The sequence below is a fragment of the Apium graveolens genome, chromosome 10 (assembly GCF_009905375.1).
Source record: "Apium graveolens cultivar Ventura chromosome 10, ASM990537v1, whole genome shotgun sequence".
NCBI classification, from domain to species: domain Eukaryota; kingdom Viridiplantae; phylum Streptophyta; class Magnoliopsida; order Apiales; family Apiaceae; genus Apium; species Apium graveolens.
In genome coordinates, this window is record NC_133656.1 from 226792987 (window position 1) to 226865075 (window position 72089).

The 72089-nt window shown below is 37.0% G+C and overlaps 1 protein-coding gene, 1 long non-coding RNA gene and 1 other non-coding gene across 7 annotated transcripts; 2 read left to right on the top strand and 1 right to left on the bottom strand.

Annotated features, from left to right (window-relative positions):
* Window positions 1–32323: 32323 nt before the first annotated feature.
* Window positions 32324–35678, bottom strand: LOC141693398 (uncharacterized). 5 transcript variants are annotated; one of them, XR_012563115.1, is made up of 7 exons: window positions 35408–35678; window positions 34453–34654; window positions 34134–34326; window positions 33666–33926; window positions 33258–33536; window positions 33080–33166; window positions 32324–32427 (listed from the first exon to the last, which is right to left on the bottom strand). It is a non-coding gene; the product is annotated as an uncharacterized LOC141693398 (long non-coding RNA). The 5 variants fall into 5 exon arrangements; XR_012563116.1 differs by having other exon boundaries at window positions 33340–33450; window positions 33666–34326; XR_012563113.1 differs by having other exon boundaries at window positions 33258–33450; window positions 33666–34326.
* Window positions 35679–40042: 4364 nt separating this feature from the next.
* LOC141694307 (small nucleolar RNA R71) lies at window positions 40043–40149 on the top strand. The gene has a single exon (XR_012563626.1). It is a non-coding gene; the product is annotated as a small nucleolar RNA R71 (small nucleolar RNA).
* A 6417-nt stretch (window positions 40150–46566) lies between these two features.
* Window positions 46567–48152, top strand: LOC141691913 (protein FAR1-RELATED SEQUENCE 5-like). The gene is made up of 2 exons (XM_074496663.1): window positions 46567–47118; window positions 47466–48152. The coding sequence occupies exons 1-2, from the start codon at window positions 46567–46569 to the stop codon at window positions 48150–48152; spliced, it is 1239 nt and encodes a 412-aa protein (XP_074352764.1).
* Window positions 48153–72089: the final 23937 nt, after the last annotated feature.

The following is a 72089-nucleotide window of genomic DNA, read 5'->3' on the forward strand; positions in this document are numbered from 1 at the left end:
ATTATCCATCGAGTGAGTAGCTTATGTAACAATAAGTCTGTAGCACATTTCTGCATACACATTGTTTAGAATCTGTAGTAGTACTTAAGTCATGTTGGCTTTAGTTAGATATGCATAATAGGTTGATTAATTGTACATAAATGATGTCTTGTAATTCTGCATAAGTGAAATGAAGTCAAGTGCCTGATTGCTACCCGATGGATAAACAACAATGAATTCGACGGATGATCAACAACCCGATGGATGATCAATAACTCGACGGATGAGCATGAACCCGATGGATAAAGAATTCAAATATCTGTTGACAGTGACAACACAGTCACATGCGTCGAGTAGATGCAAATGGAATGTGGTAGCCTATTCAACCGGGTTTTCGAGAATAAAAAAGCATTGCCATTTCCATGCTATTATGAAGATATTCAAAGATGCAGGAATAGAGTAATGAAGTAGCATTGTAATAGACTAGATAGTTTTTATTTTATTATCCGGTCTCATTACTTTGTAATCTTGGTGATATATAAACCAAGAAGTAGCAACTAAGGAATAATCTGAGATACAAGCTGAGAAACATTTGTAAGCAGAATTCTTAGCATTTCTCTGCATTCTTAGTTGTTCATTATTTGTAAGCAGCTGTGAGCATTTTGCACACAGGGTTCTCTCGATATATATTATATATCTCTGGTGGAATCATTCAAATCCATCAGAAAGTTTTTAAAGACTCTTGTTTTTAATTACTTGTGTTTTGATTCATTTAAGTAACTATTCTGCATTGTACTAATCAATTCACACTTATATATGTATTCGAGTTAGAACATTTTTATTTCAAGAAAAAGTTTCAAAAATTCCATTCAACCCCCCTTCTGTAATTCTTGTCATATTATTAAGGGACTAACAATTGGTATCAGAGCAAGCTCTTAACAAACAAAGAGTTTAAAGATCAAAACAATACAGCAAGATGAACAAGATGGAGTCAAGATTCCGTTTCTGGATAAAGATAATTACCATCATTGGAAGGTAAAGATGCATCTTCATTTGCTTTCTCAAGATGAGGCCTATGTGGACTGCATAGAAAGAGGCCCTCATGTTCCAATTAGAGCTGTAACAGGAAACGAGCCATCAGTCCCCAAGCCAAGGCATGAATGGTCTGATCCTGACATTGAACAAGTCAGGAAGGATAAAAAGGCCATGAACATCCTATTTAATGGAGTTGATGGTGATATGTTCGACAACATTATCAACTGCAAAACTGCCAACGATGTTTGGGATACAATACAGATCATCTGTGATGGCACTGAGCAAGTTAGAGAAAACAAAATGCAGCTACTGATTCAGCAATATAAGCATTTTCATAATGAAGAAAGTGAGTCTCTCACTGATATTTTTAGTAGGTTTCAAAAACAGCTAAATGCTCTAAAGCTGCATGGAAGGGTCTATCAGACAAAAGACTCCAATCTGAAATTCCTTAGATATCTTCCAAAGGAATGGAACCAATGACAGTCTCATTAAGAAACTCACAAGATTATAAGGAGTTTACTTTGGAGAGACTGTATGGCATACAAAAAACATGTGAGCTTGAAATAGAGCAAGATGAGAGGATGGAGAGAGGAAAGAAGAAAGGAGGATCCATTGCACTAGTTGTTGAGTTGGAAAAGGAGAAGGAAGTGAAGATGGAAGCTGTTGAGTCAACCTCAAGGATCTGTGAAAGCAAGGGAAAGGGGCTTGCAGTAGAAAGTGAAGATTCTTTGAGCCAAGATGACATGGAAGACATTGATGAACACTTAGCATTTCTTTCCAGAAGATTTTCCAAGCTCAAGTTCAAAAAGAACTTTGGAGCAGCCAAGCCAAATAGAAACATGGTGGATAAATCAAAATTCAAATGTTTCAAATGTGGCTTGGCAGGGCACTTTGCCAGTGAGTGTAGGAAGTCAGATTCCAGTAAAAAAAAGTTTGAGCCAGTGGATTATAAGCAAAAATACTTTGAACTGCTCAAACAAAAGGAAAGGGCTTTCATAACACAAGAAAATGACTGGGCAGCAGATGGTCTGGATGAAGATGAAGATGTCAGCTATGTTAATCTAGCCCTAATGGCCAAGTCTGATGAAACAGAAACAAGTTCTTCAAGTAATCAGGTAATTACTACAAACCTTGCACATTTATCTAAAGCTGAGTGTAATGATGCCATAAATGACATGTCTACAGAGTTATATCATTTGCGTGTTATACTTAAGTCTCTTACTAAAGAAAATGCTAAAATCAAAGAAAATAATTTGTTTTTAAGTGAGAGGAATAATGTGCTTGAGTCTCAGTTCATTGATTTTGAAAAGTTAAGAATTGAGTGTAAGATTGCCAATGAGGAATTAACTGAGTCCTTGAAGAAAGAAGAAATTTTGAAGAAGCAGCTCGAGCGTGAACATGAGGTGATTAAGGCATGGAAAACATCTAGGGATGTCCATGCTCAAATCACCAAAGTTCAAGGAATTGAGTCTTTCTGTGATGCAGCCTGGAAAAAGAACAAAGAGAAACTAGAAGCATATTTGGTGGATGGAGTGCTAACAGATGTAGACTCGACGGATGATGAGGATCATCCGTCGGATAACTAAAAGGGTTATCCGTCGAATGATGAAAATCCTCATCCGTCGGCTGTAAGCAAGCCTATAAGTAAAGCCAAACTTGTTAAGTTAAATGGAAAGTATGGATCTGTTTCCAAGAACTTTGTTTCAGGAGAATCGAGTCAAGTTAAGAAAGGGAAAAAGGCTAATGTTGGTCACATGACTGTCAAACAGTTAAGTGACAGATTTGAAAAGATTGAGGTAAAAACAGAGGCTAAAAAGAAAAATAATAGAAATGGTAAAGTAGGAATTAACAAACACAATAACTACACACCTGATAAATATGCTCCTAGAAAAATCTGTGTCAAGTGTGGTAGTATAAATCATTTGTCTGTTAATTACAAATTTGTTATGCCTACTTCCATGTCTGTGCCACCTCACTTTCCCAACATGAATGACATGCCTCCCATGCCTATGTATGCTATGTCTACACAGAATATGAATGCACAGTTTGCTAACATGCCATTTGCACCTAATCCTTATTATGCTGCATTTAGTATGCCACAAATGCCATTTAGCATGCCTTACTGGAATAACATGTTTACTAATAGCATGACATTCCTTGTTGATTATAAAATGCATGATAATTCTGTTGCAATGAATGGTTTCAAAGGCCCAACTCAAATGACCAAGGATGAATCTGATATCCCCAAGTCAAATGAGATAAAGCCTAAGAAACAGAAAAAGAAAGCTAAAAAGGCAGGACCCAAGGAAACTTGGGTACCAAAATAAACTTGATTTGATTTTTATGTGTGCAGGGAAATAGAAAGAATCTCTGGTACTTGGATAGTGGTTGTTCAAAACACATGACTGGTGATTCTACCCTGCTCATAGAGTTTAAGGAGAGAGCTGGCCCAAGTATTACTTTTGGAGATGACAGCAAGGGTTATACTGTGGGATATGGCTTGATTTCAAAGGACAATGTCATCATTAAGGAGGTTGCCTTAGTGGATGGTCTCAAACACAATCTATTGAGTATCATTGAGGAGGTTGCCTTAGGAAAGAATGGAGTTTTATGTGTGATGTAGTAACAAAGGTCTTTTCAGGTAAAATCAGTAATTTTGATTCAATCAATATATCCATGCTTAACATGCTCTATATGCTAGTTACAGATAAATTCTATGATTTTAGTGACCTTGTTTTGTTTGAGTTGGGTTTTATATTAGGAGAGTTAAATAAAAGAGGTAAAAATGTGTATTATGCTAGATTCTTTATAATGTTAGCTAACCACCTCTGTGAAGAGATTATGCTTGAGAACCCAAACAACAAATTAGATTGTTGGGTTCAAGAGAGAAGGCTTATTGCAGATTTGAACAGGGCCAATCATCACAAGGATGTGCCATTGTTCTATTTTCCTGTAATGCAAGCACCTCAGGTAAGTGAGGTAAGTTCATCTATCCCTACCACTATTCCAACGTCACTAATTTCTTTGAGTTCCAGTGTGGCTATGGCAACTGTGTCAATGACCAAACAGTTGCCTACCCAAGCTACCAAAATTGCAAAAATTTTCAAACCCAAATCAAAGAAAGCCCCCTCTGGTATCTCCCAAAAGATGCCAGTTGAAAAATCCACTAAAACCAAAGAGGGGAGTGTGAAGGAGGGCAAGATAGGTGAGGGAAGGGGTGAACATAAAAGAAACCCTAAGGATAAGGATGGAGAGTTGAGTGGATCCCAGCCTAGCCACACTGCAGTTTCCCAACAAACTGCAGTGCTTAAAAAGGATAAAAGCTCATTTCTAGCTGCATCCTCATAAAATGATGAAGTTATTGAACAAAGCTCTCAACCAAGAGCACGGGCCAAGAGGGTTAGGGACACAAGCTCACCCCAAACTTATGCCAGAAAGAAGAAATCTAAAACCCTTGGGGATGCACAGGGTACACACACTGTGCAAACTGGTGCAAAAGATACAGTCACTGCACCTTCACAAATTCAGTTTGATGTGGCTCCAATAAATGTGGAGCCACATCCAAAATCTCTAGTCATAGAAGCACCTCAAACACCAAACTCACCAACAAATTCTTTGGATGTGGATATGATATACACATCAATTCCTGATTCCCTTTCTTTAACTCTGTTGGGGAAGCCAAAATCTAGTGCAAGTGAGCATCATCTTTTAGATGATTTGTTGGCTCACTTGCCAATTCTTTCAGGAACTGTTGTATCATCTGTGCCCAAAATATCTTCAATCAGCACAGAGTCAACAATAGTTTCTTTTCCCGGTTCATTCATTTCTACTCTCTCGATGGATATTTCTCATTCGTCGAGTAGTGATTGTATCCCGACAGATAAGCCTAACAGCAATTATCAGTCGGATAGAAAAACCACTCACCCGATGGATATCACTCATCCGTTGAGTATCTCTGCACAGCTTCAAACTTCATTTATTTCAAGTGCAAAAGATTTAGTGGTTGTATAGTCACTGTTAGGATTGAGAGAGAAGAGTTTTTTAAGTGAGAGTCTGGGTTGCTCCCAGGAAAAAGGATAGGAAATGAGTGAAACTATGCAATCCATTTCTTCAGGATTGGCAAAAGAGAGTGAGTGGAGTCCCACCTTAGATGGTGAAGGAGAGGGTGTGAGGGTGGGGAGCCAGGGTGAGACCCTGATGCAATAAAAGAGAGAAAATGAGAGAAATGCAGGTACTGGAGCTATAAGGATGGATGTCACTGCTAGTGAGTTAATGAATGTCCAGGATGCAGACATGGAGGGACTATCTCAGTAACCTAAAGCTGTTATAGGTTCCACCTCCCTTGATGCTGAGGCATTTACTCACCCTGTTCTAGCTTATCAACTTCTAGCTGAAAAGGGCAATGACAATGTAGAAAGGATGCTAAATCTGGTGCATACCACATAGTCTATGATGAGGGCTAAGGATGCCATCACAGCTTTTCCCTCTACATCTGGTGATGTGGACTATGAGACTGGTGGCTCAGCTGATTTCTTTGATGATGAAAGTGGGGATAGTGAAGATGATGCAATGGACATAGGGGGAGAAGTAGGTTCAAGTTCAAGGTCTGGTATGCCATCATGGGCATTTTCAAAGCACTGTGATGCGCACTACTTCAAGACAACCCTGATCCAACTAATCAATCAGAAAAATACTTCCCTTCAAGCCACTACTAATGCCAGCACCAAGAAGCTCCTTCAGGCACATCTAGCTTCTCTGCAACTTCAACAAATTCAAGGCTTCAAACATGCTAGAGATGTTCGAACCATCAAGGGTGATATTGATGAGATGAAGAAGGCCATTTCAGATAAAATGGATTCTAAGCTTCCAGAAGCTACAATGCTTGACATCAAGAGGCAATTAAGGAAAAATTCTGATCTTTCAACCAAGATAGATGCCTTGGACACAAGAATGTCGGTCATGGAAGCATCTTTAACGGCCATTCATCTTCATCAAGCCCAACAGACATATTTACTTTAAAAATTGGTGGCTGCTCAAACCTCCTCCTCTATTCAACTTGATGATAACAAAAAAGGGGAGAAAGGACCAAGTGAGGGGGAGAGGCTTCAGATTCAAATCAGCAAAGTAATTGTGCATTCAATTACCATCTCAAAGCCACCAGTTACAGACAGTATAGATCTGATCAATGTAGCAGCAGCCAACATAAGAGTAGCTGATAAGGAGAAGTTGAATTTAGTCAGCTGGGAGAAGATTGATGAGGAAATATAAAAGAAGTTTGAACTAGTCAATGAGCCAGTCAAGTCAGCCATCCATCACTCTCAAGTCAAGCAAATTAGTGTGAATGAGATGAGCATGAACTATCTGGAAAGGGGACAGTCATCCTGCATCAAATCTCCAAAGGCTGAAATAATTCTGAAACCAAGGGTGAACTACTCAAAATCATCATTGAAGAACCCTTTGGTTACTGTGTATGAGACACCTAAGCCTGATGAAAAGAAGCTTCTGTCAAGATCAATTGCTTTCTACAAAGATTCAGCTTCAAAAAGGAGAATTGCTAAAATTTTCAGGAATGGGAAAGAAATTTGTGTGGTGGCTGGACATCCTCAATTTGCCCAAGTAAAGAGAGAAGAAAAGGCTAGATTGAAGCAGGAAAAGAAGCAAGATGCTCTAGATGCTAAAAAGACTAAACAAAAGAAAGAGCAAATTGCTATCTTAGCCAAGCTACATGTTATAAATTCATCACAACAAATTCCTTCTCAGCCATCTGAAGTTATTGAATCAAAGAAGCAAGTTGAACAACAGAAGAAATCTCCAATAATTAAGGAATTGGCTAAAAGAACTAAAAGGAAACTGGACATTGTGGATAAGGAATTGGAGAATCAGTTTTCCAAGGAATCAAAACCCTCTGTGGTATTTGAAGATATCAAAGTGGTGGATCCTTACAGGAATATCCATGGTGAACCTATAGTGCCTAAGGATGAACCAGTAGAATGGGAGAACATACCAATTCCTGACTTCTATTTGCCAATCCTTAACAAGCCAAAGAGAACAAAGTCAAGAGCAGACAAGAAAGTGAAGCTGCACCTCTCAAATCCAAATCAGCAGTTAAAGCTCAATCTAAAGTCAATAGGGGAGATTACATGTACTTATGTGACATCAAAGAATTTTCTGATCTAAACCTCTATCTAGATGAACTAGATGAAGTGAGAGGAATTGATGCATACAGAAACCTACCTGAAAGGTTAGTGTTCAAGTACAAAGGAGGAAAGGAGATTCAGTGGCCACTTCATAGGATCCTTCAAGAAAGCCAAGCTGTACTGATTAAAGTTTATTCATCCTTCAAGAAGAACTTTGGGTTCAATATCACTGCAAGAAGATTGGTACTGAAGAAGATTGAAGAGCTAAGGAGTGTTAGAGCTAAAGATGCACTCCCAAAGACTCTAATTATCCCTTTCACAGGGAGAAGAGTGCATCTAAGCCCCTACTGGCTGATGGAGTTCATGGCTGACAAAAGAGTGAGAAGATTTTTCAGATTAGAAGACCAATTGAGCATCTCTAGCAATGAGACTCTTTTGGAAATGCAAGGAAAGTTAAATCTCTCAGAATCTGATGAACTGGAATTCCACAGACAGCTCCAAAATCAGATTGAGGAAAGTAACAAGAAGCTTGGAAAGAGATCCAGACCTTCAAGGAACTAGATAAATCTGCTCAAGCTAGAGGAGCATCTTGAAAATGACTGTGAGCAAAACTTTGTACATTTTGTTATTGAAGAACTTTTCAGTAATATCTACTTTCTTTTAAAGTTGTATTTTTAGGGTGTTTTGTTATCATCAAGTATCTCTTAATTTATGGCTACAATTCCAGTAGACATAAATTGGGGGAGATTGTTGTGTATATGTTGTGTACTTGATGATTTCATGAACAAAACACCTTGGTAGATTTTACTTAGTGAAATTATGTAGCACTCGACGGATAAGGTTTATAGTCCCGACGGATGACTCAATATAGTCCCGACGGATGATGACTTATTATCCATCGAGTGAGTAGCTTATGTAACAATAAGTCTGTAGCACATATCTGCATACATATTGTTTAGAATCTGTATTAGTACTTAAGTCATGTTGACTTTAGTTAGATATGCAGAATAGGTTGATTAATTGTACATAAATGATGTCTTGTAATTCTGCATAAGTGAAATGAAGTCAAGTGCCTGATTGCTACCCGATGGATAAACAACAATGAATTCGACAGATGATCAACAACCCGACGGATGATCAATAACTCGACGGATGATCATGAACCTGACGGATAAAGAATTCAAATATCTGTTGACAGTGACAACACAGTCATATGCGTCGAGTGGATGCAAATGGAATGTGGTAGCCTATTCAACTGGGTTTTCGAGAACAAAGAAGCATTGCCATTTCCATGCTATTATGAAGATATTCAAAGATGCTGGAATAGAGTAATGAAGTAGCATTGTAATAGACTAGATAGTTTTTGTTTTATTATCCTGTCTCATTACTTTGTAATCTTGGTGATATATAAACCAAGAAGTAGCAACTAAGGAATAATCTGAGATACAAGCAGAGAAACATTTGTAAGCAGAATTCTTAGCATTTCTCTGCATTCTTAGTTGTTCATTAATTGTAAGCAGCTGTGAGCATTTTGCACACAGGGTCCTCGATATATTATATATCTCTGGTGGAATCATTTAAATCCACCAGAATGTTTTTAAAGACTCTTATTTTTAATTACTTGTGTTTTGATTCATTTAAGTAACTATTCCACATTGTACTAATCAATTCACACTTATATATGTATTCGAGTTAGAACATTTTTATTTCAAGAAAAAGTTTCAAGAATTTCATTCAACCCCCTTCTGTAATTCTTGTCATATTGTTAAGGGACTAACAGGCCCGACAACACAGCTTAACTCCTAAGCTGACTCTTTAAATTGGAACGCTTCTATTTACGCTCCTCGATACTAATATACAATAAAGACAAATAAATCATCACTTAATCACATATTTTATAATCACATCACATAAATCATACTTTATTGACTTAATTACGTCGCAAACTTCTCAGTCGTCACACTGAGAAAGTTGTGGCTATTACTAATTGGCCCAGACCAAGCAATGTGACGGAGGTGAGGAGTTTCTTGGGTTTGGCAGGTTATTACAGGTGCTTTGTGGAAGGTTTCTCTTTCATAGCTTTGCCATTGACTCAACTAATGAGGAAGGGAATTCAGTTCGAGTGGAATGATGATCGTGAGAAGAGTTTTCAAGAGTTGAGGAAGAGGTTGGTGTCTGCTCCAATACCTTGTATTACCATCAGGGAGTGGAGGTTTTCAGGTGTATAGTGATGCTTCTAAGAGGGATTGAGATGTGTTCTTATGCAGCATGGGAAATAATTTCTTACGCCTCTAGAAAGCTTAAACCCTATGAGGTGAACTATCCTACCCATGACTTGGAGTTAGCAACAATGGTCTTTGCTTTGAAGATCTGGAGACATTATCTTTATGGAGAGACTTGTGACATCTTTACTGATCACAAGAGTCTCAAATACATCTTTACTCAGAAAGAGCTTAATATGAGGCAACGAAGGTGGCTTGAACTTCTTAAGGATTATGATGCTAATATTCAGTACCATCGGGGAAAGGCGAAAGCGCTTGAATATTGAGTTGTATGTGTTAGTCCCTAACAATGCAACAAGAATTACAGAAGGGGGGTTTAATGGAATTCTTGAACCTTTTTCAAAAACAAAATATAAAATGTTCTATCTTAATAATATATAAGTGTTTGATTTGCGAAGTGCAGAATAAGAAGTTAGTAAAATCAAAACACAAGTAATTAAAAACACAAGTCTTTAAAAACTTTCTAGTGGATTTGAATGTATCCACCAGAGATATATATTATATCAAGAGAACTCTGTGTAGCAAGATTAGCTCACAGCTGCTTACAAATATGAACAACTAAGTTTTCAGAGAAATGCTAAGGATGCAGCTTACAGTTGTTTCTCCGAGATAATGTTCTTAGTCTTGTTCTTGTTATTGTTCTATTTGCTACTTCTTGGTTTATATATCACCAAGATTACAAATTAATAAGACAAGATAATAAAACAAAACCTATCAAGTCTAATACTATGCTGTTTCATTACTCTATTCCAGCATCTTTGAATATCTTCATAATAGCATGGAAATGGCAATGCTTCTTTTTCTCTAAAACCCAGTTGAATAGGCTTCCACATTCCTTTTGCATACACTCGACGCATGTGACTGTGTTGTCACTACAACGGATGTTTGAATTGATTATCCATCGGATACATGATCATCCGTCGGGTTGCCTTGTTGATCATCCGTCGAGTGGCATTGTAGTTTATCCGTCGGGTAGCTATCTGGCACTTGACTTCATTTCATTTATGCAGAATTACAAGACATCATCTATGTATAATTAATCAACCTATTCTGTATATCTAATTAAAGTCAACATGACTTCAGTACTACTACAGAATCTAAACAAGGTGTATGCAGAAATGTGCTACAGACTCATTATTACACAAGCTACTCACTCGATGGATAATTAATCATCATCCGTCGGGACTATATTGAGTCATCCATCGGGACTATATTCCTTATCCATCGAGTGCTACATTTTCACCGAGTAAAATCTACTAAGATGTTTTGTTAATGAAATCATCAAGTTCACAATATATCCACAACAATCTTCCCCAATTTATGTCTACTGGAATTGTAGCCATAAATTAAGAGAAACTTGATGATAACATAAAACCCTAAAAATACAACTTTAAAAGTAAGTAGATAAAACTGTAAACTGCTTCAAATAACAAAATGCACAAAGATTAGCTCACAGTCATTTTCAAGGTGCTCCTCTAGTCTGAGCAGATTAATCTAATTCCTTGAAGATCTGGATCTCTTTCCAAGCGTTCTGTTGTTTTCTTCTATCTGATTTTGGAGCTGTCTGTGGAATTCCAGTTCATTAGATTTTGAGAGATTTAGCTTTTCTTGCATTTCCAAAAGAGTCTCATTGCTAGAGATGCTCAATTGGTCTTCTAATCTGAAAAATCTTCTAACTCCTTTGTCATCCATGAACTCCATCAGCCAGTAGGGCCTTAGATGCAGTCTACTCCCTGTGTAAGGAATAGTTAGAGTCTTTGGGAGTGCATCTTTAGCTCTAATACTCCTCAATTCTTCAATCTTCTTTATAACAAGTCTTCTTGCAGTTACATTGAATCCAAAGTTCTTCTTGAATGATGAATAAACCTTTATCAACACATATTAGCTTTCTTGAAGGATCCTGTGAAGTGGCCATTGAATCTCTTTTCCTCCCTTATACTTGAAGACTAACCTTTCAGGTAGATTCCTGTAGGCATCAATCCCTCTAACTTCTTCCAGTTCATCTAGATAGAGGTTTAGATCAGAGAATTCCTTGATGTCACATAAGTACATGTAATCTCCCTTGTTGACTTTGGATTGAGCTTTGATTAGATATTTGGATTTTAGAGGTGACAGCTTCACTTTCTTGACTGCTCTTGACTTTGTTCTCTTTGGCTTGTTAAGGATTGGCAAATTGAAGTCAGGAATTGGTAGACTTTCCCAGTCTATTGGTTCATCCTTAGGCATAAAGGTTCACCATGAATGTTCCTGTAAGGATCCACCACCTTAATGTCTTCAAATACCAGTGATGGTTTTGATGCTTGAGTTATAGTTGGAATGGATTCCTTGGGAAACTGATCCTCCAATTCCTTACCAACAAAGTTCAATTTTCTTTTGGTTCTTTTGGCCAATTCCTTGTATCTTGGAGATTTCTTCTGTTATGGTTCAACTTGCTTCTTTGGATCTTGAGATTCAATGACTTCAGATGGCTGAGCAGGAATTTGTTGTGTTGGTTTTACAGCTTGTAGCTTGGCCAAGATAGCAGCTTGCTCTTTCTTTTGTTTAACCTTTTTAGCATCTAGAGCAGCTTGCTTCTTTTCTTGCTTCTTTTCTTGCTTCAATCTTGCCTTTTCTTCTCTCTTTGCTTTAGCAAATTGAGGATGCCCAGCCACCACACAAATTTCTTTACCATTCCTGAAAACTTTAGCAATTCTCCTTTTCAAAACTGAATCAGCTGGATCCTTGTAGAAGGCAATGGATCTTGACAACAGTTTCTTCTCATGAGGATTTGGTGTCTCATACACTGTATCCAAAGGGTTCTTTAGTGATGATTTTGGATAGTTCACCCTTGGCTTCAAAAGTACTTCAGCCTTTGGAGATTTAATGCAGGAGGGCTGTCCTCTTTCACAGAGATTTTCCTGACTTGAGAGTGATGAATGGCTGACTTTTCTGGCTTCTTTGCTAGCCCAAACTTCTTTTGAATATTCTCATCAATTTTCTCCCAGTTGATTGGATTCAACTGCTCCTTTTCAGTTGCTTTCAAAGTAGTTGCTGCTTCCTTTATCTGATTAATATTGTTCTTAGCTGGTGGCTTTGAGATAGTAATTGTAGGCACAATTACTTTGCTAATTTGAATGTTGAGCACTTTTTGTTCCCCCCCACTCCTAGAACTCTCTTTCTCCCCCTTTTTGTTATCATCAAGCTGAGTAAAAGAGGAGGTTTGTGTAGCCACCAGTTTTTGAAGCAAGTCTGTTTGTTGAGCTTGGTGCAGATGAATTGCTGTAAGAGATGCTTCCATTGCTGTCATCCTTGTATCCAAGGCATCTATCTTTGTGGCAAGATCATAATTTTTTCTTAGTTGTCTCTTAATGTCAAGCATTGTAGCTTCTGGATGTTTAGAGTCCATCTTGTTAGAAATGGCCTTTTTCATCTCATCAATATCACCTTTGATAGTGTTGACATCTTCAACACGTTGAAAACCTTGGATTTGTTATAGTTGCAGAGAAGCAAGATGTGCTTGAAGGAGCTTTTTGGTGATGGCATTTGTGGTGGTTTGAAGAGCTGAATTTGTCTGATTTATGAGTTGAATTAGGGACCCTATCTTGAAGTAGTATTCATCATATTGCTTTGAAAATGCCCAAGATGGCATGCCTGATCTTGAACTAGAGCCTACTTCTCCCCCTATATCCAATGGCTCTTCTTCACTATCTCCACCTTCACCTCCAAAAAATTCTTCTAAACCACCAGTCTCATAATCAACATCACTAGCTGTAGAGGGAAAAGCTGTGATGGCATCCTTAGCTCTTAGCATTGACTGTGTGGTGTGCACCAAGTTGAGCATCCTTTCTGCATTGTCATTGCCCTGTCCAGCTAGAAGTTGATATGATGGAACAGGGTGAGTAAATGTCTCAGCATCTAAGGAGGTGGAATCTATAACAGCTTGAGTTTGCTGAGATAGTCCCTCCCTGTCTGCATCCTGGACATTCATTAACTCACTTACAATAACATCCATCCTTATATCTTCAGTACCTGTATTTCTCTCATTATCTCTCTTTTGTTGCATCAAGGTTTCACCTTGGCTCACCACCCTCACACCCTCACCTTCACCATCTAAGGTGGGACTCCTCACACTCTCTTTTGCCAATCCTGAAGAACTGGATTGTATATTTTCACTCTTTTCCTCTCCTTTTTCCTGGGAGCAACCCAGACTCTCACTCAGTTCACTCCCTTCCCTCAATCCTAGGAGTCATTGTACTACCACTAAGTCTTCTGCACTTGAGATAATTGATGAAATTTGATGTTGTGCAGAGGCACTCGACGGATGAGGAATATCCGTCGACTTAGTAGTTTTGACTATCCCACGGATAACTGCTGTTAGGCTTATCCATCGGGATACAATCACTACTCGAGGGATGAACAATATCCATCGAGAGAGTGGGAATAAATGAGTTTAGAGTGGAGACTATTATGGACTCTGTGCAGATGATGTTCACTTGTACTAGATTTTGGCTTCCCCAACAGAGTTAAAGAAGGGGAATCAGGAATTGATATGTTGATCATATCCACATCCAGAGAGTTTGTGGGAGAATTTGGTGTTTGAGGTGCTTCTATAACTAAAGATTTTGGCTGTGACTTCACATTTATTGGAGCCACATCAAACTGACTTTGAAAAGGTGCAGTGACTGTGTCTTTAGCACCAGTTTGCACAGTGTGTAAACCCTGTGCATCCCCAAGGGTTTTGGGTTTCTTCTTTCTAGTATATGTTTGGAGTGAGCTTGTGTCCCTTACCCTTTTGGCATGTGCTCTTGGCTGAGAGCTTTGTTCAATAGTCACATCCTTTTGGGAGGATGCAACTAACAATGAGCTTATGTGTAACGCCCTCCAGACCCGGGGTGTAAGTCTGGGGGTTACTAGCTAATCACCAAACCTGTACAATCTGATTAACAAATAATAAAGAAATGAAATTAAACCCCTTTAGACACTAATCAGGATCTTTTTAGGTTGAAGTATGAAAACAAGAACCACTAACTACTTTATTACAAAATCAAATTCAAAATCTCACAAGCTCTCTTTATTACAGACCATTGTCTAATTCATTTTAAACTAAGTTCAACTTTTATTCAAACACACACACTATCTATTAACACTCCACCTGTTTGGGCAACTCAAAGCTTTCTTCCTGGATTGGGATCAACACCTTGGGTATGAGAGGATCCCGAGGCTTGACCCACTTCTTTACCACTCGAGTCCTGATGGATTTCATATTCCTTCTTAACTGAAAACAATAAGGTGAATAACCACAAAAAGGGGTGAGCCAAAAATTGCTCAACAAGTCCACAAAATATAAACAGCGTTAAAGCATTTTAAATGAATCCGTAATCCCGGGTATATCTGCAAAGATATAACCCCCACGAGAATAGAAAGAAGGACATTACTGGAGAGTACAAATGAACTAAACTGGACACAAGTTCGCATCTATATTCTGCTGATCAGTCAGAATATAATGCAGATCTATATCTTAATATATAGATCCAGTCGGGTACCCAGGCACTACGGCCCATGTCGAGGCACCAGTCAAATCCCGGTCCTCAGGATTAAGACACACTCAATCCCAAAAAAAATAGCATTATCCAGTCCATCGCTTAGCAACCGGAATAATCGGTATGCTTTGATATATTCTAAACACCAGAATATATCAATCTCAATGTATCATCAATGGAATATGAATCAGGAATTCAAAGGAACGTAAAATCAAGAATCGAAATGAAATATGAACAAAGGAATAGCAAGTGTGTATCAGTGAATAAGAATAAGAATCAAAAGAGTGCAAATGTGATAAACATCTGAAGAAATGTCACTATTCTGAAAGTAGAATAGGGGAAAAACTTGCCTTCTGCGCGACTCACTGCAATTAAATCACTTTCGTCTATCACCTTTGACTAATACCGACTCAACATGCCTGGATGTCTTAGCTTCTGTTAGCAAAATAGACTGGTTAAGTCATTTCGTACTTCAATTGCATCTTGAATCGACTTCACACCGTTCCTAAAATATACCCATGCGCTTATGACTGACTCATGTATTATTTATTAGCAAATAAGACTCAATTAACCACGTACTACACATAAGCACATAAGCACATAATCATTTTTATAGTTAGAATAATTTTTAGAACCAAAATCGACTCCCTGATCGCTCAACTGATCGTTATCTGACTCGTTTTTCATTTTTTCGGAATTTTTCGGACTCGTCTCGGCACGCATTGCGACTGATAATCAAACAAGTAACAAAATCAACTAATTTCTAGAAGTAATTAAGCTTTGATATTATTTTTAATGAAAAGAATTCATTTTTCTGAGTCAACAGGCTTTCGTTTCACTCGAATCGGACTAACGGTTGAATTATTATCAATTAAACACTAATAATTCCAATTTTTATTCACTATAAATAATTATTACTAATTTTTTTAAAACTCAAAAATAATTTTCATTATTTAAGAAAAATCAGAATTAAAAGTGATTTTTCTATAATTTTTGGAATTAAAATGAATTTATTATGATTTATTGAAAATTATTTGATTAATTATCAAAATAATTAATTATTTTTAAATAATTAATAAATAGTTAATAAATAATAAATAAATAATAAATAATTAAGAAAATAATTCAATCTGATTTTTAGAAAATAATTCAGAATTATTTATAATATAAATCAATTAATTAAATAATTAATTAATCAATTTATAAAATAAATAAATCTGATTTTAAAAATTAATAAAATTAAATTAAAATCAAAAATCCAGAAACATATGTCAGAAACCAACCATCTGACAAAACAGATCAAAACCGGGTTGACAAACGGGTCAACCGGGTCACCATCCGGGTCATGAAGAACATGACCGGATTTTTCCAGAATCCGGCCACCGGCCAGGATTCCGGCGAGTCAAAATCAGGCCAAAAACAACACCGTTTGGTGTGGTTTTTACTGGGTTTCAATTCCACACAACTGAAGCAACTCAACTATGGCTAAAACATGCCAAAAACATCACTGAAACTTTATCTCCGATCAAAACCATCATGAACTCCGGCCAAAAAATCGATTTTGCAGAATCGTACATAAAATTAAACGTTTAATAGTGCAAATCAAAGCTAAGAACATATACAATCATAACCCTAACCTTTCAGGAACCACAGATTCACAGAAATCATCGAGTTGTATTTTGAAAATCTGACATAAACCCTAGAAATCGAATTCATCGATTTAAGTACCGTTTGTTCAATTAATTAGTACCAATCGATTGCTTGCAACACAGAGAATCTATATCAGTCACCAAAATCATTCAACAACCCCTTGAACTAAAATCCCCAAATCACAGCTATGAACCCTAGAATCGAAATAAAAAATATACTGATTTAAACATGAAATTGATGATACAAACCGAAAGAACACTTCAAGAGCTTCGTTTTGAGTACTTACGTGACTGTAAACGATGCCGGAAACTGATCGGAATCACTGCTCGATTTCTTGACCCGAATTACAAACCCTAACCCGATTGCAGAGAATTTTGGGTATTTTTCTGATTTTTAATTAATAATTATGATTAATTAAATAAAAAATTAGGCTATTTATAGTAGTAAAATTAATACTCCTAATTAAAATTAAGGCCCTAATTCTACACTTTTTAAAATTAATAGGCCCCTAATTTTATAATTTTTGAGTATTAAAATTTAATTTATAAATATTTTATATATGCAATATATATGCCAAAATTTCCCAAAAATTGTGAATATTGCAAAAATGCAAGGAAATAATATAAATGAAAGTCCTATAATTTTATAAAAATAAAAATGTGATTTTTGTGGGGTTTTTGATACCCAATGGGGCCCGGAAAAGTCATTTTTTCGTAAAACGAGAAAATTTATAAAATATCTAGATGTTCAGAATAATGCGATGGTAAAAGCCGTTTGATGAAAAATAAGGCCCATTATTTTATTTGAAATACTGGCTTTAAAATCATAGTTTGGGTCGTAAAATGTTTGAAATGAAAGCGATGAATGCACAATAAAATATCTGAAAGATATCTTAAAAATACAGAAATGACACAGAATGCACATAACACGTAACAATTAGGGTTTAACAGATAATCACACATAAATGACACATTAACACACCTTATTTATTATGATTATGATATAATATAAACGTAAATTTCCCAGTCGTTACATTATGTCTTTATTAAGCACTACAGTTTGTTGGGAAACTGCAGTGTGGCTAGACTGGGAAACACTCACCTCTCCAACCTTATCCTTAGGGTTTCTTTGATATTCACCATGTCCCTCACCTACCTTACCCACCTTCACACTCCCCTCTTTTGGTTTGGTGGATTTTGCAACTAGCATCTTTTGAGAGATACCAGAGGGGGCTTTCTTTGACTTGGATTTAGAAATTTTTGATGGTTTGGTAGATTGGGTAGGCAACTGTTGGGTCATTGACACTGTTGCCAGAGCTACACTAGAAGGAAAATAAATTTGTGAGGCTGGAAGAGTAGAGACAGCTGAACTTACCTCACTTACCTGAGGTGCCTCCATAATAGGAAAATAGAAGAGTGGCACCTCTTTGTGATGGTTTGCCCTGTTCAAATCTGCAATAATCCTTCTCTCTTGAACCCAACAATCTAATTTGTTGGTTGGGTTCTCAAGCACAATATCCTCAGAGAGGTGGTTAGCAATCATCATTAAAAATCTAGCATAATAAACATTTTTGCCCCTCTTATTTAACTCCCCTAACTTAAAACACAACTCAAACAAAACAAGATCACTAAAGTTAAAGAACTTATCAGTAACTAGCATGTAAAGCATGTTAAGCATAGAGATATTGACAGAATCAAAAAACTGATTTTACCAGATAAGACCTTGGTAACTACATCACACAGATAACTCCATTCCTTCCTAAGACCCAACCTCCTAATTTCACTTAATTTAGAAGTAGAGGGTGCATAGTTCATGGAGTTAAGCATGTTAATAATGTCAGTGTCTGTGTGTGGTGAAGTTACAGTATTATCAGGAATCTTGAAACATGCTTTAACAATATCACTATTAATATAGAATTCCTTACCTTTAATAGTGAGTGTGATGGTCTTATCAATTGAGTTGTACACAGCAGTTGACCACATTTCTTCAACAACCTCACAGAAGATGGTGGGTGATTCTAGCACGGCATAGTTGAGTTTGCAGTTCTTCACAAAATCCATCATTTTGTGGTAGTCACCAGACTGTTGAATCCCCTTGTTTACTAGAGCCGTGAAGTTGTTCTTATCATAGATAAATCCAGTTTGTGACATGATCTTGACGACTGGTGCCATTGTTAGAGATTGGAAATAACAGAGATAGAGATGATAATTGCTTTTGAGAAAGAGAGAATTTAGAGCAGATGATTTGAGAGTGATAGAAGAAAAGCAATGAAAATGAATTATGATTTTATACTTTCTCAAAAATAACTGTAAAAAATAATAAAGTAAAATATAGTTACCAATAAGAATTGCCCAAAATAGCCGTTTAAAAATAAACTGTAAAAATTCCATCAATTATTCGTCGTGTTATACTTGTAAACTGTAAGTATACTCGATGGATAATGTTCAGGGAATTAACGGCTAGGATTCAGACAATTCGACGGATGAGGATAAATCAGTTATCCGTCGAGTCATAAAATATTCCAGAAAAGTAATTGATTTTATTATCAAATAGTATACCGACGGATGATCAAACTCGATGGATAGTGATCATCCGTCTAGATGTAAATTTTGACTTAGCCAAAATTTCATCCATGACTGAAAAATCAATTAAATTTCTGGCTGCATTACAACTTGCAGACAATCTATAAAGATTCAAGAGTAATTTAGCATACCTAACTCACTTACCAACCTTGAAAAGGTGGATTCATCAAGTGGCTTGGTAAATATATCTGCAAGGTGCTTTTCACTTGGAACAAAATGTAGTTCCACAGTACCATTCATTACATATTCCCTTATGAAGTGGTACTTGATGTCTATGTGCTTTGTCCTTGAATGTTGTACTGGATTTTCAGTGATGGCAATTGTACTTGTGTTATCGCAGAAAATGGGAATCCTTTCAACTTGCAAACCATAGTCTAGCAATTGATTTTTCATCCACAAAATATGTGCACAGCAACTGCCAACGGCAATATATTCAGCTTCAGCTGTAGAAGTAGAAACTGAATTTTGCTTTTTACTGAACCAGGACACAAGCTTGTTTCCTAGAAATTGACAGGTTCCTGTTGTACTTTTTCTATCAATTCTACAACCTGCATAATCTGCATCTGAATAACCAGTTAGATCAAAACCAGAATCTCTAGGGTACCAAATGCCAAGTTTTGGTGATCCCTTGAGATATCTGAAAATTCTCTTAATAGCTACTAAGTGAGATTCTCTAGGATCATCCTGAAATCTAGCACACAAATATATAGCAAATATTATATCTGGCCTACTAGCTGTTAAGTACAGAAGTGAGCCAACCATGCCCCTATAACTTGAAATATCCACAGACTTTTCAGTAGTGTTTAATTCAAGCTTAGTTGCAGTGGCCATGGGAGTTTTTGTAGATGTGCAATCCATTAAATCAAACTTCTTTAAAAGATCATAAATGTATTTAGTTTGACTAATGAATATTCCATCACTAACTTGCTTAATTTGCAAACCAAGAAAGTAAGTTAGTTCTCCCATCATACTCATTTCATACTTACTTTGCATCAATTTGGCAAACTTTTTGCAAAGTTTTTCATCTGTAGAGCCAAAAATAATGTCTTCTACATAAATTAGAACAAGTATACTAGAGCCATTAACATTTTTAAAGAAAAGAGTTTTGTCTACAATACCTCTAGTGAAGTGATTCTCTAAAAGAAACTTTGACAAAGTGTCATACCAGGCTCTAGGTGCTTGCTTCAGTCCATAAAGTGCTTTCAAAAGATAGTAAATATATTCTGGAAAATTTGGATCTTCAAAACCAGGAGGCTGACTGACATAGACTTCCTCCTCCAAATCTCCATTCAGAAAGGCACTTTTGACATCCATTTGATAGACTTTGAAATTGGTATGGGCTGCATTGGCTAAGAAGATTCTGATGGCTTCAAGTCTTGCAACAGGAGCAAATGTTTCATCAAAAGCTATTCCTTGTTGTTGACAATAGCCCTTAGCAACCAATCTAGCTTTGTTCCTGACTATTATGCCATTTTCATCCATCTTGTTTCTAAATACCCATTTTGTGTCTATTGGATTCTTTCCTTTAGGCTTGGGCACCAGCTTCCATACTTTATTCCTCTCAAATTGGTGTAGCTTCTCCTGCATAGCTAAAATCCAATCAGGATCCAACAAAGTTTCTTCTACCTTCTTTGGTTCTTCCTTAGAAAGAAAGCTATTGTATAGACATTCTTCTTGAGTTGTTCTCCTTTTTTGAACTCTAGAAGATACATCACCAATGATGAGCTCAAAGGGATGATCCTTTGTCCATTTCCTTTGTTGAGGTAGATTAGCTCTAGATGAAGAGGCCTCATTGTTGTCTTGATTTGTGATTGAGTTTAGATTATTAGAAACTCCCCCTGAGTTAATGGATCTTTGATTTGAGAAAGGGGAACTTTCCGTAAGTGATCTATTCTGATCTCCAGCTTCTTTTGATGACCCGACGGATGGTGAATTTTGAGTACCGACGGATGAAGCTGGTTGTCTCCTAACGGATAAAGCAGATTACCTCCCGACGGATGAAGCATTATGTAACTCAACAGATGTTAAATTTTGTGCTTCATTGGTAATGGATTTTTCTGCATCATCCTTTGATACTGTTTCTTGATCACTTTCATCATCACTGTCATCACTAACCATCTCCACATTGTCAAAGTTGAGGCTCTCATGGTAATCTCTATCTTGCAGTCCTTCAATCTTTTTATCATTAAACACAACATGTATTGATTCCATAACAATGTTGGTTCTTAGATTGTAGACTCTATATGCTTTACCAACAGCATATCCAACAAAAATTCCTTCATCTGCTTTAGCATCAAACTTCCCATTCTGATCAGTTTGATTTCTCAAGATATAACATTTGCAGCCAAAGACATGAAGAAAATTTAGAGTTGACTTCTTGTTCTTGAACAATTGATAGGGAGTCATCCATTTTGTTTGATTAACCAGAGAAATATTATGAGTGTAGCATGCAGTATTTACAGCTTCAGCCCAGAAATATATTGGTAACTTAGACTCTTCAAGCATTGTCCTTGCAGCTTCAATAAGTGATATGTTCTTCCTTTCTACTACTCCATTTTGTTGTGGAGTTCTTGCTGCTGAAAACTCATGCAAAATCCCATTTTCTTCACAAAATGCTCTCATGACAGAATTCTTGAACTCAGTTCCATTGTCACTCCTGATTCTTCTAACTTTGAAATTAGGATGATTATTGACTTGCCTTATGTGATTGATGATGATTTCACTAGCCTCATCTTTAGACTTTAGGAAATATGTCCAAGAGAACTTTGAGAAATCATCTACAATTACTAGGCAAAATCTTTTCCTTGAGATGGACAACACATTGACTGGTCCAAACAAATCCTTGTGTAGCAGTTGCAAAGGTTCTTCAATTGTTGAATCAAGTTTTTTCTGAATAATGCTTTGATCTGCTTTCCTTTTTAACAGGCATCACACAATCCATCCTTAGAAAACTCCACTTGAGGAATACCTCTAACCAGTTCTTTCTTTATAAGTTCATTCATGGTCTTGAAGTTTAAATGTGATAGCTTCTTGTGTCATAACCAACTTTCATCCTGACTTGCTTTGCTGAGAAGACAAGTAACAGATTCTGCATTTGATGAGTTGAAGTCAGCTAGGTACACATTTCCTTTTCTCACACCAGTGAGAACCACTTTGTTGCTCCTCTTGTTAGTCAAAACACAGGCTTCAGAGTTGAAGTTTACTGAATTGCCTTTATCACATAGCTGGATGATACTCAACAAATTGTGCTTGAGACCATCCACTAAGGCAACCTCCTCAATGATGACATTGTCTTTTGAAATCAATCCATATCCCACCGTATAACCCTTGCTATCATCTCCAAAAGTAATACTTGGGTCAGCTCTCTCCTTGAACTCTGTGAGCAGGGTAGAATCACCAGTCATGTGTCTTGAACAGCCACTATCCAAGTACCATAGATTTTTTATGTTTCCCTCCACGCATCAAAATCAAATCAAGTTGATTTTTGTACCCAAGTTTCCTTGGGTCCTGCCTTGTTAGCTTTCTTTTTTGTTTCTTAGGTTTGATCTCATTTGACTTGGGGATATCAGATTCATCCTTAGTCATTTGAGTTGAACCTTTGAAATTATTCATTACAACAGAATTATCATGCACATTTTGATTAACAGGAAAAGGCATGCTATTAGTAAACATGTTATTCCAGTAGGGCATGCTAAATGGCATTTGAGGCATACTAAATGCAACATAATAAGGATTAGGTGCAAATGGCATATTAGCAAACTATGCATTCATATTCTGTGTAGACATAACATTCATAGGCATAGAAGGCATGGCATTTATGTTGGGAAAATGAGGTGGCACAGATATGGAATTAGGCATGGCAGTTTTGCAATTAACAGACAAATGGTTTACACTACCACACTTGACACAGATTTTTCTAGGAGCATATTTATCAGGTGTGTAGTTGTTATGCTTGCTAATTCCTACTTTACCATTTCTATTATTTTTCTTTTTAGCCTCTATTTTAACCTCAATCTTTTCCAGTCTGTCACTCAATTGCTTGACAGTCATATGACCAACATTAGCCTTTTTCTCCTTTTTTACTTGACTGGATTCTCCTGGAACAAAATTCTTGGAAACTGATCCATAAAAAAAAAAAAAACTTGGTAAGTTTGGCTTTACTCACATGTTTGCTTACAGTCGACGGATGAGGATTTATATCACTCGACGGATAACCCTTTTTGTTATCCAACGGATGACCCTCATCATCCGTCGAGTCTACATCTGTTAGCAATCCTTCAACCAAATTGGATTCCAGCTTCTCCTTATTCTTCTTCCAGGCTGCATCACAAAAGGACTCAATACCTTGAACTTTGGTGATTTGAGCATGAACATCTCTAGATATTTTCCATGCCTTAATCACCTCATGTTCTCGTTCAAGATGCTTCTTCAAGATCTCTTCTTTCTTCAAGGACTCAGTTAATTCATCCATAGCAATTTTACACTCAATTATGAATTTTTCAAATTCAATGAACTGAGACTCTAGCACATTATTCCTCTCACTTAAAAACAAATTGTTTTCTTTGATTTTAGCATTTTCCTTAGTAAGAGACTTAAGTGTAACACACAAATGACATAATTCTGTAGACATGTCATTTATTGCATCATTACACTCAGCTTTAGATAAATGTGCAAGGTTAGTGGTGATTACCTGATTACTTGAAGAACTTGTCTATGTTTCATCAGACTTGGCCATTAGGGCTAGATTGACATAGCTGACATCCTCATCCTCATCCAGACCATCTGCTGCCCAGTCATTTTCTTGTGTAATGAAAGCCCTTTCCTTTTGTTTGAGCAACTCAAAGTATTTCTGTTTATAGTCCACAGGCTCAAACTTCTTTTTGCTGGAATCTGACTTTCTACACTCACTGGCAAAGTGCCCTGCTAAGCCACATTTAAAACATTTGAATTTTGATTTATCCACCATGTTTCTATTTGGCTTAGCTGCTCCAAAGTTCTTCTTGAACTTGAGCTTGGAAAATCTTTTGGAAAGAAATGCAAGATGTTCATCAATATCCTCCATATCATCTTGGCTCAAAGAATCTTCATTTTTTGCTACCAACCCCTTGCCTTTGTTTTCACAGACCTTTGAAGTTAATTCAACAGCTTTCATCTTCATCTCCTTCTCTTTCTCTAACTCAACAACTAGTGCAATGGATCCTCCTTTCTTCTTTCCTCTCTCCATCCTCTCATCTTGCTCTATTTCAAGCTCATAAGTTTTCAGGATGCCGTACAGTCTCTCCAAAGTAAACTCCTTGTAATCTTGAGAGTTTCTCAATGAGACTGTCATAGGTTTCCATTCCTTTGGAAGAGATCTAAGGAACTTTAGATTGGAGTCTTTTGTCTGATACACTCTTCCATGCAACTTCAGAGCATTTAGTAGTTTTTGAAATCTACTCAAAATGTCAGTGAGAGACTCACTATCTTCACTATAAAAGTGCTCATATTGCTGAATTAGCAGCTGCATCTTATTTTCCCTGACTTGTTCAGTGCCATCACAGATAATCTGTATTGTATCCCAAACTTCCTTGGTAGTTTTACAATTGATGATGTTGTCAAACATGTTACCATCAACTCCATTGAACAGAATATTCATGGCCTTCTTATCCTTCCTGACTTGTTCAATATCAGGATCTGACCATTCATGCCTTGGCTTGGGAACTGATGGCTCATTTCCAGTTGCAGCTCTCATTGGTACATGAGGGCCTCTCTCTATGCAATCTACATAAGCCTCATCTTGAGAAAGTAAGTGAAGATGCATTTTTACCTTCCGGTGATGGTAATTATCTTTGTCCAGAAAAGGAATCTTGACTCCAACATCCTTCTTGTTCATCTTGCTATTTTGTTGTGATCTTTAAACTTTTATTTATCAAGAGCTTGCTCTAATACCAATTGTTAGTCCCTAACAATGCAACAAGAATTACAGAAGGGGGGTTGAATGGAATTCTTGAACCTTTTTCAAAAACAAAACATAAAATGTTCTATCTTAATAATATATAAGTGTTTGATTTGCAAAGTGCGGAATAAGAAGTAAGTAAAATCAAAACACAAGTAATTAAAAACACAAGTCTTTAAAAACTTTTTGGTGGATTTGAATGTATCCACCAGAGATATATATTATATCAAAAGAACTCTGTGTAGCGAGATTAACTCACAGCTGCTTACAAATATGAACAACTAAGTTTTCAGAGAAATGCTATGGATGCAGCTTACAGTTGTTTCTCTGAGATAATGTTCTTAGTCTTGTTCTTGTTGTTGTTCTATTTGCTACTTCTTGGTTTATATATCACCAAGATTACAAAGTAATAAGACAAGATAATAAAACAAAACCTATCAAGTCTAATACTATGCTGCTTCATTACTCTATTCTAGCATCTTTGAATATCTTCATAATAGCATGGAAATGGCAATGCTTCTTTGTTCTCTAAACCCAGTTGAATAGGCTTCCACATTCCTTTTGCATACACTCGACGCATGTGACTGTGTTGTCACTATCAACGGATGTTTGAATTGATTATCCGTCGGATACATGATCATCCGTCGGGTAGCTATCTGGCACTTGACTTCATTTCATTTATGCAGAATTACAAGATATCATCTATGTACAATTAATCAACCTATTCTGCATATCTAATTAAAGTCAACATGACTTGAGTGCTACTACAGAATCTAAACAAGGTGTATGCAGAAATGTGCTACAGACAAAATTAATCATCATCCGTCGGGACTATATTGAGTCATCCGTCGGGACTATATTCCTTATCCTTCGAGTGCTACATTTTTCACTGAGTAAAATCTATTAAGGTGTTTTGTTAATGAAATCATCAAGTTCACAACATACCCACAACAGTATATTAGATGATCGGGTGATGGTATTGCAAGTTTGAAAGTGGAACCAAATCTTGTTTCAATGGTTAAGGAAGCTCAAAAGAGTGATACAGGATTGGAAGCTATTAAATCCGAGGTGGCAAGGAAAAACATTTTCGTGTTGATGATGTGGGTGTGATATGGTTGGGTAGTAAATTGTGTGTTCCCGTAGACCCGACGATTCGTGAGAAAATTTTGAAGGAGGCTCATAGTTCTTCATTCTCTATTCATCCAGGCTCCACCAAGATGTATGGAGATTTGAAGAAGCACTTCTGGTGGAGTGGAATGAAGGGAGATATAGCAGAATTTGTGGGGAAATGTCTTACATGTCAACAAGTAAAGATAAACCATCAGAGGCCTAATGGATTGTTGCAGCAGCTAGATATTCCAGTTTGGAAGTGGGAAAACATTACTATGGATTTTATGACTCATTTGCCGAGAACTTTCAAGAAGAACGATGTCATATGGGTGGTGGTTGATAGACTTACTAAGTCCGCTCACTTCTTACCTATTAGAGAGACTACTCATGTTCATGAGTTGGCGGATATTTTTCAGCGAGATATTGTTAGACTTCCTGGTGTGCCTGTGTCGATAGTTTCTGATAGGGATACGAGATTTACATCACGTTTTTGGAAAGGATTCCAGCAAGATTGGGGTACTTTTAGGCACAAAGCATGCGCTAAATAAATCACGCAAGTATACGCGTTCGCAAGTAATATAGAAGGATTTCTAGTTCGTTCTCACAGAGACTCTGATTAATTATATTTAATTAACACTTACTCACCAATGTATGATTATTCTTCAATGTCAAGATAATAACAATTAAGTTTGATTAACTAATATAAACTATGGGAATTAAACACACATGAGATCATAACTTCATTACTACTTCATTCAATAGTCATTGTTATTACCCTTAGCATGTAATGGTGATGATATTAATCGAACAACACTAAACTGATAAACGCCAACTTTCGTTGTACGAATACCATTCTACCAAGCATCCACAATTAAGATAGAAGTTGAATAGGCATCAATTATGTTGAGACCCTATATGTCTACAGAATTTGACAACATAACGATTTAAGCGCAAGTTATTCATGATGATTACACAGGGCAAGTAAAATGGTTAGAGTTACCCACTAATCATGCATACAATACACGAACCTATGCTAGCATGGAAAGTTCCAAATCTCAAGATTCACTGTCGCTTCACAAGAGATTAACAGGCTATCTTACATGTTCGCGACACATATAAGACGAATAAGCATAACCTATGCTAGATATCATACAATCACCAAATACCAAGGTATTAAACAATTAACTAAAGAAATCCATAGTAAATCCGCTAGGATCCCATGATCACGATTAGCCCATAATAGAACTCATTGTCACCATGGGTTCATATGAAAGCATGATAATAACACAATGATATAAATTAATAAAAATACTTAATAAGTAATGAAGTACGTCACAAGAGTATTAAGGTTCAAAGCATAAAGAAAACTAGCATCCACTGTTACAATGAATTAAAAGAATCACAAGATAAACGTATGATTCCTCTTCTTCGTTGTTGCGTGCTAAAACGGTCTTCTCAATCTTCTTACCTTCGCTCTCGATTATCTCCTCTATTCTCTGAAGAAAACGTCTTCCCATAAGGTTTATATAATAACCCAAGAGAACCAGCGAATAGAATTAATAAAATCCAGAATCTGAAATTCCGCACACAGGCGGCCGCCTGCTCTCTCCAGGCGGGCACCTGCTATCAGGCGGTCGCCTACTCTCTCCAGGCGGGTGCCTGCAACCCTTTGGGAAAATTCCTTGATTTTCTGTTTTTGCTGATTTCTTCGCTCATCTCCCCTGGACTGATTCCAAGCACTTCCTTAAGCTTTATTTAATGAAAACCACCTATCTGAGCAAGTTATACCCTGAAATGTAAAAACACTAAAAAACGCGTCAAATACACAAAATAACCGAGTTCAAGACACCAATTCAAGCCGTTACGAGACGCTCTAAGTGATATAAAATTCCACTTATCACACCCCCCAAACTTAAATCGATGCGTGTCCTCAAGCATGACAGACTCAAACTTAGAATAAAACATGCATGAATGCAAACTATATGAATGCAGCGATCCCCATCGCGATGACTAAACCAACCAACACATGACATATCAACAAATGCAATTAGGCGACTAAAGATCAATCAAATCACGCAAGCTAACATACAACTAAAAATGTGGTGTGTGCGAATGCTTAGCAGATATGCTTCGAAACTAGATCAATCACCATAACTTAATTATCCTCAAGGCAATCACAAGCTTATACGAAGAATATATTCTAGACACAAAATGACTTATAACACTTCAAGATTATTGGAGTTTATTACGGAATCATGCTTTTATTTAACACATAAAACAAATGCTTATTTGATTGTGCAATGAGTGAGGTCCACAAAAGACTTATGCAATGGTACCCATTTAGCGAGCGTTAGCATAGCGGATCCCAGACTATAAAAGCCTTAGGTCACTAGGCACAAAGTCCCCTAAGAACTTAATAACTCGAATACCAAAGAGCTCACTCGTGATCAATTGTGCATTAAACCATATTTTTTTTCTTATTTTTCTTTTTCTTTTTTTTCTTTTTTTTTAATTTCTGAGCAAGTGCGTTTCGCTCCATCTTGCTCAACCCTAGACTACTCGTATACAATATGAGCCGGCTACTAGCCATATGACGCCTAGCCACAACTAGCAATATATTCCAAATTTTTCCAAATTTTATCTTTTCATGTCTTTTATCATTAAGAGTCTATCATACATTCTAAGCATAAGCAATAGATTAACCTCAAAAACCATCAAACCATGACAATAATCTAGTCCTTAAGCATACTCTAAGACTTAGTGAAATTACAAGTATTTCTAGCATGCATGTCAACCTAACAAGATTCAACATCACTCTAACGCTTTCACTACACTCGCATCAATTTTACATATTAATCGGTAAAGCAACACAAAGGGATTATGGTATATGCATGAGCTATGTGATATGATAATTAAAGCTATAAAATAAAATAAAATAATAAAAAAAAACTCTATATAAATAAACCATATGGAAAAAATATGAAACTATATGAACTAAACTAACATGAAAATGCAACTACATGACACACACACAAATATGTTCCTTAACTAGCACCCCCAAACTTAAAGTCTTCACTGTCCCCAGTGAAGGTAATAGAAAGGAACACAGGGTATACCTACTCAGACGAATCATCATCATCACCCTCAGAGGGTGGAGTGTTAGGAGGTGGATAAGCAGAATCCACACCAAAAATGGGCCACTGGATGTCAGCTCCAAGGCCTCTAAATGCAGTCCCAAGTGCTTGGGTGAGCTCCTACGCAAACCGACTCTGCGACTCATACATCGCATCCATCCTCCTGGAAAGCCTCCTGTACTGGACATCAGCCAATCCCGAACCATCTCCTCCCTGGGCTCTCGAAGAATCTGCCTCTCCCTGAGCCTGACTGGACCTAGCCATGGTAGCACCAGCTGTTCGAACTCCTCCTGGGAGGTGATATCCCAAACCATGTGACTCGGGCTCTCCACCCGTCCACTCCTGCATCACATTCAACAACGATGAATCAATAGGAGCGACCGACATCTGCAGCTGCTCATAAGAAGGCCACTAGACTCCATATGCCTTGCAAAGCTTTGTGACAATAGAGGCATACAGGATAGAGTACTGCGATTTCCCCCTCAAAAACTTCAAAATCCCTTGGTAGATGTACTCACCAAGGTCCACATAATATTCATCATTCAGAATTCCCCATAACAACCTCGCCCTCTCCACTGTAACCTCATGTGAATGCACAGAAGGAAGAATATTAGCACATATAAATGCATTCCAAGCACGAGCATACCTGTTCATCGCGACAGCAGGGAAATTACGATACTCGTTGGTTCCCCTTTTGAATTTCCACACTGTGCCCGGCCGACAGAGAGTAGTAATAATCAAGTACATATCAAAGTCCTCAGGGGTCTTTTCATTCCAATGCTCCTCTTGTGGTTTCCTTTGTCGCTGTCCAATTACCCGGCGAATCGGCTCGGGCTGATAATCAATAGTAAGCCCACTAACAACAGAAAACCCATTCTTGTCAGCCTTTGCATTCGCATAGAACTCGCGAATGATACTCATCGGAACTGCCTCAGGTAACTCGCAGAATGTAATCCATCCCTTCTCAGCAATCATCGGTAGCAAATCACCATCCCTCCCTGATGGCAAGAACCCTCTCTCCCTCATAATAGGCTTACTCAGAAGCTTGGTGTACTCTTCTTCAGCAGCCCCATCCAACAATCGGAGCCTCGCAGCAGTATTCCTCGAAGAATCAGTAGTAGTAGGATTGGTGTTGCTGCTACCCACAGTTCGTGATCTCTTTGGGGCCATGAAAACTGAGAATAAGAGTTGGAGAGTTTGTGTTTGGTGTGTAGGAGAGATTTTGTAGAGTTGAAAGTGTATGGGATGTGTATGGAGAGGTTGTATGTATATATATAGCAAGATTAAGGGTTGAATTTGATTAGGAGTGGGGATTGTGGCTAATATTGGGGAAGAAATCGTGAATTAATGGGGTAATGGGTGTTGTGGTTTTTATTTTTGGTTTTTGTGTTTTTTTTATATAGGCTGAAAATGATTTTTCAGAATTCAGGGGCGCAGGAGTTTGCCTGGCACCAACAGGCGGGCGCCTGCTAGCGCGCGACCGCCAGATCCTAGCAGGCGGGCGCCTGCAAGGCTTCTGGAAAAATATTTTTCTGCCAACATTTTTTTGATTTTTTTTGGGTTTTTGGATAAAGTACTAAATTCTAAGGTGTTCTATGGTCTCATATCTTGGGTTGTCTCCCAAGAAGCGCTTCTTTTACGTCATTAGCTTGACGTATAGTAATGCGATCAAGTTTTCAATAAAACGGCACTAACCACTTCACGGTTTGCCGTATCCCCATAATAGTGCTTCAATCTCTGGCCATTTACTTTGAATGCTTGGCCCGGATCGTTCTCAAAATTCTCCACCACTCCATGTGGAAATACAGTTTTGACGATAAATGGTCCAGACCACCTTGATTTCAACTTTCCAGGAAAAAGTCGGAGACGAGAGTTGAATAGAAGAACTTGTTGTCCCGGCACAAATGACTTAGGAGATAGCTTCCTGTCATGCCACCTTTTCACCTTTTCCTTGTACATTTTGTTGTTTTCATACGCTTGAAGTCGAAATTCATCAAGTTCATTTAACAAAAGCATTCACTTCTTCCCAGCTGCATCTAGATCAAGGTTTAACTTCTTCAATGCCCAATAAGCCTTATGCTCAAGCTCCGCAGGTAAATGACATCCCTCACCATAGACAAGTTAAAACGGGGACATCCCAAGTGGAGTCTTGTATGCTGTTCTATAAGCCCAAACAACTTCATCGAGCTTCAAAGACCAATCTTTTCTTGACGGACAAACGACTTTTTCTAGAATGCGCTTGATCTCTCTATTAGACACTTCAGCTTGACACTACACCATATTTGACCTGTAGCAACACCAAAAAAATGTGTTAAAATGACCAAAAAATGTTACCTAAAGCCAAATTATTGGCTATGGTTACACTTTTTAAAAATAAGGGGGTGTTGGATTTAAGCCTGCTACAATAGGGGTCTACGGTTATATTTTTTGAAATTTTGGTAACACCTCTCAATGTGTTACAATAGAGTACTTATAGTTACATTTTCTATTTCTATGGTAACAAGTTGAAAATGTAACCACAGTTCTGTTACAACATACCTAACCCTTTAGTAACACCTAAATATGTGTTGGAATATATACTTTTGCAACACCATATTAGCTATTGTAACACTCAATTTAATCTTTTGGTAACATTTTTATATCTTATTGTAACATTCTTTTTTAACACTCTGGTGTTTTTTTTTGGGTAAATGAGGTCTAAGCCTCGTAAAATATATAAAAGAGAAAGAATTTACACGAGTCACTTCTCAAAATTTCTCTTAGAACAGGCTCTAAGAAAAATAAAGAGAAAAAATAAAAAATAAAAATAAAAATAAATTACATCAAAAATCAAACATAACTTAAAATAAGAAAGGCAAAGCTAAAAAACTTAACCAAAAAGCCCACTAGCTAGCAATCTAAAAACAAACACCAGTCCACCATCTCCAAAAAAGAGAGCCCAAAGACATCCATGGCCCAACAACAACCAAAATCCCCTTCGCAGCATCACAAAATTCATCTACTCGCCAGCAAAAGAACACGACCTCTACCCCTATACCCCAATACTTCAACAACCTAACAACCCCTGTAAACAAACATTTAAACAAAATCAGTATTGCAGGGAGGCTGAGAAATCAAGTGCATTAGCAAAACAAGATAAAAAAGCAATTCACTCAACTAATACAACTTATAATGATTATGTGATGGTGGTGTTATAGGCATCTTGGATTTAATTCTAGTGGGGGTTTATGATTGCACTTTTCTCTGTTTGTGACTTGATTAATAGCTTATATATAGCTGCTTCTTTCTGTACTAAATTCTGCAATGTTCATATTCCTGAATTGCTAATTACTTTCGGCTAGTTCTATATAAAAAATGAAATACATGGGATAGGAAATGGTGAAAATTTGATCCTCTAACTAACGAGAAGTACATGTGACACACACACTAAAGTGCCAAAGATAACAAGCCAACAACAAGAGACATAACACAATAATAAAACAATTTGGGATCTGCAATTTTGGTGATCAGCTTAAAATATTAGCTTCGAGGTGTAATCAGATATGTAATGAGTTCTAATTGAACTCATGAAGGGATAGGCATGATTAAATCTTGTAATAAACTGTCCAGATATAAATACTTGAAGACAGATAGTGAAACCATGAACAAGATACTTGAAGACAGATAGTGAAACCTGTACAAAATCACGATGACCCAAAATCAACATCAATACTTACCATCAGAGATCAAGATGCTTCTGCTCCACTACCACGATGTTGCACGTACTCATTCTGGTTATCTCTGGCTAAGGTCAAATCTGTCACCTGAAAACAAGGAAATTGCAAGCACTGATCATGTGATCGAGCTAGATAAGAGATCAATTATTTAAAACCAAAATTACAACATATAACTCACCATTTCCTCCATCTTTGACGTAAATTGTCGACCGCATTGTTGTTTCAACATAAATACGAAATAAGCATAAAAGAGACACTACCTTATCTAGCGACAACACCATATGAACTATACTATATCCCCAAATTGTGTGCTGGATGATATCTACATTCCCGCTGCTTCTTTCTCTCAGAGCTGATTTGTTTGCCTCCAGCTTCAACACAAAGCAGTCTTCATTATTGACTGTCTTTTCGCCAACACCAAATCAAAGCAAGAACAGTTGGGCTAAATGTATATACTCTATGATCCAGAAGCAGACTTTAGTAACAGTTCCGAAAATTCAAATTCAAACCAACAATCATATTGACTTTTAAGTAGTCTTTTGGTATATGGAAAATGGAAATGCTTAAAAGCAAAGTAGAAATATACCTGGATTGGTGGCTGGATGGTGAGTCAGGTCCTACATAAAATGACTAACAAAGGAACAGAGTCGATAAGTCAACATGGTATCGCTTAACAAGCCGATCATACAGGAAAGAGTGAGCTTCGGATCAGTGGCAATTTCAGCAAGATACCTATCTATTAGTTTGCCAACATTAAGTAAGGGTCCATTCCCCAACACAAAATCATCTGCGTTCTTCTCATTCTTCGCGTCTATATTCGAGTCTTGACCAATATTTTCATGCATAACTAAAAAATCAATAATAAGCCTAAATTTGGATATTGAAAAAGTAAGTGATAATTCATGTTCTCCTTAACTCAAAACAAAACATAAACAAGTCATATAAACAGTAATAAACAACAGGAAGATACAAGCAGCAGAATCAAATAGAGATGATAATGAGGCAAAACATGTACATAGATATATAAAGTATAAGTAAAAATGAAAATGAAAACCCTAAAATGAGGAGCTGGAAAGGTGTTGTTGTTGTTGTTGTTTTGTCTGGTTTTGAGGATCCTCTTCTGATATTGCTCCATAGAACAGTGAATTGAATGAAGAAGGGGCCGCCATCGATAAAATCCTCCTTATTCTATGCAGCTAGCTTGCTTGATCTATCTCGTTCTTTATACTCAAGCAAATAAAATGAATCTAGAAAAATAACATGAAACTGAATCACAGTAGCCAACACGAGAACTCATATGACTTTAAGAAATCATTTAACCTTTTTAAAGTTAAAAAATAGATTGATATTGACAAAACCTCAATGAAAATGACCTGGGATAATATGGTCCACTGAGAAGTAAGTGATAAAAGAATCTGCAAAGCAAAAACATGCAGCCAGCTGGGAGCATTTACATCCACCTGTTTCACTGTCTGTATTATGGAGTTCGTGTACTTGCAAACACTCTATACTTTGACTTGGACAACCTATTTTGAACATGGAGATTATAGTAGCGTCTCTTTGTAATCACCATTCCTAGCATTCCAAGTAATTTGAGTTACAACCACTTCAAATTTAAGAGTGTAATTTAAATTAAAAGAAAGTCTTTTAATAAGTGATTTTAATTGTAATCTCATAGACGAGTTTATACAAAACTACAGTTATTCTAGTTCTACCAAGTGTGTAGCAAATGTGTACCCTATTTTTTTTAACTGACTAAGTTATTATAGAGATTTCAATTGCATAATTTAAGTTGCTACTGCAAAACTAACAGTAGATTAAGTGAAGAGCATCAATAAGAATATGTATGTAGCAAGTATATACTTGAATCATATCAAGCAGATAAAATTGTGATAATTCCTAATTAACAATTCAAAGTACACAACATATAAACATATAAAATGAAAAAAACATCAATTACTGGAAATCTATATATAGCTATACAAATCATGAGTGATAAATTTTAAGTTAGTTTTCGAGTCGAAAAAAAGGGAAAGGGTACCCAAGTAAGAGGAGGAGGGCCGTCATGGCGATGCTGCTGCTGAGGAGGAGTATTACTATTATTATTATTATTTGTTGGAATTGATGAAGAGCGGGGGAAGAGAGGATCAGAAAGAGATTGGTAAAGGGTCGGGTCGGAGAAGCCACCTTCAATCGACTAGTCAATGTATATATAAATCACATATGAATTAAACAAACAAAAGAACAAAACTTAGGTTTGATTACTTTGTCCTAAATTGATTAGAATGTAAATTCAAAGAATAAGAAGGGGAGCAACTTGCCGTTTACCTGCAAATTATTCATCAGTAGAGCAGCATACCCGAACAAGAAGAAAGCCCTAATTTCTACAAACCCTAATTTCTTCAAGAAATCCTAATTACTAAACCTTGATATCCAAGCTCTGACCTGGTTCTGTGTTTAGAACCCTAATCTCCTAGCATAATTAGAACCCTAATCTTCAAGCTCTGACCGACTGAATGTTGAGAACCCTAATCTCCAAACCTTATCATCCCCTTTGAGTGTAGAGAGTGCAGAGAGTATGAGCATTTATTTTATTTGTCTGAGTGTAAAAAAGAAGCGGGTCAAATTAGCTCATTTGGGCCGCCCAAAATTTGGTGAAATTTTGGCCAAAATTGGCCCGCAATTATAACCCTGCCTAAATATTAAGTGCTATGGTAACACTAGTTGTTATATCAATGTTAACAATAATTTTGTGTTACAATAGTGATTTCATCATGTCAATCGTAACATCTTATATTCTCTATTGTAACACAGAAAAAATGTTACCTCAGATCAAATTTTAGTAATGTAAGGTAACATTTCTGCTTGTAACACCAAAAAAAGTGTTGTTACAGGCCAAAAATGGTGTAATGTGACCATTAGTTTACGAATGATAGGCAGTAGTAATGCGATGATTCACATTGTAGTGTTGCATCATAGAAGTGAACTTACGATTGCAGAAATGCGACCCTTCATCACTTATGATAACTCGTGGCATTCCAAACCTTGTGAATATCTGCTTATGAAGAAAAATCGACACTACCTTTGCATCATTAGTCGGTAGAGCTTTGACTTCTATCCATTTCGAGACATAATCGACTGCCAGCAAGATGCACTGATTATTGTAGGACGAGATAAATGGTCCCATGAAATCGATTCCCCAAACATCGAAGACCTCAACTTCAAGCATCACATTTAAAGGCATCTCATCCTTTCTGGTAAGATTCTCAACTCTTTGGCAACGATCACACCTTAAAATGAACTGATGTTCATCTTTAAACAATGTAGGCCAGAAAAAACATGCTTGAAGAATACGAGCTGTTGTCTTTTCACCACTATAATGTCCATCATAAGCTGTGGAATGACAGTCTCGTAATATCCCTCCATCTCACAAAATGAGATACAAATTCTGATGATCTGGTCAGCTTCTTGTCTAAACAAATATGGTTCATCCCACATGTACCACTTCACCTCATGCAGAAACTTCTTCTTTTGAACCATGGCTAACAAGATAGTTCACAATGTCTGCGAACCATGGCTCTTCCTCTTGAATTGTGAACAACTGCTCATCCGGAAAAGATTTGTTGATCAATGTCTTATCATGTGAAGTAGAATTGGGATTCTCCAATCTAGAGAGATGGTCAGCTACTTGATTTTCAGTACCTTTTCGATCCTTGATCTCTAACTCGAATTCCTGTAGCAAGAGAACCCAGCGAATAAGTCTAGGCTTCGAATCCTTCTTTGAGACCAGATAACGGATGGCAGCGTGATCAGTGAATACTCTCACCTTTGTCCCAAGTAGATAAGATCGAATTTTTTTGATACCAAAAACCATAGCCAAGAGCTCCTTCTCCGTAGTGGTGTAGTTCAGTTGGGCTCCATTTAGCGTCTTACTAGCATAGTAGACCACATGAAAGATATTAGTCTTTCGCTGCCCAAGAACTGCTCCCACTGCATAATCACTTGCATCACACATCATCTCAAAAGGTTCTCTCCAATCCGGTTCCGTGATAACCGGTGCGGTGATTAAACTCTTCTTGAGAGTCTCAAATGCTGCCAAACATTCTTCATCAAATTTGAAAGGCACATCTTTTTCGAGCAAGTTGCACAATGACTTAGATATCTTAGAGAAGTCCTTGATGAAACGCCGATAAAAACTCACATGACCAAGAAAGCTACAGATTCCTTTCACAGAAATAGGTGGCGGAAGATTTTCAATGACGCCCACCTTGGCTTTATCCACCTCAAGACCTTTACTGGAGATCTTATGCCCAAGGATGATGCATTATTGCACCATGAAGTGACATTTTTCCCAATTGAGCACCAGATTGGTTTCAACACACCTTTTAAGTACCAAACGGAGATTATTCAATCATTCATCATATGAATGTCCAAAGACAGAGAAGTCGTCCATGAACACTTCGACATTATTTCCAATCATATCGGAGAATATAGCCATCATGCATCTCTGAAAAGTGGCAGGTGCACCACATAAGCCAAAAGAAACTCTGTGAAAAGTAAACATGCCAAATGGACAAATGAAAGTAGTATTCTCTTGATCTTCTGGTGCAATACAAATCTGATTGTATCCCGAATAGTGGTCCAGAAGACAATAATACTCATGATCAGCCAACCTGTCAAGCATCTGATCAATGAATGGAAGAGAGAAGTGATCTTTCCTCGTGGCTTTATTCAACTTCCTGTAGTCCATGCATACCCCCCATCATGTGACTGTTCGAGTAGGGATGAGCCCATTCTTCTTATTTGCTACCACAGTAATACCTTCTTTTTTAGGTACACATTGCACGAGGCTCACCCAAGAACTGTCAGAAATAGGATATATGATTCCTGCATCCAGCCATTTTAGAATTTCTTTCTTCACTACTTCTTTCATGATAGGATTAAGCCTTCGATGTTGCTCAACAGTTGGCTTTTTACCTTCCTCTAGCAGAATTTTATGCATGCAGTACGAAGGGTTGATCCCTTTTATATCTGCTATAGTTCATCCGATGGCCGATTTGAATTCTCTCAAAATCCTCAAGAACTTATCCTCATCACTACCTGAAAGGTCAGATGCAATAATAATAGGCAAAGTAGATGCATCACCTAAAAAAGCATACCTCAAGTGTTTAGGCAATGGTTTAAGCTCCAAAGTAGGTGCTTCCTCAATAGATGGTTTGAGCTTTCCCTCAGCATTTTTGAGATCAGTATTTCCCAGAGATTTAAATGGCATGTCTAGCTTTCGTTTCCAAGGAGAAGCATTTAGATATTGTAGCTGCTCATTGCTTTTGTCATCTTCACTGTCAAAATCCCCCAATAAGGCTTTTTCTAAGGCATCAGACCTTAGCACATGATCAAGTTCTGAAATAACTGCAGAATCGACCAAATCCACCTTGAAGCACTCCTCATCTTCCGTAGGTAATTTTATCGCATTGAACACATTGAATGTCACATCTTGATCTTGCACCCTCATAGTGAGTTCACATTTTTGCACATCTATCAAGGTACGGCCTGTAGCCAAGAAAGGTCTTCCCAAGATTATGGGAATCTTCTTATCTTCCTCAAAATCCAGAATGACAATATCTGCAGGAAAGATCTGCCAATTGTAGAGACATGTAGGTGGGCTTCGGATCAGGTAAATTCAGCTTTTTGAATATAGACAACGGCATCAGATTGATGCTTGCTCCCAAATTTCAAAGGCACTTATCAAATGACAACTTGCCAATGGTGAAAGGAATGGTGAAGCTACCTGGATCCTTAAGCTTTGGAGGTAACTTTTGTTGCAGCACGGCACTACACTCTTCCGTTAGAGCAACGGTATCAAGATCATCCAGTTTCACCTTCCTTGAAAGAATACTTTTCATGAATTTTGCATAACTAGGCATTTGCTCCAGAGCCTCAGCGAAAGGTATGTTGATGTGAAGTTTCTTGAACACCTTCAGAAATTTACCAAATTTCTTGTCCAGCTTTTGTTTTTGCAATCGCTTAGGAAAAAGTGGTGGAGGATAGAGCTCTTTCTCCCCTGTATTACCCTCAGGCAGAGTTTGTTCAACAGTAGTCTTCCTTGGTTTCCCCTCTTTCTCCTTTTGCTTTTCTTCTTCATCCTTAACTTCAACTTCTACCTCTTTTGCTTTTTCAGTATCAATAACTTTTCCAGACCTTAAGGTGACAGCTTTGACTTGATCTTTAGCTTCCTTCCTGCCTGGCACTCTAGTATCGCTGGGGAGTGTGCCAGGTTGACGATTGAGCAAGGCATTGGCTATTTATCCAATTTGATTTTCCAAGGTCTTGATATAAACAGCCTGACTTTTGCACAACAGCTTTAACTCCTCAAAATCAGCACTAGAAGGTGGAGCAGCACCTCCTTGTTGAGGATATGATTGCCTTTGAGCAAATTGCTGAGGTTGCTGGAATCCAGGTGGATTAAACTGTTTACTTACAGCTTGCTGATATGGTTGCTGAACAGCATTCTGATTATTGCTCCATCTGAAATTGGGATGATTTCTGTTATTAGGATGATAAGTAGCTGGCACAGGCTGCTGCGGTCGCTAAAAATTGTTCACATACTGAACAGATTCATTAACAAGAGAACACTGATACATAGCATGAGAGCCTGCACAAAGCTCACAGACTCTAGCTATTTGATTTACTCCATAGTTGGCTAAAGAATCGACCTTCATAGACAGTGCCTGTAGCTGCGCTGCAATAGTTGTGGTTGCATCAACTTCCAGAATGCCTGCTACCTTCCCAGGCATCATCCTTTGAGTTGGGTTTTGATACTCGTTTGCAGCCATAGTTTCAATGAGATTATAGGCCTCAATATAGCTTTTGGCCCACAAGGCGCCTCCAGAAGCTGCATCGAGCATGAGCCTAGATTGGGCCCGCAAACCATTGTAGAAACCATTGATCACCATCCAGTCAGGCATACCATGATGTGGACACTTTCTCAACATCTCCTTGTAGCGCTCCCACGCTTCGCACATAGATTCTCCTTGTTGCTTCATAAACTGAGTAAGAGCACTCCTCATAGCTGCAGTTTTGGCCATTGGATAGAACTTCACCAGAAACTTTTACGCAAGATCTTCCCAAGTAGTGATGGACCCAGCTGGTAAAGAATGTAATCAGTCCTTAGCTTTGTCCCTCAGAGAGAATGGGAAAATCCTCAGCTTGATAGCCTCATCAGTAACACCATTATATTTGAAAGTACTATAGATTTCGACAAAATTCCTGATATACATGTTGGGATCTTCAGTTGCAGCATCTCCGAAAGAAACGGAATTATGCACCATCTGAATAGTGCCCAGCTTGATTTCAAAAGTATTGGCCTGAATAGCCGGATGAATGATGCTTGACTGAATGTCATCAATTTTAGGCCGAGAAAAGTCCATAAGAGCTGGATCAGCTTAAGCTACACCATCACCCATTATTTCAGGTTCTTTCTTTTCACTCTCTTTATCAGAATCTTAAAAAACTATCTTCACCGGAAAGTCAAGAGTTGTATCTGTCTCCTCAGCTTTATCCAGATTTCTGTTGCGAGTGCGAGAACGTGTTTGCATAAACGCTCGCTAGAGTACCTGAAACACAACCGGAAGCAGTAAGTAACAAGTCTTAATCAATGAATCATAATGACCACTGATGGCAAGTACATAAACTAAACAAATTAACACCGAGTCCCCAGCAGCGGTGCCAAAAACTTGTTAGGCACAAAGCATGCGCTAAATAAATCACGCAAGTATACGCGTTCGCAAGTAATATAGAATGATTTCTAGTTCGTTCCCACAGAGACTCTGATTAATTATATTTAATTAACACTTACTCACCAATGTATGATTATTCTTCAATGTCAAGACAATAACAATTAAGGTTGATTAGCTAATATTAACTACAGGAATTAAATACTTGAATTAACAATATTAAACACATATGAGATCATAACTTCATTACTACATCATTCAATAGTCATTGTTATTACCCTTAGCATGTAATGGTGATGATATTAATCGAATAACATGAAACTGATAAACACCAACTTTCGTTGTACGAATACCATTCTACCAAGCATCCACAATTAAGATAGAAGTTGAATAGGCATCAATTATGTTGAGACCCTATATGTCTACAGAATTTGACAACATAACAATTTAAGCGCAAGTTATTCATGATGATTATACAGGGCAAGTAAAATGGTTAGAGTTACTCATTAATCATGCATACAATACACGAACCTATGCTAGCATGGCAAGTTCTAAATCTCAAGATTCATTGTCGCTTCATAAGAGATTAACCGGCTATCTTACACATTCGCGACACACATAAGACGAATAAGCACAACCTATGCTAGATATCATACAATCACCACATACCAAGGTATTAAACAATTAACTAAATAAACCCATAGTAAATCCGCTAGGATCCCATGATTACGATTAGCCCATAATAGAACTCATCGTCACCATGGGTTAATATGAAAACATGATAATAACACAATGATATAAACTAATAAAAATACTTAATAAATAATGAAGTACGTCACAAGAGTATTAAGGTTCAAAGCATAAAGAAAACTAGCATCCACTGTTACAACGAATTAAAAGAATCAGAAGATAAATGTATGCTTCCTCTTCTTCGTTGTTGCATGCTAAAATGGTCTTCTCAATCTTCTTGCCTTCGCTCTCGATTATCTCCTCTATTCTCTGAAGAAAACGTCTTTCCATAAGGTTTATATAATAACCCAAGAGAACCAGCGCTAACAGAAGCCCAATTGGAATAGAATTAATAAAATCCAGAATCTGAAATTTCGCACACTGGAGGCCGCCTGCTCTCTCCAGGCGGGCGCCTGCAACCCTTCTGGAAAATTCCTTGATTTACTTATGTTTTTGCTGATTTCTTCGCTCATCTCCCCTGTACTGATTCCAAGCACTTCCTTAAGCTTTATTTAATGAAAACCACCTATCTAAGCAAGTTATACCCTGCAATGCAAAAACACTAAAAAACGCGTCAAATACACAAAATACCCGAGTTCAAGACACTAATTCAAGCCATTACGAGACACTCTAAGTGGTATAAAATGCCATTTATCAGGTAGGAGGCTTAATTTTAGTACAGCTTATCATCCGCAGACCGATGGACAGTCAGAAAGGATGATATAAACGTTGGAGGATATGTTGAGGGCATGTGCTTTGGAGTGGACAGGTGATTGGGATAAATATTTGTATCTGGTTGAGTTTGCGTATAATAATAGTTGGTACGCTAGTATTGGTATGCCACCATTTGAGGCTTTGTATGGTAGGAGGTGTAGGGTACCAACTTGTTGGGATGAGGTTGGTGAGAGGGTTATTGAAGGGCCAGAGTTGGTTAGAATCACTAATGAGAAGGTGGAAAAAGTTAAAGAAAGTTTGAAGAAAGCTCGATCTCGTCAAAAGAGTTATGTTGATCAACATCGGAAGTTTAGTGTATTTGAGCCAGGTGATCATGTGTTCTTGAAGGTATCGCCTTGTAAGGGTGTGAAGCGTTTTGGTATGAAAGGGAAGCTCAGTCCGAGATATGTTGGACCTTTTGATATTATGGAGAAAGTGGGGGAAGTGTCTTATAGAGTTGCGTTGCAGTCACAACTATCTCATGTGCATAATGTGTTTCACGTGTCTGTTTTGAGGGGTTACAAATATCATCCATTGTACGTAGTTCAGTATTCATTGCATAAGATTAGAGATGATCTTTTGTGTGAGGAGGAAGCTGAGGCTATTTTAACTCGAGAGGAACGGGTTTTAAGGAAGAATACCATTCCGTTTGTGAAGGTTTTGTGGAAAAATCATTCGGAGAGAGAGGCTACTTGGGAATTAGAAGAATCTATTCGTGAGAAATATCCGTATTTATTCGATTCAGGTACGAGTGTTTTTTTTTAGTTTTGTTTGATTTCGGGGACGGAATCCTTTTTAAGGGGGTATATACGTAATATTCGTGAATTTTATTTTTTAAAATAATAATAATAATAATAATAATAATAATAACAATAATAATATAATTTGGATTAGAGATCAAATTAGAAAAGGAAAAGGAGTGTTAATAATTTTTAGTTAAATATTAAAATTTTAATTCTAATGGTGGAAGGATACCCTTTTATAATATATATATAGGGTTTTGGTCCACAATCCCGGGTGGTTGTAGTAACCACCTTCCGCATTAAGGCATTGCGGCAGTACTAACAACATTGTTTCATTGCACCAAGCGCAATGAAACAATGTTGCAGGTATTGCCGCATTGTTTCATTGCAACAGTACTGCCGCATTGTTTCATTGCAAACCTGCAATGAAACAATGAAGCAGTGATTTAATTTCTTAAATAATAAAAAAATCATATTTTAATGAATTAATTTATTTCCGATAATAATGGAGTTAAAAAGTATATAATTAATTTTAACAACCACTTGTTCTATATTTACTAATTTTATTACTACTTCCCATTTATATTATCAATTGTATAATGAGTTAAGAATTTAAAATTAAATTAGATATATAATCGGAAAAATAAATAAAATATTAGTTTTAATGAAAAACATAAAAAAACGTAGATGATAACTAAAATATATGAATGTAGTATTGCTATGATTGTTTATTGATCGAAAGGTGTCGTCTTACTTGTTTGTCTTAAACTTTTTTGAGTGAATTCTAATCAAACTATTTTAATTTAAATTTTAAATATTTTAAAATTATGTATAATAACACATTTGTACTATATAATGAAGTTATACTGAATTAAAAAAAATTCTATACAATTTTTTCATTTTAAAAAAAAATAAGAATAAAATGGTATAAAAAATCACCCCCGCAATGTGTCAATGCGGGAGGTGTTAACCACAGCCACAACATATTTAAAACACTTCGGCGGATGGTTGAAGAGCCACCTGCCGCATTGTTTCATTGAGGGAGTAGCAATGACACAATGCGGCAGGTGGCCGAGTTATTTTAATATAGTTTGTTACCAAGAAATTTTTAACATTTTAGGGGCTAAGTTGTTTTATATTTTTTTATAGGTAAAGAAAATTCGATAAATTTTTTTTTTTTTTTAGTTTTTCACATTTTCAATTTTTAGCATTATATTTGTTTACTATAAATTAAAAATTGATAAATTAAATTGGACAAGTACAAGAAAGATAAAATATTAAATAATTTATTTCATTCAAATATAAATGGAGTACATTCAAATATTTTCTTAAACAAAATACATAATAACTTAAATATTTTATTCCGACGAGAGTGATCAAGCTTTAACGGTGTTGGAAGAACCGTCTTTATCACCCTTATCGTCGTCCTTCTTTCTCTTCAACTTTTCCGCCTTCGCCTTCGCCTCATTTTCCTTTTTTTTCTTGTGCTCAAGCGCCATTTGAATACGGCGGAGAGCTATTGCCATGTCTTCTTCTTCTTCGGGCCCGTCGTAAGCCATACCATCAATAATAACCTTGTTATTGTCCAAATCATATTAGAAAACCATTTTTCGGAAAATAGAGAAGAGAATGTTGAAGAGAAAATCTAGAATGAAAATAGAGAAGAGAATGTTGAAAAGAAATGAGATTATAAGAGCTATTTATAGGCTGAAAATCTGAATTTTAAAATTCAAAAATTTAATTTAGGCACAGAAAAAAATATTGCGGAAGTTAAGGGGTGAGACCGTTGACTAGTCTGCCGCAATGACACAATGCGGCAGGAACAACTGCAGCATTGCTTCAAAGCGGCAAGCCCTTCTGCAGCAATGAACCAATGCGGTGGGTCGGTCAAACATTTGACCAGTCAATTTTTATTAATATTGGCACAAAAATTGATATTTATTTAATATTTGCACAAAAATTAAGTTTGAATTCACAAAAAAGTATAAAATTAATGATATAAATTTTATTATTAAAATTGATAATTTGATTTTTTAACTAAAATAACTCATATGATAATTTTTAAAAATATAAAACTCCCAAAATTTCATAATAATAAAAATTCAAAAATACTATTCGAAAAAATAATTAAAAATAACTTTTTAACTCTAAAAATATTTAAATTTAATATTTAATTTATATAGTTTAGTTTAAAAAATTAAATCAAAAATAACAAAATATAATTTTGAAAAAATATTTACAATGAGCCAACGCGGTGGGTCGGTCAAACCCCCCAACATTTGACCAGACAATTTTTATTAATATTGGCACAAAATTTGATTTAATATTTGCACAAAAATTAAGTTTGAATTCACAACAAAGTATAAAATTAATAATATAACTTTATTATTAAAATTGATAATATTATTTTTTAACTAAAATAACTCATATGATAATTTTTAAAAACATAAAACTCACAAAATTTTGTAATAATAAAAATTCAAAAATACTATTTGAAAAAATAATTAAAAATAACTTTTTCATTTTTAAAAATATTACAAATTCATTTTTAATCAGAATTGTTGCGGTATGAGTCCGCAATGCGTGATTGCGGAAGGAACTCTGCCTTAATGGCTCTAAAAGCTGGTTGGTGGTTATATTTAATGGGTCACTCCAGCAATATTTTATTGCTGGAATGTTTCATTGCTGGAGACAGTTTGTTTGATTCAACATTTACTTTCTTATTCCTCATTTTATAATTTACAATTTACTTTCAACAATTTCAATTTTTTTGGTTATTGATTCATCAAAGGTGATCTCAAAAGGATAGTTTTCGATTGTTGATGGTTTCTTTTTTATTTAAAGTTTGTAGTTCTTCTAGTGAAAATGATAATTACGATTATTATACCCCCGTTAGACGAAACTCCGTAGCTCGTCGTAAGTTATTTGTTGATGAAGATATTGTAAATCTTGATAGTGATGATAATATGAATAATGTTGGTGGTGATAATATTGATGTTGATAATGTTAGTGGTCATAATGTTGATAATGTTGGTGGTGATAATGTTAATTTTGATAATGTTGGTGGTGATAATGTTGGCGGTCATAATGTTGATGATAACGTTGGTGGTGATAATTTTGACGGTGAAAATGCTGATGACGTAAAAGATGAGAAAAATGTTGAGAAAAAGAATCATGGATTTAAGAATAGTAATGATGTTATGCCTTATGTCGGCAAGATTTTCGATACATTGGATGATGCGGAAGCATTTTATAGGAATTATGGTCGAAAAGAGGGATTCGAGATAATAATTAGGAATACTCATAAGCGAACAAACACAAATGAACCATCATACCGTTTGTTTATTTGTCGAAAAGGTGGAAGGGTAGGAGCGACGCCGTTGGATTTTGGTAAAGGAAACGAGTTAGGGAGGTAATTCCACGAACGAATTGTGGTGCTCGAATGTGTGTCGTTCACAAAGTGAAGATGGACAAATGGCAAATTAGTTCGGTGGATTTATAACACAATCATAAATTGGTGTCACCGGAAAAAGTATAATTTTTTCAAAGATCACTCAACATAAATCCTATGACGCGATCATTGATTGAGTTGTTTAACAAATCGGGAATTGAGACGAGCAAAGTAATGAAGTTTCTTAGCGAGACAAAAGGGGGTGTTGAAAATCTTGGTTTTTCTAATCAAGACGTACATAATGTCATACGTGATATTCGGCGCCGAGTGTTTAATTTGGGTGATGCGGAGTGCGGATTACTTTTTCTACGAGAACTACAAGAAAATAGTTATGGTAATTTCTTTTATCGGGTGGATGTAGATGATGAGAATCGTGTACGGGGTTTGGTGTGGGTTGATCCTCGGTCCTTGAACGCGTACAAGAATTTTGGTGATGTGGTTACGTTCGATTCAACTTACCAGATGAATAGGTATTGTATTCCTTTCATACCTATTACGGGCGTAAATCACCATTATCAAAATATACTATTTGGAGTTGCACTTGTAAGGGATGAGACTGAGGCATCGTATAAGTGGGTTTTGAGGACATGGTTGGAAGCCGTCGACAATAAACCGCCGCGAACAATTATTACTGATCAAGACATTGCATTGGGAAATGCCATTGCTGAGGTCATGCCTATGCCACAAACAAAGCATACATATTGTACATGGCATATAAATAGTAAGTTTCTCGAGAAGTTGTCTTATTTGTACAAAAATTATCCGGAGTTCAAGACAGAGTTTAATGCATGTGTGTACAAGTCGTTGACACCTACATAATTTGAAGGTAGATGGGAGCAATTAGTCGAGAAGTACGATCTTGAGGATCATGATTGGTTAAATGACATGTATGCTATTAGAACACAATGGATTGGTGCTTACACGAAGCAACATTTTTCCGCCGGCATGACTACAACTTCAAGAAGCGAGTCTACAAATTCTTTTTTTGATGAATACAATCATCTACCGGTTTGAAGGAATTCATTGAGAACTCCCAAAAGGCTTTGGAGACACAATATCTGAAAGAGGTTAAAGCCGATTATGACACCGAACAATTGGAAAGGAGATTAGTTTTGCACTCATCCTTGGAAATGCATGCATCCGAAATCTACACGAAAGAAATGTTCAAACATTTTCAAAAGGAGCTTATGAAAAGTACATGTTACATCGTGAACAGTGTCAAAAATAATGGAACTTATATGTCGAAACTGTATTTGGTTGAGAAGGCTACCCTGTCGGAGAATTGCAGAAGAAAATATCGAGTGACGGTTTTCATGTACGAAAAAATTGAATGCTCGTGTAAGAAGTTTGAACATTCCGGGATGATTTGCAAACACATAATCCGTTATCTTGACAAAAAACAAAAAATCAAGATACCGGAAAGTCTCATCATGGGTAGGTGGACAATGAACGGCAACAAAATTGCGGGGCCTCTTCCATATGCTCCTCCCGCTATTGGTAATGATAGTGCGTCACAACCATTAAGGTATGGTGCATTTTGCAAATCTTTTCAAGATTTAGCTGCTTCCGGTAGTTGTTCTGTTTCACGGTATAAATACTTAATGGGTGTGATTGATAGAGAGAAGAGATACTTGAAAGATGTTTTTGCGGATGAAGAGCGTAGCGAAAGAACCCATGAGGCGAAAACTCAAGAGGACTACTAACATGATCCAAAATTCGATCCTCCAACGTCGAAAACTAAAGGAAGGAAAAAACAAAAAAGATTTAAAAGTGGAATTGGGACGACAACTTCAAAGATCAAGATCAAGCCTCGCAAGTGCAATTATTGTGGGGAGATCGGAGGAGAACATGATGCAAGAAATTGTCCCCTAAGGGAGGAGCATGATCGAAGAAATTTTTAGGTTTTAACCTAAAAATTATTGACAAGTAGTACATTAGTTCTTTTAACTTTTCTATTTAAATTACATAATATTAACGTTATTTAAATTTACACATAATGTTGCATATTAATGTTATTTTTTAACAAAACTAAGTTTAGTAATATTAATATTGTTTAAATATTTTTCAACACCAAAACTCTTAAATAATAAAAAATATGATGTAGTAATGGGAAAATTTGAAAAAAGTGATTTAATAAATTAAGTCAACTAGCCCTTAAAATAGTCAACACGAACGTGGTATTTCCCCTAACTCGGTCTGGAGTTCTTTACTTTAGGGTCGTTCTTTTAATCCAACTTAAAATATTGTAAGAGAATAGTGACAGAGCACCCAGCAATGAGACATTGTTAGAGGTCACACTGCAGCAATGACTCATTGCGGGGTACTCTGCTCCACCCAAAACTCACTGTCCCTTTTTGTTAACAAAAGTGAGTTTAGTAATATTAATATTTTTAAAATATTTTTCAACACCAAAACTCTTAAAATAATTAAATATGCAGTATTAATGTAAGAATTTGAAAAAAGTGATTTAATAAAGAAAGTCAACTAGACATTAAAATAGTCAATGAGAACTAGTGACAGAGTACCTAGCAATGAGACATTGCTGGAGGTACTTACTGCAGCAATGACTCATTGTTGGGAGCTATGTTCCACCCAAAACTTACTGCCTCTTTTTGTTAACAAAACTTGGTTTTTAGTAATATTAATATTTTTAAAATATTTTTCAACACCAAAACTCTTAAAATAATTAAAATATGCAGTATTAGTGGTAAAATTTGAAAAAATTGATTTAATAAACAAAGTCAACTAGACCTTAAAATAGTCAACCGGACCTAGTGCAATGCCTCATTGCTGGGTGTGGTCACTGCAGCAATGATTCATTGCGGGGTGACTAAACTGTAAAATTTGTAAAATATGATATCTCCCGCAATGATTCAATGCTGAGGTCTGTGACCAATTTTCTGCAGAAAACTGGCAAGCAAACTAGTTCTTGCCAGTTTTATGTAGAAAACTGGTCACAGACTTTTATACTGCTAACATTAACATTGCGGGTGATTTACATAGTTTAAGAAAAAAAACGGCATGGTTCCGTTTATTTTTATAACTTACCAACCTGTTTCAACTAAATCTAAATCAACCAATCAAAGCAACTACAATCATGATCTAAATTAAACTCAACCAATCAACATCAAATCTAAACACAACATAAATCCAATAAACACAATCATAATCAATAACAAAGAAAACACCGAAACAAATCAAAAATATAAACTATAGTCCCCTGTTCCTCTGCTGGATCCCATAGTCACTTATCCGTCTAGAGAGCCCTTTTGAAAGCTCCCAAGCTATGCGATACTGGAATGTCCAAATACTCAATACAGGCTCCCAAACAGCATCTCTCAACGATATGCCATAATGTATAGCATCCATGTACTTGCACACGTACACGCCACAATCATGGGTATTGGACTGCATCGGTCGTTCCTATACGAAATGAACCTTCATCTTATGTCCATCAAATCTGGAAGGATCCAAGTAATGCAACATAGCTGGCACTATGCACTCCTAGAAAGGTTTGGTTTCATATAATTAGTAACCAACAATGACAAGTGTATGTAAATTGACTAGTAAAGTAATTACGAAGAACATAGAATACCATGACATATATATATCGAGAGTAAATACTTTTAAGACTATCCCCCCATTCAGCTAGAGGATCAATTAAAAGGAGCTTCTGTTGTTTAATGTCCATAATGAACAAAAACCAGTGAGCATCATTGCAGCAAGGGTAGAAAGCAAAGTCACAATCCAATAATAGTGGCCCAATGCGCTGGACTGCATATGAATCATATAAACTATACAGACCGGCCAACTGCACATCTGAGAGTTCAGCTTCGGGATGGGCCTGCAACATTGAAACAATTATAAAAGATCAAATGAACTACAAAATCAAAGAGTTATCAATTATCATTAACTTAGTAACGCATGAACTAAAAAGTACTTTTTGTTTTACCTTCAAGTTCTTGCAATAATCTTTTAACAACAGTTGCACGAAAAAGCTGAAGTTGAAGAAGAACTTCTTAGCCGTGGGCTCCAGACCCGAGATGGACTCCCTAACCTTCAACAACTCTATATAGGCATCCACGACATTGCTGTCTAAATCATATTCTGGCTTTAAGGTCTGGACAAAATCCCAAGTAAGCTCAGCGGTGCCTCTATGATCTCTCCAAATAAAATCATTCTTGTTACCCCACCAGTGCTTGTATAGCCAAAAAACCTTCCTGTTTTTCAATGGCCTCGTCATATCAACACGCCGCCCAGGACCACCCCGCCTCAGTTTATCCTTCAACTTGTCTTCATCAGTGTCCATCTGCAAATACATTTCAAGAGCATCAAATCAAACACATAATCATGACAAAAAACATTAAACATATAGAAATGCATCAAAATACGTAATACAAGAATCAAACATAAAAAATGGAATGATTCAATATACGTACATCAAAAATCATCCTCAAACTATCAGGAATAACACCACTACGACTACCGAATTTCACCATGCCACCTGTAAGTGGAGTCAACTCAGTAGCAGGAGTAACAGCAGAACTCCCAAAAGTGCGCTCGGTAGTAGGAGTAACAGGGGTAGCAGTAGCAGCAACCTAAAAATGCATTGAGTATCAAATATTATATACACCTCTAAAACTAAAGAGTTAGACTACTCGAATAACATACTCGAATATGTATAAGACACACAATAGTAAAAAAAATAAAGTTCTAAAACTAAAGAGTAGTACCTCAGATTGAACAACATCAGACTGAAAAACAGAGGGGCGGATAGGGGGGTCAACTATGGAACAGGGGGAGCAGTAGCAGCAACCTACAAATGCATTGAGTATCAAACATTATATACACCTCTAAAACTAAAGAGTTAGACTACTCGAATAACATACTCGAATATGTATAAGACACACAATAGTAAAAAAAAGTAAAGTTCTAAAACTAAAGAGTAGTACCTCAGACTGAACAACATCAGACTGAACAACAGGGGGGCGGATAGGGGGGTCGACTGTGGAACAGGGGGAGAAGTAGCAGCAACCTACAAATGCATTGAGTATCAAATATTATATACACCTCTAAAACTAAAGAGTTAGACTACTCGAATAACATACTCGAATATGTATAAGACACACAATAATAAAAAATAGTAAAGTTCTAAAACTAAAGAGTAGTACCTCAGACTGAACAACATCAGACTGAACAACAGGGGGGCGGATAGGGGGGTCGACTGTGGAACAGGGGGAGCAGTAGCAGCAACCTACAAATGCATTGAGTATCAAACATTATATACACCTCTAAAACTAAAGAGTTAGACTACTCGAATAACATACTCGAATATGTATAAGACACACAATAGTAAATAAAAAGTAAAGTTCTAAAACTAAAGAGTAGTACCTCAGACTGAACAACATCAGACTGAACAACAGGGGGGTGGATAGGGGGTCGACTGTGAAGCAGGGGGAGCAGTAGCAGCAACCTACAAATGCATTGAGTAGCAAACATTATATACATCTTAAAACTAAAGAGTTAGACTACGTGAATAACATGCTCGAATATGAATAAGTACCTCAATCTGAACAGGATGAGAGACATGTGCAGGGATAGCCGCAGTGTTAGGGACTACAGTCTCATCCTACATTAGATGTCAATAAATCGATCAAACTACATATAATTCGGTGTAGTAGACTACTCGAGTAAGTACCTGACGAGGACGTTTACTGGCTGCCTGTGTAGGTGAATTATGAAAATCAGAAACAAACTCCTGCAATAACATGATACGATAACGATCATATACACATTCACATTCAATACAGTAGACTGGATTTTGGAATGACTTAAATGAAACGCACCTCACGTGTACGTTTCTCAGGTGAAGGAGGAGCACTTGGATCAATATGCATATCCTGTGCACGTGAGGGTCTATCAAAACTGGGTCTACTGAATGCAGGACCCCTCTACTCAGTGTTGACTCGATCATAACGAATCAAAAACTCAGGAATGCACTCATAGAACCAGTCTGGGGGATCATGGCTGTGAATAGCATGCAATGTCCTCATCCCACAGTCAAGCTACATAAATTATTAACTATTGATCATCTACCTAAACACCCTATAAAAATGCAACAATGAAATAAATGAATACAGGATTCAAATATTAAACTAAACTCTAAAACATACTGCATCAACCATGTCCTGCTGAGAGTACCAGTCACGCGGAACTATCTTGCGTGGATCAACACCCATAAAATGAGCAATCCCCAGCTTACTATGGGTCCTGTACCAGTACATATATTGGTCAATGCTCACGTACTGCCCCTCTCCAACAGGCTCTATCTGGCCATCAAGATAAGCATACCACTCATCCCGATATTGTCTCAAAGTAGTCATATACTGGTCCCCCTGCCAACGAGATAACCTGTCCCTCCGCAGAGCAGACATTTCAATAGGATCATCTGGAATATGTTGCAGTATACCGAACTGTCTCAAGACTCTGTCCGGCATGACATACTCGACAATCTCGAAGCAAATAAGTGGAATACGGCCGAGACTCATATACGAAGCATCCATCAGCTCGACATCATACTGCTCCTCAGAATAGTCCACCGCATCAAAGAATAACCGATAAGGCTCCCATGTCAGCCAACTCATCTCAAATCGGTCAAAATCCCCTCGGTACTGACCTATAAGCAAAACAATAATGGAATATATGAAACTGGATAGTTCAAAAGCATGCAAATGTTTGGTCGAAGTATAGTTCAAATAGTAAATATGCAAAAAAGAATACCACCTGTATGGTGGTGAGGGTTCTCCCTCCGATCAGGGTTCGGCTCAGCCCTCGGCCAAACAAGCTCCATCCCAGGTACAATCTTAGGAGCACCAGGTAACAACCTCTCGTGTGCCCACAGCATCAGTAGCATCATGCATCCATTAAGTGATGTTGCACTCTTATGAGCAGCCTTGGTCAAACCTCTAAACAAATAGCTCAATGCAGCAGCTCCCCATGCATACGATTTAATCCGAGGTGAATCCTGGATGAGTTGTAAGTACCTGCGACAAAGGAAATATAGAGTAAGTAAGAATACAGGAAAAATCTGGGCATGATATGCAAAAACAATGCGACATTAATGTTAAATTAGAACTAAGATGCTATAAACTATAATTTAAGAACTAAAATGCACCAATTACAAGAATTATAGTGTCAAATTGAAAATAAATGAGAATACAGGGCTTCATATGCAAAATCAAGAAAAAAGGACAAGTGAAGGACTAAGATGCTATAAACTACAATTTAAAAACTGAAATGCAACAAATACAAGTAAATACCTTGGATGCACGGTATATCGACTCGATGAAGGAAACAATATGCCCCCAATGATGTATAAAAGATAAGCTCGTGTGTAAACCACAAGCTCTTGTTCTAGCCTCCCCCCCCCCTCTGGTAGCTCCGCATATCGTTCCCTTAATTTGTAAAGCTTGACCCCGTCCCTATACATATCTTTACGCCCCACCTCATCCAATCTTACATCCTGCCATTCCCTCATCCAATACGCCTTCAGAGCGTCAAGCTCCCTATGAGTAACTGGACGACCCTTAACAGGGAGGCCCATAATCATGTATACATCCTCGAGGGTGATGGTCAACTCACCAAATGGAAAGTGAAAGGTGTTAGTCTCTGGCATCCACCTGCAATTGCATTCATACACAAACATCACAAACATTGCCAATGACGATTCAAATAAATGAGAAAATTGATTACAAATTAGTACCTTTCCACCAAGGTCGTTATCAAATGAATATCGTTATGAGGAACTGAACGATTGTTCGTGAAAGCCGAGAAACCCCATTGGCTCAGCAACTCACGCTGGGGATCAGAAAGTATCCACTGCTGATGATTAGATGTGTACTGCCGTACATCCAGCTTATCCCGCACACCTCCCGCCCATATGGCAGTACTAATATGATCATCCTGCATCGTCAGGAGTGATCTAACAATACGCACGCACTCATTCTCCATAGTAACTGCAAAGTGCACAATAAAAAATACTATATAATTGGGAAGTTACTTATACCCAACTTAAACACGAAACATTTATAGAACCGTTATTTTCTATTTTAAGTCCTACCGAAAATTTGGCATGACTCATTCGTTTATAATTTAGCCACAACCAATCAATCAATATAGCACAAGTGCATGCATCGACTTATTATTAGTCATTAGGCAAAACATCGGAGAGCCCTAAATTTACCCAACCACTAGAACCATTCTTTAGGTATATTTATGTATTATAATAATTTTTCGACATCTTACAGTTTCTATCTTTAGGTGGAAATAAATCACCAACAGCTTGTCCATATAAAATCATAGATAGAATTAAGTTACAACAAGTTTTAGCTTTCAATACTAGGCTAATTTGTGTAACTGAAAACAATAATAGGCTAGTCATTTTAGTAAAACTGTTCCTCAAGTTCCTCTATCATACTATATATGAGTTGGACTACAAGTAAGACATCCACACGCTTGTGTTGTGAGATAATAAATCAGCATGTCTATACACAAATTTCACCATGTAACTTTTGCAGAGCATCAATCAAATACTTCAACCGAATAAAACGCAACACAAGTGTAACAAAACGTAAATATAAAAATTGGAATCATTTTTAAACAAGCACACTAATCACTATATATCATCTATTAGAACCTTCAAAATCAAATATGAACACAAATATCTAACATTTCAGATATGCAATTTTCCGTAAAATTAAAGTAATGTAACTCAAATCCAACACGAACAACTCATTCCAAACATCCGTAACTTCAAACAAATCATAACCAACTGAAGAAGCTAAAACTCATCTGAATTCAATAAACATTACTTAACATTAACACCAAAGCTCACTGCTGCTCATTGCGGAAGCAGCAATGACCCATTACGGTAGTATGTGACTGTGTGTGTGTGTGTGTGTGTATACGTGTGTGTGTATATGCATGTATCATACCTGAGTAGCTGAATCGCCTGAGAAATGCTCTGAAATCGCCTGAAATTGCCTGAGTAGCTGAGCAATTAGGTTTGTTATTATGAATTAGGGATTTCAGGAAGAAACGGGTTAAACCCGGGTCTCGTATGCCGCAATAGCTCATTGCGGCAGCGGGGGCTGTTCTGTAAGTTCACAAATTTTAAGTAATAGTTTGTTAAAATAAAGAATTTATTAACATAAATATATAAATACAAATTAAAAATATAACAACCATACAATAAATAAATTAGGAATTTACACATCAATTAAAATTATTTATATATTTATTATCTATTATTTTACAATTATTTAAAAATAAAACTAAATTATTTGCAGTAATGAAACATTGCGTAGGCCACATTGAGTCAAAGCTGCTGTATTCCCGCAATGTAACATTGCGCTGCCCGCATCGAAGCAAAGCTGTTATACTCCCGCAATGCCTCAATGCGGCATGTGGTTGTTAGAACCAACTCGGGCTGTGGAAGGGCACCCATATATATATTAACACATGGGTATTGTTAAGTACGGGTGTAAAAGGAAAACATATAAGGAAAAAAATAATAATAACCTAGAGCAGCCGCGGCGGGAGAGAGCAAGAGGAAAACAAGCAGTCTTGTAGTAATTCTTTGTTTGTGTCCACCAAACAAGGTAATGTTTAATTGCCCCATAACTGTTATTACAATTAGTAGTATAATAAAGTGTTGTTCTCATGAGATTTTGTTTTGTTGATAGAGAACACACCAACACACACAACTGGCAGTAGTGTCTCTACTTTACAGATTATGTTTTAATATTATGCGGCAAACAAATGTTATTAATTTATAACTACATATTAATGTTAATATTTTAATAGCATATTTGATGGTCTTGTATGTGAGTTTTAAAGTATAAAAATTATTGTAATATTTGTATGACATGTTTTGTATGTTCTCGAAATCAATAATCTTTTGATGCTACTTGTTCAATAAATGGTTATATAATTTATTTTATATTTGGTTAAAACAAACAAAATATATAAATAACTATTTGTTTTGTTGAGTTTTTAAGTGTGTAAGGGTTGAGTCTAATTTATAGTATCAAAGGAGTTGTTTAACTTGTGATAAATTTTATAATTAATTCATAATATATTCAAATTATATATATATATTTTAAGTATTTAAAGATATGGAAATTTATTTTACATAAATTATGACCTTACTACAGTGAATGTACATGTCTTACAAACAGAGGTAATTTAGTTATATATTTGTTTCTTATTTTATTTCTTTTCTTCTTTGTTCGACTTGTGCTAGGTAATTATTAAAGTAATTTGTATGTTAAGTTTTTAATTGATCACGATGATACAGGGAATGGGGGTTATTCATTTTGTAGTGTAATGATTAGTTAGTTCATTATTTTTATTACTCTGTGCATGGAAACTAGATTGGTACGTATATATGTATTGGTTAACTAACATGTCAAAAATGATAGTACTAAGTCATGCGTAGCAGTGTCCACCGAGAGGTTAGTAACACAGTTCAAAATTATATAAATAATTTATTAGTGGCAATGATTAATTAATAAATGAATATATAAAATGTATATTAATTTTATATTATAATTTTGTATTTAGATCGCGGGTTGGGGTTTTAGCAGATCATTTGCAGACCTTGATATTACTTTAGTTGCGATATTCGAGTTACGGATTTTGTACCCTTTTTATTCAGCGCTACTCCTCTTAGCATTTAGAAATATTTAATTCGTTCAGTTCTTTTGTATCATACTCATTCAATATTTGATTTGACTTTTTCTGATTTCCGGAAATTATTTTTAAATTGATTTGGAAATTTTAAATATCTGTTTATGCGGTTTTCAGTATTTATCTATGACACCCTCTATTTTGGAAATTTAAATTAATTGTCTCTGGTGATTTTAAATTTGCGAGAATATTTTTATTTGAACCCTTAGAGATATAGGGTATACCGAGTTAATCAGCTGTAGGGGTACTATAACCATGTCATTGCGGCACCAGTGACATGACACTTCCGTGACAGTGTGATTGGTCACGGTGTATCCTTCTATTAACTCGTGGGAGGAGCTTTTGTGCATTTGATATTTGTTCAGGATACGTGGGTGCACCCAGAGTTTGGTTTGTGATTTGATTTATGGTGACGTTGTATATGTCGTACACGTTATCCATTATGTTGCACGTATTAGGTACCATATGATGTGTGTATTTTTATATGTTCTGATCTCGGTATGAAATATCCTAACTCCTCGTTATTTCAGCCATACTTGTTTTCTTTAAAATTATTGTTTTATTATAAATTGTGAAATCTTCATTTCTGATTTTGTTTTATAAATTGTATTCCAAATCCGTATTGGGCGTTTGGCTCATGTCGTATTCTTTTTCTGGTAGGTGCTTAGGGGGATCTGGGATTATGTTATGGAGAGCTACCTCATTTCGTTGATTAGGATTTATGACTTTATCCTTATCGAGATTCAATTATTTAGAGATTCGGCATTTATATATTTGGTTTAGACAGTTTGGAGATTTAATATTATTTTTGAAGATTTTTAGACTATTTAATTATTGTTTAGAAATATATTAGTGTTATGTTTGCAGATTTATGGATTTTAAATAATATCTCCTTTTATTATAAAAAGGGGGTGTTACAAAACCTGAATCCGGATTCGATAGATTTTATCAGGATATTGATCTGAACCTGATTTTCAATCAGTTCTTTTACTTTTATATTAAAACTTTAAAAAAATCAAGTAATTTTCTTCTATATTACTTTTTTCTTTTATATTAAAGAAAAAAAAACTGAATCCATATTCGATAAAATTGTTTTCGAATTTTTTCCGGATCAAATCAAGTAATCAACTGCTTTCTTTTATTGCAAATCAAGTAGAGTATAATTGATGTCCTTGTGTTCACTAAAGTGCTAAGTGCTAATCTAGCATTTAGGCAATCTCCAACAATTGTGATCTAAAAATTCAAATTTGGATCACCAACTCATTCAAATACTGATCCAAATTTCTGACCAACTCCAACAGTGTGATTTAAATATTTGATCCAAATTACTTTTACATATAATAATATATAAATATTATATTTAGAAATTTTATCTTAAATTTATCATTTAATTATTATTAACAATTTTATATAACATTTAATAAATTAATTAAATCAAAAAAACACATAAAAATATTAAAATTGTGCACTTAATTCACGAAAAACACATTCATTGAAATAATTAACATACAAAATATTGTTGATATATTCTAATTTTCCGAATTAGTATATTTTCCCTACAAATGCTCAATTAATGCATCTCTAAGTGTAATATTTGCCTCTTTATTTTTTATTTTTCTATAGCGGTTCAGGAATTCCTGGAATCGAGTATTTTCATCGATCGGAATAGTCTCAACTTCTGGATCTCGCACTTCTGACTCTTCAATGTACTTCTATTTAAATTTTAATAAAATTATGTTTTCTCATTGTTTTAAGTTTTAGTGTAAAAAAAAAAATTGTTAACTATTAATTATATTCTGTTATTAATTATGTAATTAAAAAATCAAAAATTAATTTGAAATCTCATAAACTTCAAATAACAAAACTATTATTTTATATTAAACCAAGTGATCCAAATTTGTATCAGTTAACAGTAGTGATTCTAATTTGGATCAGTATTGTTCACTCATCTAAATTTGGATCACCATTTGAATCAACAGGAGAAGAATTTGGGGTACCATGCCCCAAATTTGGATCTTTGGATAATTGTTGAATTTTCCCTTATGGTATCCGAAATGTCACTATCTTTGTAGACTACTCCCCGTCCCATTGATTAATATATGTTTGATGTCGGCACGGAGTTTAAGAAAAAGTGGAATGTTTAGAGAAAAAGGTAAGAAAAAGGGTAAAGTGGCGGGATTAATCAATATTTTATGTATAAATTTAGTGTAGTGAAAAAAATAGTGAATGTAATTGGGTGCCGTTGATTTTTATATTATAAATTTCTTACTATTTTTAGTAAGTTTTAAAATGTATAGTATTGAATGGGACATCACAGAAATAAAAGGATATAGGAATGAATGAGATAGAGGGAGTATTAAATAATAAATACCACGAAAATGGTGACCATATGATATGTTTGGTATTGTTATGCATTTAAAAAAATATCGATGAAAAATGTGTTATTAAAAAAATTAGATTATTTATTGCTAATATTTCTAATTTGTATAAGTTTTGATGTTAAAAAAATATAAAAAATAATATTTTAATGAAATTAGATGGTGAAATCATCATTACTTACCGCAAAACTAAAAAATAGTTTTTTTCGAAATACATGATGGACCTTGTTTTTTTTCTAACATTTTCTAAACAACTTTTAAGCCAATAACAACTTTCATAAAAACAACTTTTAAATATTTTTAACTATTTTTTAACAAAAAACTGATGTTACAGCAATATTTATCAAACACACCCTCATACTATTCCATATATAAGTCTGTAATTCACTAACTTCGTACACTTCATAGACGTGCTTACCCATCATTTTTATTACACTTTTTGGATCATTTTTAAAATTTAAGGTAAACCGACACGTAACGTTTAGCATAGACAACTGACGAATAATACGATACTATACCGAAGGATGGCAGTTAAATAAAAATTAGCGTAAAAGCCTGTTCGAGGCACGGGGCTCCATATATATTAAAATATTATTTGAACCACTTTGTATTTATGCAGAAATAATTTTTCAATACAATTAATGATTATTTTTTCGCTGGATTGTCTTATTTCTTTTTCTTTTCATACACACTATTAAAGCAAATATTAGACAACTTTAGTGGTGTTCGATTTTAACTTACCCCAAGAATTTTGAGATTATATATTTATTGAAAGTTATATGATCCTAATTAATAAAAAAATTCAAAATTATATCATTATCACAAAAACATTTGAAATTGTTTGTAGGGATATGCACCGAGTCATTTCGGGGTCTGTGATTACTACCCCGCTCCTAATCGTCGAACACACCTTAAATCTGAAACTTAGATTCATTTCATTAACAATCTCCGCCAGAACGGGGATTCCCAGGGGGATGTGGAAAATAATTAAAAATAATAATTTTATATTTTTAGTATATTTGTTTAAGAAAACAATCTACTAATTCGTAATATATAAAAACATTGATAATATCTTATATTTTTAATATCAAATCATATTAAAACTGATTTATAATGGCAATGAATGGCAAATTAAAAATATATATTATATTATAATGCTAAAAAATATATCAATAAAATTATAAATTATTTTAAAAATTTATAATTATTAAATAATATTTTTAATAAAACTTTATTTAATAATATATATATATATAATATACATCATCATGTGTTAGGTCCCAATTTGTTTGTAGAAGGGGGGGTTGAATGCAAACAATACCGTTTCGTCGAATAAAATGCGGAATAAAATTGTGAAACAAAATTCAAGTTAAATAAAATTTTTATTAAACTTGAAAGGTGTTACAACTACGGTATCGGTTACAAGGGATTAATCTCAAACCTAGGATCAGCTTCTTTTCTTTGCATCTCTGACTGCTCTTTCTGAAATTCTTTCTCAAACCTAGGATCCACTGTATCTTCTTCTTCCCAATCTTCAAAATCACTTTCTTCTTCAGCTTCAAATAACCCATCTTTATCTTCCTGAACTGGTTCAGTGGGAATGTCAAAAATATCGAAGTCATCCTGTTCTCCACTGTAGTAGGCATCATCAGCCTTTCCTTTATCTCCAGCAGAAGTATCTTTTTCTTTCCCTTTGGAACTACTCCCTTTCTTCTCCCCCTTAGTTGAGGGATCCTCTACTGACTTTCCTTTGAAACCTCCACCACTTCCTGAGCCTGATCCTCCACCAGACGGTCCTTCAAAATAAGCTCTTTGTTCTTCATTAGGGCAATGAGAATTCTTGATCATGTAATATAAGTGCTTCATGCCTTCATTTAGATGTTCCATGCCCGTCTCTATCTTTAGAAATCTTGAGTTGTCCAGTGAATGATTCATCTCAACGAGGTCTTCAAGAGAAGTCATTCTTGTATGTAGGGAGCAGAAGTTGGATATGTCATCAGCTGATAAATTTGGAGTGTCCTGAATAGAATTGAGCTTTGGTATTACAGTAGTCTTTAAATCTGAGATGTCATTCCTTATGATTGCAAGCTGATTGTCGACAGAGGTGGAAGAAGAAGACCGTTCAACCACTTGTGCTTTGAATGCTTGAGCTTCAGCTTGACTTTTAGCAAGTTCTTCTTTCAGGGCAGCAATCTGAGCTAACAGGTTGATAGTATCAGTGTCTGTGTGTGCTCTCACCTGAAGTTCACTCGTATTTGGTTCACTCATCTCACGTGCATGTGTTTCTCTCAATATGATTGCTCGTGAGGAGTCTTCCAATTGCTGTTCTTGTGTACCTGCATTAAAAATCACCCTAGCCTCTTCAAGAGAGGTCAGTGGTGGTGCAATGGGAATTCGCGAGTCCCGATCCTCAGTCAATGCTATCAAATCTTTTGGAATAGATGTCTGAATTGCTTCAGGGATAGATTGACCGAGTTGCCCTCCACTTTCTCCAGATAAATCTGCGAGTGGAGAATCCCATAAGGGAGCCAGAGTTGTTGGATCTGGGAGGGGAGAAAATGACTCTATTAAAGATGGCGGAGAGTCAGATTTTCCCTCTGAAGCATGTGACTGCTCTTCTGCCGTAACTATGGCAGGCACTGTAACCGACTCTACGTGCACTCCTCGCTGGGTGTCCTGAGTATTATCTGGGGAAGTGTATGGTTCCATTGTGAGTAATGGAATTGTGCTTGACTCAGTACAAGATGCCATGGCCCGATGGCGAATTTCAATAGATGCATCCTGTTGAGAGAATGCCTCTAGTAACTGTTCATTGGCCATTTCAAAGTCCATGTCCTGTTGGGAGGACAAGGATAAGCTTTCAGATGCCTCAGAATAGGTTTTTCTTTTCTTAGGAGGAGGCAGAGCTGAGGGTTCACTCATATTTGACATTGTACTACTTCCTAATAATCTTCTGGGTAACATTTTAGACAATGGGGGAGAGGGTGAGATAGAATGAGACTCTGTGTTTGGCTCTATGACCTGGGATTGAAGCTGTGGTTCTACAACTTCATGGTCAGCCCTATCAACCACTGAGGGTCTGTTAACAGAAGTAGGAAGAGAGTGAGAGAGAGAGTGAGGAGTTACTACCTGTAATGGAAGAGCCTGGGTGGCTTGAACCACTGGAGGTTGAGGTTGCTGTTCATGGCCGGGAAGATTAAAAATAGGCAAGGGAATATAATTGGCCATGAAAGCAGATACAAGTACTGGTACTTGCATAAATTTGAAGGTTGTGTCTTGGCGAGTGTAAATCTTTTTGCTAACTGGTGGGGGTTCGGTTACAGCAGAGTTAGCAAAAAGTGCTTTGTGTTCAGGGGTGAGTAGATGATCTGCTATGAGCATAAGAAAACGAGCATAGTAACATGATACCCTACGATTTGTAGAATGATCACGTAAAGCAGAAGTTAGACGTCTCAAGAGAATGGGAAAAAGTAGTTTGCCAAAATTGATCCTTTAATTGAAAACAACCGCAAGACCAATATACTGCAGGGTGGAAGTAATGTTATGAAAATTAGATTTTGTGCAGTTGGCAAACACTTTGGAAAGTGTATCGAAGAAAATATCCCATTCAGACACCAAATTTGATTTAGAAAGTTTGGTTAAATTGATCACCCCCTGATAGTGAATAGCATTGAAAAAATTTGTGATATCATTTTCAGAGGGTAAATTACAGAAATTGTCAAGTGGAAAATTTAGCGCACGATTGACGACTGTTTCATCAACTACATACTGTGTGTTTGCCACGGTGAATGAAAAAGATTTTGAATCATCGGCCACAGTAGAGGTTGTGCAAATCAGTCTAAGAAGATCGATATTTAAAATCACATTTGATTTAATAGCAGAGCTAACAATCGAATGGTCATTTAAAAATCTAATCCAAGGCTTAAATTTTTCAACATCACATTTTTCCGGATTGAAATAACCAACTAGATTATGCGCGACAAGTTGGAAATTGAGAGCCATTTTAAAATAATAATAAGGCACACACTTTCAGAATTTTAAGAATAATATTAAGAAAATTCGAATTAATTAAATTAATTTAATAATTCGAATTAAATTAATTATAATCGAAAAATTTAGACAGGAATGTATCTCGTTAAAATCTATAACTCACAAATCCAGATGACACAAGCCAAACGACACAAATCAGAAAAAAATAAAACAAAAAACAAAAAAAAAATTAAATAACTGAATTTACAGAAAATTCAACAGCACTTGTCTATGTATATACTTATATGTATATATCACTAAAGCGATGATTAAGTTTGCTGAGTAAAAACTCGAGCAAGGAAATACTCAGATTGATGGTTTGGTTCGAAGAGAGAGAAGAGAGAAAATTAAGAGAGTGAAAAACTGTTCAATTTTTTGAAATGAACTGTGCTGATGAAAATGGTTTAAAAAGAACAACACATGCCTTTATATAACAGCTGGTATGACAATCCGGGATTGTCATACCGATTGTCATACCAGGCAAAAGAAGGAAATGAAATACAATAGAATAAGTATTAAAAATTATAACTGGTATGACAATCTGATAGTCATACCGATTGTCATACCAGGCAAAATGTAATAACCCCAAAATTTTTCAACTTTTTGTAACCCTTGTGAATAGTGTTTTAGCTGAATGAGAAAACTTTTCATGCCACACTATGTAGGGGTTCTGTTATGGATATTCTGGGATATTATTAGTACTCTATGAAGTATATAAGTGTATGTAAATATCGTCAGAACCCAATTCCGAACACTTTGGTTTTTCCCGGAAATCCACAAGATACGGAGAGAATTGAGTATAAGGTAACAGGATAAAAAGGATTTAAATTAAAGGATTATAATAGAGGATCATAAAAAGGAATATAATGTATTGAGAAAGGTTAAGGGAACCTAAGTAATAAGATCCCGGGTATGATCCTTCAAACGATAAACGAGAACGAAAGTTAAGCGAACCGTATAACAGATCAGCGGTCATTAGGCAAACGATTAGGAAGCTAATCAAAGGGATTAATGAGAGTGATGTCATCCAACCAATAGAAAGAAGACAAGGAAGGAAGGATGACATCATGAGGGTGACATAAGCATGACATGGAAGAAGGGAGGTGTGGTTGATTAAGGACCACACAAATTCAAGGGCAAGGTGGTAATTTGCTAAATCAAAAACAAAACCAAGCCAACCAAGCTAGCAAATCATTTCATCAAGAATCAAAAAATCAGCCAAGGCATTTGTTCATCACCTAGCTCTCGGCTTTTCACTTTTTTTCAAAGATAAAATTTCCAAAATCAAGATCCAAGCATCCTTAATTGGTAAGAAAATTCCCTAACCATCTTTATGCTTAGTTATGGCTATATCATGAGTTTAAGCCATTAATTCTTTCTCTAGCTTCTCCATTTAATCAATGAAGAAGACAATGAATAGTGTTTTCAAGTTTTTTTAACTTGAACTTTTCTTGTTTTCTTGAAGATCCAAGCTTTCCTAAGGCCTCTCCAAGCTTCTTAAGGCTTCCTAGCTCAACCCACCACTTCAAGGAAGGTATACCATTTTCAAACCCTAGGTTCATGTATATTATAAGGTGATTTTGATGAAGTAGGATGTTATTGTAGTTGTTGTTATGATTAGAGTTTGAGATTTGGGATGGTAGTGAAATGAAATGGTAATTTTGTGGTTTTGATTTAAAGAAACTTAAGAATGATTAAAGTAAAGTTTAAGCATAAGTATGAATGGTTAAATTGAATTGGTTGGGGGTGTTACAGAAATGGTATCAGAGCTAAGCGTTATAAACCTCAGAGATGATGCGACGATATAATAATAAACTCACAAAGATAATAAGAACTCTTGCCAAGTTCATGGTCGGACTACTTAAAGTAGTGCTGACAGTTAAAACCCTTACGGGAACCCTTATAAGTATCATGATAGTAACTTAGCTCGTTTAATGTGTAGGCGCCTGAGATGGAGGACCCTGAGATGTACGAGCGTGAGCATGATGAGGCATTGCTGGATGTTGAGGATCAGGAGGAGCCTGAGATGGAGGAGGATGAGGAGGACCCCCCAGAGGAGCCTGAGACGGAGGTCATTGCTGTTTCAGATGAGGAGGACCCCTCAGAGGAGTCAGAGACAGAGGTTATTGCTATTCCAGATGAGGAGGACCCGGATGAGGTCCCAGTAGCTGAGGAGCGTGTTGGATCTATGGTAGTGTATGCTGGTATCCCTTTACCCACACTTCCGGTGGTCAGAGCCCCTACCCCTCCACCACTATCTTGGATTCCTGATGATGACAGCTCAGAGACCCATACTTCCGAGCCTAGGCAGACCGAGGAGGCACCCTCAGCGGCTCCGGATTCACCACCTCTTGACCCTGCCCAGAGGCAGTCTTCGTTAGCTCATGGATATGTTCAGGATGTTCTGAGGACCCGAGTGGCTGTTGCCGAGGCCCGACTGGATGAGGCCAGGAGGGAGTTGGATGCAGAGAGGGCGGGTAGGCGTACCCGAGCTTATGAGACCAGGGCTTCTATACCCCGATCCTTGAGGAGGGAGCTTACGGGGATAGAGCTCACGTCCCGAGCGAGACTCAGATCTCTCCAGGGGGACAGGCATGGTAGGATCTCCAGGCGGCAGGCCGACTATATCTTCCGTCGTGCGATGGAAAGGGTTTGGGAGCTGACCCGCTCCGGTGTGTGATTCAGGATTGATGATGGAATAGTCTAGTTGTCTAGTTAGCCGAGGCCTTAGTAAGAGCCAATTTTCCGGGATAGTTGACTTGTATATAGCATCCCTTTTTCTGACTAGACAGATAGACTCTTGTGTATCACTTTTGGGACAGATGACTGTAGCACTGTTGTACTTTTGACCAGATCAAACTATGTATTCTCGCATTATGTATATATTTGTTTCCTTTCAGTTCAGTTCCATAGTGACGGGATCACTGTTTTATTATTATTATTACTGCACTTCGTATTAGAACTTTCTTAAAATAATAGAATTGTGTTATACGTTCTCCCCATTATAAGAGCTGTGCAAGGCACAATGTTGTATATGATTGTGACCTAACGTTGAATTTTTCCCAATAATTGTTTTTATTATTATCAGAATCATGCCGCCAAGAAAGATTGGAACTAGGGCGAACCCTGGGTCTGAGGACCAGGGAAGCCATAATCAGGACAATAGAAACCAAGAACACAGTGAAGAGGAAGATGAGGATTATGTGGAACAGGATGACTCCCTGTATGAAAAGGAAGAGGAAACATATGATGTTGAGGGATTTGAGATAGAGGCTGAAGAAGGAGAAACCGAGGTCGAGCAACCAGTACCAAACCCAGGCATGGATCCCATGAGCCAGTTCATGCAACTCCTAAGGCAGAATTTGGAACGTCAACCCAACCCACCCCCTCAAGGAAGTAACAATGCAGTGGCAAACTCTTTCAGGGCTTTTAAGTCCCTTAAGCCCCCTGAGTTCCACGGATCAGCCGACCCAGTTGAGGCAAGGGCATGGTTAAAGGAAATGGAGAAATCTTTTGAGATTTTGAGTACCGAGGAGGCACAGAAGACTGTATTTGCTACCTACCTTCTGAAAGGAGAAGCTAACTACTGGTGGGAGGCCAAGAAAAACATGGAGACAGGTGCTATTATAACCTGGGAGAGATTTAGTCAGTTGTTTCTGGGGAAGTATTTCCCGAGGTTTATGGAAAGCCAGATGGAGCTCAAGTTCTTGGAGCTAAAGCAGAATAACTTGTCTGTAGCAGAGTACGAGGCGAAATTTACTGAGTTATCAAGGTTTGTGCCGGAGTTTGTGAGCACCGAGGAAAAGAAAGCTAGGAGGTTTCAGCAGGGACTGAAACCGTGGATTCAGAATAGGGTGGCAATCCTTGAGCTTACGGACTATGCCACTCTGGTGCAAAAGGCAACGATTGTAGAAGTTGGAAGTGAACAGATGCAGAAGGAAAGAGAGGAGAAAGGAATAAAGAGGAAAAGTATGAGCACGGGTGGAGGTTCCGCAGGAAGGAGCTTCCCAACTAGATTTAATCGAGGAGCAGTGTCCCTGCCAGGAAGGAACACTGGGTTTAAGCGACCAATGAGTGTGAGTGTGAGCCAGGGCGGCCAGAAGTCAAGAATGTCCTATTCCAACCAGTCTCGACCCCCATTGCCAGCCTGTAACAGATGTGGAAGGAACCACACTGGGGAGTGTAAGGAAAGGCCAGTAACCTGTTTTAAGTGCGGTCGGGAAGGCCACTATTCAACTAGGTGCCCATCATCAACCCCTGCCGTTGTTCCAACCACCAATTGTCATCAGTGTGGACGCCAGGGTCATTGGAAGAAGGATTGCCCAATGAACAAACCAGCAGCTTCGGGAGCAAGCAGGGCTGCTTCTAATAAGCCACCTACTGCGAGGACTTTCAACATGACAGTCCAGGATGCTATGAAAGATTCAGATGTGATAGCAGGTACCCTTTCTCTAAATTCAGTCAGTGCAATTGTTTTATTTGATTCGGGAGCAACTAAATCTTTTATATCAAAGGACTTTGCACGTAAGTTAAGACTTAAGGCTAAACCTTTGATAGAACCCTTACAAGTAGAAATAGCCAATCATGAAATTATTCCTGTTAACCAGATTCACCCCGCCTGTGAGATAGACATAGGGGAGCAATCTTTCAGTGTTGATCTGATTCCTTTTAAATTAGGGGAGTTTGATGTGATTTTGGGAATGGACTGGCTATCTAGCAACGATGCTCAGATAGACTGTAAAGGGAAGAAAGTTAAGTTAAATATCCCCGGGAAGAAAGAAGTTATATTTAGAGGAAAGAGGCAGACGCAGAAATTTTTGACCATGGCGCAGGCCAAAAGGATGCTACGAAAAGGAAGTGAGGCCTACCTAGCTTATGTGGTGGACACGCAGAAGGAGGTGCCCAACTTACAAGATATTCCAGTAGTCAACGAATTTGAAGATGTATTCCCACAAGACCTTCCGGGATTACCACCCGATAGAGTGATTGAATTTGCTATTGAGTTGGCCCCAGGGACGGCGCCAGTTTCCAAAGCACCTTACCGGCTAGCCCCGTTAGAAATGAAGGAATTAGCTATCCAATTGCAGGAACTCTTGGATAAGGGTATGATAAGACCCAGTGTGTCCCCGTGGGGAGCACCAGTTTTATTTGTTAAGAAGAAAGATGGGAGCATGAGGTTGTGCATAGACTATCGAGAGTTGAACAAGCTAACCATAAAGAACCGGTACCCATTACCTAGAATAGACGATCTGTTCGACCAGCTAAAGGATGCTGTTTATTTTTCCAAGATTGACCTGAGAACTGGATATCACCAACTAAAGATTAAACCCGAAGATATTTCCAAGACAGCGTTCCGTACCAGGTATGGGCATTATGAGTTCTTGGTAATGTCCTTTGGATTAACCAACGCCCCAGCAGCTTTCATGGATTTAATGAATAGAGTATTTAAGAAGTACTTGGACAAGTGTGTGATAGTTTTTATCGATGATATTTTGATCTACTCAAGGACTGAGGCAGAACATGCAGAGCATTTGAGGATAGCTCTAGGAATACTCAGAGAGGAGCAGTTATATGCCAAATTCTCGAAGTGTGAATTCTGGCGGAATGAAGTACAGTTTTTAGGACATGTGATCAATAAAGAAGGAGTATTGGTCGACCCCTCCAAGATAGAGGCGGTCTCAAATTGGGAAAGGCCAACCACACCCACAGAGGTAAGGAGTTTCATAGGATTGGCCGGCTACTATCGTAGATTTGTACAGGACTTTGCGAAGATCGCAGCCCCTTTGACACGACTTACTCGTAAGACAGAGAAGTTTGAATGGACGGAGAAATGCGAGAACAGTTTTCAGGAATTAAAGAAAAGGTTGATAACGGCTCCGGTATTGGCATTGCCGGATGGAAAAGGAGATTTTGTGATATATAGTGACGCGTCGCACAAAGGATTAGGATGTGTGCTTATGCAGCACGGTAAAGTTATCGCGTATGCGTCGAGACAACTGAAGGAATACGAGGTTAGATATCCTACTCATGACCTTGAGCTCGCGGCAATAGTATTTGCTTTAAAAATTTGGAGGCACTACTTGTATGGAGAGAAGTGCGAGATTTTCACAGACCATAAGAGCCTCAAGTACATATTTACGCAGAAAGAGCTCAACATGCGCCAGAGGAGATGGCTAGAACTAATCAAGGACTATGATTGTGAGATTCTCTATCATCCAGGGAAAGCCAATGTGGTGGCTGATGCCCTTAGTAGAAAGGAAAGACTCAGAATGATAACGACCTCGGAAGAGTTGATAAGGGATTTTGAGAAAATGGAAATAGAAGTAAAGGTAACCGGAACCGGAACTGAAAAGCTTTTTGAGATCTCAATGCAGCCAGAATTATTGGAAAAGATCAGATTGTGCCAAGAGAAAATAATGAATGAAGACAGAAAGTCAATGACTGGAGAGGAGATCCATACTGAGAAAGATGATAAAGGGATAATGAGGTACTCCTACCGAATTTGGGTTCCGAATGTTCAAGAACTTAAAGATGAGATTTTGGATGAAAGCCATAGTTCAAGGTATTCCATTCACCCAGGAAGTACCAAGATGTATAGGGATTTGAAGGAATATTACTGGTGGCCCAACATGAAGAGGGACGTAGCAGAATGGGTGAACAAGTGTTTGACTTGCCAAAGAGTAAAGGCAGAGCACCAGAGACCCAGTGGACTTTTGCGACCCCTGGAGATTCCCGAATGGAAATGGGAACAGATAGCGATGGATTTTGTTGTAGGCTTGCCAAGGACGAAAGCCAATCACGATGCCATTTGGGTAATTATAGACCGATTGACAAAGTCAGCTCATTTCATTCCTATCAATGAGAGATACACAGTCGATAGACTGGTGGACATTTACCTTAAGGAAATAGTGACACGACATGGAGTCCCAGCGTCCATTGTCTCAGACCGAGACCCTAGGTTCAACTCCAGATTTTGGAGGAGCTTTCAGGAATGTGCGGGGACCAAGTTAAATATGAGTACCGCGTACCATCCCCAGACGGATGGACAGAGTGAAAGGACCATCCAGACACTAGAGGATATGTTGAGAGTCTGTGCAATAGACCTTAAAGGAAGTTGGGATGATCACCTGCCGTTGATCGAGTTTTCTTATAACAATAGCTTTCATGCTAGCATCGGGATGCCGCCTTATGAGGCCTTGTACGGAATAAGGTGTCGATCTCCCTTATACTGGGATGAAGTAGGAGAGCGGAAGATGCTCGGACCCGAAGTGGTCCAAAGGACCAGAGATATAGTGGATCTTATCAGAGGGCGACTTGTAGCAGCCCAAGACAGACAAAAGAAATATGCAGACCTAGCCCGAAAGGACAAGGAATATGAAGTAGGGGACTTAGTATTGCTGAAAGTATCCCCTTGGAAGGGATTAATGAGGTTCGGAAAGAAGGGAAAACTAAGCCCAAGATACATTGGACCTTTTGAGATATTAAGACGGATTGGAAAGTTAGCTTACGAGCTAGCCCTACCCCCTAATTTGCAACAAGTTCATAATGTGTTCTATGTGTCAATGCTAAGGAGGTATCATCGGGATGCCAGGCACATAGTGGAGTACGAGCAGGTGGATATGCAGCCAGATCTAACTTACGTGGAGAAGCCAGTAAGGATTATGGATAAGAAGGAGCAGGTGCTTCGGAACAAAGTGATCAAGCTAGTCAGAGTACTATGGCAGAATCATAATGTGGAAGAATCGACTTGGGAACTAGAGAGCGCAATGCTAGAAAAGTACCCCCAATTGTTTTCTGTTTGATTCCGGGACGGAATTCTTTTAAGGAGGGGAGACTGTAATAACCCCAAAATTTTTCAACTTTTTGTAACCCTTGTGAATAGTGTTTTAGCTGAATGAGAAAACTTTTCATGCCACACTATGTAGGGGTTCTGTTATGGATATTCTGGGATATTATTAGTACTCTATGAAGTATATAAGTGTATGTAAATATCGTCAGAACCCAATTCCGAACACTTTGGTTTTTCCCGGAAATCCACAAGATACGGAGAGAATTGAGTATAAGGTAACAGGATAAAAAGGATTTAAATTAAAGGATTATAATAGAGGATCATAAAAAGGAATATAATGTATTGAGAAAGGTTAAGGGAACCTAAGTAATAAGATCCCGGGTATGATCCTTCAAACGATAAACGAGAACGAAAGTTAAGCGAACCGTATAACAGATCAGCGGTCATTAGGCAAACGATTAGGAAGCTAATCAAAGGGATTAATGAGAGTGATGTCATCCAACCAATAGAAAGAAGACAAGGAAGGAAGGATGACATCATGAGGGTGACATAAGCATGACATGGAAGAAGGGAGGTGTGGTTGATTAAGGACCACACAAATTCAAGGGCAAGGTGGTAATTTGCTAAATCAAAAACAAAACCAAGCCAACCAAGCTAGCAAATCATTTCATCAAGAATCAAAAAATCAGCCAAGG

What these genes read in the sequence shown, in the direction of transcription:
- LOC141691913 (XM_074496663.1), top strand. Translation starts at nt 46,567, where the DNA reads ATGACGCGATCATTGATTGAGTTGTTTAACAAATCGGGAATTGAGACG. An exon ending in TGGGAAATGCCATTGCTGAG is followed by an intron (nt 47,119 to 47,465) that starts GTCATGCCTATG and finishes ACCGGTTTGAAG; the next exon opens with GAATTCATTGAGAACTCCCA.